The sequence below is a fragment of the Rana temporaria genome, chromosome 6, assembly GCF_905171775.1.
Source record: "Rana temporaria chromosome 6, aRanTem1.1, whole genome shotgun sequence".
In the NCBI taxonomy this organism is placed as follows: Eukaryota; Metazoa; Chordata; class Amphibia; order Anura; family Ranidae; genus Rana; species Rana temporaria.
The window spans coordinates 12,238,656-12,309,878 of record NC_053494.1 but is presented as its reverse complement, the minus strand read 5'-3'; the positions used below and the strand labels follow the sequence as shown (position 1 = coordinate 12,309,878).

General features: G+C 47.4%; 6 protein-coding genes across 6 annotated transcripts in view; all 6 read left to right on the top strand.

The window, feature by feature from the left end:
* The first annotated feature begins 2,151 nt into the window (after positions 1-2,151).
* LOC120943105 (E3 ubiquitin/ISG15 ligase TRIM25-like) lies at positions 2,152-15,664 on the top strand. The gene is made up of 2 exons (XM_040356218.1): positions 2,152-2,220; positions 13,728-15,664. Exon 2 carries the CDS (start codon positions 13,729-13,731, stop codon positions 15,301-15,303), a length of 1,575 nt encoding a protein of 524 aa, XP_040212152.1. The 5' UTR covers positions 2,152-2,220; position 13,728; the 3' UTR covers positions 15,304-15,664.
* An 8,548-nt stretch (positions 15,665-24,212) lies between these two features.
* Positions 24,213-26,112, top strand: LOC120943104 (E3 ubiquitin/ISG15 ligase TRIM25-like). The gene has a single exon (XM_040356217.1). The coding sequence runs from the start codon at positions 24,252-24,254 to the stop codon at positions 25,848-25,850; it is 1,599 nt and encodes a 532-aa protein (XP_040212151.1). The 5' UTR covers positions 24,213-24,251; the 3' UTR covers positions 25,851-26,112.
* Positions 26,113-28,393: 2,281 nt separating this feature from the next.
* Positions 28,394-36,590, top strand: LOC120943101 (E3 ubiquitin/ISG15 ligase TRIM25-like). The gene is made up of 2 exons (XM_040356215.1): positions 28,394-28,427; positions 34,888-36,590. The coding sequence occupies exon 2, from the start codon at positions 34,889-34,891 to the stop codon at positions 36,434-36,436; it is 1,548 nt and encodes a 515-aa protein (XP_040212149.1). The 5' UTR covers positions 28,394-28,427; position 34,888; the 3' UTR covers positions 36,437-36,590.
* A 5,147-nt stretch (positions 36,591-41,737) lies between these two features.
* Positions 41,738-50,598, top strand: LOC120943102 (E3 ubiquitin-protein ligase TRIM21-like). Its single transcript, XM_040356216.1, has 2 exons — positions 41,738-41,787; positions 48,907-50,598. Exon 2 carries the CDS (start codon positions 48,908-48,910, stop codon positions 50,435-50,437), a length of 1,530 nt encoding a protein of 509 aa, XP_040212150.1. The 5' UTR covers positions 41,738-41,787; position 48,907; the 3' UTR covers positions 50,438-50,598.
* Positions 50,599-59,340: 8,742 nt separating this feature from the next.
* LOC120944346 (E3 ubiquitin-protein ligase TRIM39-like) lies at positions 59,341-60,951 on the top strand. Its single transcript, XM_040358398.1, has one exon. It carries the CDS (start codon positions 59,341-59,343, stop codon positions 60,949-60,951), a length of 1,611 nt encoding a protein of 536 aa, XP_040214332.1.
* A 3,195-nt stretch (positions 60,952-64,146) lies between these two features.
* Positions 64,147-71,223, top strand: part of LOC120944345 (E3 ubiquitin/ISG15 ligase TRIM25-like) — a 17,581-nt gene continuing 10,504 nt past the window's right edge. Inside the window, exons 1-2 of the mRNA XM_040358397.1 lie at positions 64,147-65,546; positions 65,634-65,749. Of these exons, the coding sequence (XP_040214331.1) occupies positions 64,182-65,546; positions 65,634-65,749 (1,481 nt within the window). The 5' untranslated portion in view covers positions 64,147-64,181. The remainder of the gene's footprint in view (positions 65,547-65,633; positions 65,750-71,223) is intronic.

Sequence of the window (71,223 nt, the reverse complement as noted above, 5' to 3'; positions counted from 1 at the left end):
ACGTCTTTGGGGGCGACTTGCATTGACTTCAATACAAAGGTAATTTTGCAAGTCACATCTGAAGTCGTCTTGAGATCGCCTTGCCGAGTCGCCCCCCAAAGTCGTGCCGCCCCTGTGTGAACCGGCTCTAAGGCATAGGATGCCTTAAGGTGAAAAAACACAAAGGTTTACAACCCCTTTAAAGGCAGACATACATTTTACAGAGATGAAACTGTTGCAAGTAGATCAAGTACAAGTGTCCATCAAGATAATAGTCTACTTGTGGGCATTAACATATGGACAACAAGTGAACACGTGGTTGAATAACGGTATAGAGGTAGAGGGATGTATACACCAAGGGGTTATAGGTTGATAAACTGTATATTTACATTGTATCCACAAAAGGAGAGATGAGAGTATGTAGAGGTAGGATGCCGTGGTACCTAAGGACCGCATCCGGCCCAATCAGGATTCGGGGGGAACCAAACTCAGAATTGTCCCACATATGCCAAATCTTGTTGCACCTGGCCACAGCATCCTCCACCAGGGCCAGATGGGGACTTAATTGTTCTGACTGGACATCATATAACATCCTTCAGAACAGGCCGCTCGTGTGGGGACCTTGATGTAAGTTCAAGTTCTCTGGAGACCCTGATGTAACAGGGGGCTCTCTGGGGACCTTGATGTAACAGGGGGCTCTCTGGGGACCCTGATGTAAGGGGGGCCCTCTGGGGACCCTGATGTAAGAGAGGGCTCTCTGTGGACACTAATGTATGGGGGGCTCTCTGGGGACCCTGATGCATGGGGGCTCTCTGGGGAAACCTGATATATTGGGGGGCTCTCTAGGGACCCTGATGTATGGGGGGCTCTCTGGGGACCCTGATGTAAGGTTGGGACTCTCTGGGGACCCTGATGTAAGGGAGGGTCTCTGGGGACCCTGATGTAAGGGGGGCTCTCTGGGGACCCTGATGTAAGTTTTTTTCTTTTCTGGGGACCGTGATGTAAGGGGGGGCTCTCTGGGGACCCTGATGTAAGGGGGGACTCTCTGGGGACCCTGATGTCAGGAGGGGCTCTCTGGGGACCCTGATGTAAGGGTGTTTTTCTGGGGACCCTGGTGTAATGAGGGGTTATCTGGGGACCCTGATGTAAGAAGGGGCTCTCTGGGGACCCTGATGTAAAGAGGGGCTCTCTGGGGACCCTGGTGTAATGAGGGGTTATCTGGGGACCCTGATGTAAGAAGGGGCTCTCCGTGGACCCTGATGTAAGTAGAGGGCTCTTTGGGGACGCTGATGTAAATGGGGGCTCTCTGGGGACCGTGATATAAGGAAGGGGCTCTCTGGGGAACCTGATGTAATGATGGGGCTCTCTGGGGACCCTGATGTAAGGGGGGCTCTCCGGGGACCCTGATATAATGAGGGTCTCTCTGGGGACCCTGATGTAAGGGGGGCTCTCCGGGGACCCTTATGTAAGGGGGGCTCTCCGGGGACCCTGATGTAAGGGGGGCTCTCCGGGGACCCTGATGTAAGGGGGGCTCTCTGGGGACCCTGATGTAAGAGGAGGTTTTCTGGGGATCCTGATGTAAGGGGAGGCTCTCTAGGGACCCTGATGTAAGGGGAGGCTCTCTAGGGACCCTGATATAAAGAGGGTCTCTCTGGGGACTCTGATGTAAGGGGAGGCTCTCCGGGGACTCTGATGTAAGGGGAGGCTCTCCGGGGACTCTGATGTAAGGGGAGGCTCTCCGGGGACTCTGATGTAAGGGGGATCTGTAATTAATTTTTTTCATATACACACACGTATATTGTATACATGTGTATGCCCGCCCAAGCGTATGACTTTCTTTACTTGCAACACTGCTATGGGCTTCAGCCCAAGATCTTTTGTAGACCTAGCAATGCCCCTGGTAGGGGCCCTTCATGATTTCTTGCACCGGGGCCCTTAAGATTCTAGTTACGCCTCTGGTTGGGATAAATACCATTCTATCTAGTTTGTGTCCAGAACACACAGAGAACGGATCTCCTCCATTATTTGGTCTTGTAGCAGAGGGTCTGGCAGGGATCCTGGAAAAGTCCAGTTCTGGATTTGCACATCTCCTGCCTTCTTTCTTCCACCTTTCCAGATCTCTGATCCTTATTCCACTCCAGGTTTTCCTCCTCTACCTTTTTAGCCAATTTAGACTCACCTGCACCCAGTCAGAGCTCTGCATCCTGGGGAGCAGACAGGTCTGGTGTGTTGGAGAGAAAGGTTGGTGAATAGTGCAATCTGTGTATGTGGAGGGTGACAGAGAGTCGGCTGGAGAAACCTGATAGGATATGCTGATGTGTAGTCAGAGCTGAGACATGGACAGGTCTTCTTTATTTTCCTCTGAAGCCCCCATACAGCGCCTGTAAATGGCACAAATAAAGAGCCCAGTGTTAGCCAAGACATTACTGGGCTGGTATCTGTGAGAACAGGCTGATCACCCCAGGAAATAATGAGGCTCTTTTACACTGGTAGCCGGGGAGGGTGTTGGTAAGACAAGGTGGCTGAGCCGTGGTTTTACTGCCCACCCACCTTAATCCTAAAATTGCAGCCTGATAGGGCTGTACAAATGGCACTGCAGCAGCAATTGTAGCTTGGGCTGCAGGTTTTTACAGGTGGCACAGCCTGTCAAACTTGCCCATTGAGATCATTGCCTTTGTGGCACAGTCCTGCAATGTAAAAGTGCATCAGTAGCAACTCCTGAATGATTGCAGCAACTGCTATACCGCCCATTAAAAAGAGAACCATCACAGATCACTTTTCAGAGCACAGTAAGCACCAGTGGTGGCTGGAGCTCAAAATTTTGGGGGGGAGGGGGGGCGCGCGCAAACAAACTGAAAAAAATAATCGAAGCCTCACTGTGCCCATCAAACGCAACCATTGTCAATCAAATGCAGCCACTGTGCCCATCAAAAGTTGCCACTTTGACCCCCCCCCCCCGCCCGCTTGCCGTCTGCCCGGCACTTCCCCTGTCTCGGTGGGCCAGCGGGTGACGACGGTGAGCTGTGTCCTCCATGCGTCTCCTCCCTTCCTCCTCCTGATAGGTGTCCAAACGCAGTGCCCATTGTTTCAGGTGACGGGTAACACACCCACGCTTCCTGATGGGCGGAGAGGCGGTTCAGTGTTAGAAAAGTGAATATTTATTCGCTTTTCTAACACACCTGGGTGGACTCCGAGTGCAATGCTTTGCGCTCCGAGTTCACCTTTTTTTGGAGCCTTTTGGAAAAAATATTCAAGAATGCATCCTCGCCGCTGGAATTCCGGCGTCCAAAAAGGGGACGGACTCCGGAATAGAGGGTGGCGGCGGCGGACATGGATAAATTCATGCAATGCATATAAGGGGGTGGCTGGAGAGAGAGTGCGGCGCCCATGCGCTTCTTTATGGATGGACCGCCACTGGTAAGCACACAGTTTAGATTTCTTATCGCAGCTACTAAAAAATTTATGGTACAATATTTTTCCTACAAGTAATTCAAAAACTCGGCATGAGACAAAGATAACTTACTTTTTTTTTTTTTTTTTTTTTTTTTTTTTTTTCGTAAATCTTTTTTTTTTTTGGTCTTGTGTTTTATTTGGAGTTCTACTTTAGAAGCTTCCGTATCGGAGAATTTGTAAAAAAAATCACTTGCTTTGTGTTCTTTCTGTAGGGAACCATTTTAGCCTCTACTCTCTTCGTGATGTAGCGCTACCCCCTTAAGGGCCACTGGATTTTTGGGTCTCCCTTACATGCACAGCCAAGTGACAGGAATTTTCCGGCATTCACTCGGTAGTCATAAAACCAGTCCGGGGTGCTTTATTTTGTTTTTGGTTTATTAGAGGATAAACTTGTATGCAGGCCCGTCGGAACCCGACAGGCAAACCAAGCAATTGCCTGGGGCCCCAGCAGGGAGGGCCCTTGGCGCACCGCTGCTTCCTGCTGCAGTCCGGTCGGCCGTGTACCATAACTGCGCAGTACAGGAGAATCAGGTTCCCGGCCGGACTGACAGGAAGTGCGGCAAGGGCCCTCACTGCTGGGGCCCCTGGATAGAGGTAAGCCGACAAAAACAACCCCCCCCCCCCCTTCTCAACTAGAAAAGTGATTTTTTTTTTTTGCTTGGGGCCCTCTAATATCTTCAAACGGCCCTGCTTGTATGGGATGTCCATAACTGTCGTTTGAATGCAACTTGAGGACTTCTGCTACCAAAAATCACACAGCTGTTCTCCCGTAGGAAAGAGGGATCAGCTCAACTGGTAAAGGAAAAGTTCCAAACCTTGGAGGCAGGTGCTTTCCTTATTGTGGAAAAATGCCAAGGCACCTGGCTTCTCCTTAGAATCCCCAAGCCAGAGGTGTAGGGTAGCTGTGCTGGCTACAAAGCGGAGTTCCACCTGTTAATTTAAAATTCAGCACCTACAAAAAGCTGCTGACTTTTAATAAACAGACACTTGCTTGCCCCACGGTCCAGCGATGCGGCCGCCCGGAATCTCGCTCCTCTCCCCCCTCCTCTCGTCGGCGCCATCATAGTAACTGTGGGCACCTGGCCATGACAGCTTGCGGTTTCATGGCTGAGCGTACGCAAGTCACGCTGCCCTCTTCTATTGGACAGCCAAACTTCTGGGACCTGTGTTGTGTCCCAGAAGATCGCTAGCCTAGGGTGAGAGGAGAAGTCTCCTAGACGGCCAAAAAAAGAGGAAGGAGGAAGTGGGACAGGAAGTCCCACTAAAAATAAGGTAAACACTTCCCCCCCAAAAAAAAATAAAAAATTGCATGCCAAATATGGCATGTCAGAGGTCGAGGAGTGCTTAACCACTTCAGCCCCAGACCATTTTGCTGGTCAATAACCGGGCCACTTTTTGCGATTCGGCACTGCGTCGCTTTAACTGACAATTGTGCGACGTGGCTCCCAAACAAAATTGACATGCTTTTTTTTCCCCCACAAATAGAGCTTTCTTTTGGTGGTATTTGATCACCTCTGCGGTTTTTATTTTTTGCGCTATAAACAAAAATAGAGCAACAATTTTGAAAAAAAAAAATTTTTTTACTTTTTGCTATAATATCCCCCAAAAATATATATAAAAAAACGATTTTTCTCAAGTCGTCTTCCAGGACGGCACCTTGAGAGTAGACTGGCTCCACCTGACAGGAAACACAATCAGAAAGAGGTTTAAAAGCCCCGCCCCTCCCCGTGCAACTCAGTTATTGATTGTGTTTCCCACCAGCGAAACAGTTTGTTATTTTTTGTCAGACCTAAGGCCTGGGGCTGGTGGTCCCCCTCCGGGTACTGAGCAGTGGGTCCTGGGAGGCCGTCCCTGCCTCAGCTAAAGGTGTAATGCCTGTCCCGGGGGGTTTCCCCGTGTGATAGGGGGGGGGGAGGAAGATTGCAAATACCCCCCTTCTTTCCTTTCTGTAGGAATCCCTGGGATAGTGGCTATTCCAGTACTCCTATGTGGCCATGTTCCCTCTCCTCCAGGACCCCTTACCTGCTGGGCGGGTGTGAGGGCTTCCTCAGCGTGGCTCCGGTGTACTGTCCTCCCGGGGACATTTTCGAATGGAGCCAGCAGTCGACGCCGCGTCACAGGCGGCGCGCGGTGATGACGAAGCTTCCGGTCTTCACCAAAATGGCGGCCGCCAGCGGCGTCGGCTCCTCGCTGTTCTCACTGCAGCAAGGAGGAGAGTGGCGCCTGCACGACTTCGCTATGGAGCGCGAGGATCGTTCGCTAGCAGCCGCTGCCGAGGACACCACCAAGGGTGAGTCTGCCTCAGAATGTCAGGGGGGCATATTGGACTGGGTCCTCTCCCTCCCCCCCCCCCCTACTCTCACACTTGATGTATGGACTGTGATATGTTTTTCTCTCCCCACAGGGGAGGAGGTTTCTGCCCAGGGGGAAGCTGCTAATCTCTCCCTAAAACACACTTCCAAAACCAAGAGGTGTGGTAACTGTAGCATTAAGCTGGCTGCAGATTACTCCAAACTTCTTTGTGCCAAATGCATACAAAAGCATGAAAGAATTCCTAAATGTCCAATCCCAAATGCTCTCCACATTAAAGGGATTTAAGGACACCTTAAAAAATAGGGATCCTGAGCCCATAGCAGCCGGCCCCTCTTTTCAAGAGAGCTCATCAAACCCAGTGCCACGAGTTTCCAGGGCTAGGGAGTCTCTCCTATCTGACACCGAAGATTCAGAGGCTCCAGAGGATGGGGTAATTGATAGCCATTCTGAGGATGAGGATGCCAGATCAGGCAAATATATTTTTTCTGCAGATGACATGGGGGGTCTGCTGTCTGCTGTCTATGCCTCTGAGGGGATCCAGCAGCCAGCAGAGCTGGTGTCACCTCAGGACAGAATGTACCAGGGTCTAGCTAAACCCCAGCCAAAGGTTATCCCAGTCCATCAGTCACTTAAAGATATAGTTCTGAGGGAATGGGCTGAGCCTGAAAAGACTAAGGTACAAGACCTGGAAGAGGCGCTGTCCCTTTAAGGAGGAGTTAGAAAATACTTTGTTTAAAACTCCTAAACTAGATGCATCTCTAGCCCAACTCTCCAGGCAGTCTGACCTCTCGTTTGAGGATGCAGGGAACTTAAAGGATTCCTTAGACAGGCGGGCAGACACCTCCCTTCGCAGGGCCTGGGAGGCTAATGCGGCCGCCCTTGGACCCGCCTTGGCCTCTTCCTGCATCGCTAGGAATGCAGATACCTGGTTAACCAGACTTCTGGAGCATGTACCTCAGACCTCCAAGTTTAAAGAAATTAGAGATTCTCTTACAGCGCATCGATTGAAACAGTCCGATCCTCTGCTAAGACGGGTGCTCTCGTCAACGCCGCCCGAAGGGCGGTTTGGCTCAAGACGTGGGAAGGTGATCTTGCCTCCAAGACCCGTCTATGTGCCCTGCCCTTTGAAGGTACGCTTCTCTTTGGGACAGGACTTGATCAAGCTCTAACTAGGGCCTCAGAAAAGGGGAAACGGTTCCCCCCAAAACCTAGACCTAACAGGAGAAGATTTTTTCGAGGCCCCCAGAATAAAAACCGACCTTCTGACCGAAGATCGGCCTTTAATAAACGTTGGATCGCGGGAAAGGATAAGCCAAAAGGGGGTATCCTTTTCCCCGATCCCAAACCCGCAGGTAAGGACTCCAAGTGACTTAAGAGTCGGGGGAAGACTCTCCCAATTTTTTCCAGCCTGGGAGAGTATAACACGGAGTCCTCACACTTTGCAAATAGTGAGGGAGGGTTACAGATTGGAATTCCGCCAACTTCCCCCCCCCCCAATATTTCTCCTCACTCATCTACCCCAAGATCTCCTCAAGGCAGCTGCCCTTCTGGGAAATGTGACAGATCTAGCTCAGCAGGGAGTCATAATCCCAGTTCCGCCAGGACAACAGGGTCAGGGGGTGTACTCACATATTTTCATGGTGCCCAAACCTTCGGGGAAATTCCGATTGATCATAAATTTAAAACCTTTAAATACCTTTCTCCTCTACAAGAAGTTCCGCATGGAAAACATTTACAGTCTCAAGGGACTGTTGTTAGAAGGAGTCTTTATGGTAACCATAGACTTGAGGGACGCCTACCTCCATGTCCCAATCTTCAGGGACCATCAAAGGTTCCTCCGATTTGACATTGCCTCCCCTCAGGGGATTCAGCACTGGCAGTTCACCGCACTCCCCTTTGGTCTGGCCTCCAGCCCAAGGGTTTTCACGAAGGTCCTGGCAGAGGTGGTCGCCTTTCTACATCTGAAAGGGATCTCCCTTGTCCCCTACCTGGACAACCTACTGCTTTTCAACCCCAGCCGAGAGCTTCTTCTCTCGAATCTGGCCACCGTCCTGACTACTCTGGAATCTTTGGGATGGATTGTAAACGGAGAAAAATCTTCTCTCCTCCCAGAACAGAGAAAAATGTATCTGGGGTTCCTGATAGATTCCGTAGAGAAAAAGCTGGTCCTTCCAGAGGACAAGATCCGGAGACTCGGGTCAGTGGTCAGGTCCGTCATGGGTTCAATAGAAATTTCCCTCAGGCAGATCATGAGGTTACTGGGACTGATGACCTCATGCATCCCAGCGGTCCCATGGGCCCAGCTTCATTACAGAACCCTGCAGGCCTTCCTGCTCTCCTCCTGGGACGGGAAGGACTCATCCCTAGACTCCAGGGTCAGCATCCCGGAGTCTGTAAAATGCACACTGGGGTGGTGGCTCATTCCTCAGAATTTGGAGGAAGGCCTCCCATGGAACCAGACAAATCCTCTCAGGATAACCACGGATGCCAGCTCCTGGGGGTGGGGAGCCCACATGTCGGGTCTCCAGGCCCAGGGGCCCTGGGATCGACAACAAAGCAGGTCCTCTTCCAACTTCCGCTAATTATTAGCGGTCGGGAAGGCCTTGGAGGCATTCGAGGAGAGAGTCATGAACCAAGAAATACAGATTCTCTCCGACAACGCAACCACGGTGGCGTTCATAAATCACCAGGGAGGCACCAGGTCCCGTTCTCTCCTAAGGCTGTCCTTAGAAATTCTAGGTTGGGCAGAACAGAGAGTCCTCTCCCTTTCAGCAATTCACATCAGGGGAGTCTTAAACCTAGAAGCGGACTTTCTAAGCCGCCAACCCATCCTCCAGGGGGAGTGGGAATTAAATCGAGAAGTCTTCGACTGGGTTCGACATCGTTTCGGCAACCCAGAAATAGACCTCTTCGCGAACAGGAAGAACAGGAAGGTAGAAAGATTCTTCTCCCTCTCCCGGGATCAGGGATCGGAGGGTGTGGACGCGTTGGCCCAGGCCTGGACATTTCATCTGGCCTATGCCTTCCCTCCCCTGAGTCTGATCCCAAGGGTCCTACAGAAACTGAGTCGCTCACGAGGGAAGCTGATCCTGATCGCTCCCCAGTGGCCCAAAAGAGCTTGGTTCCCAATGTTAGAACGTTGGTCAGTTCTTCCCCCCCTTCCTCTTCCGGTCCGAGTGGACCTTCTGCGGCAGTGACCGATCTTTCACCCAGAGCCCGACTTTTTCAGTCTGACGGCCTGGTACTTGAGAGGTGGAACCTGCAGCGGAGAGGATGTTCGGAGAAGGTAATAAATACCCTTTTGGCTAGTCATAAGGAGGTCACTAGAAAGATCTATGCTAAGACCTGGGGGGTGTTTTCACGCTGGTGTGCAGCCAGGCAAGCCCCACTACCTGAAATATCTGTCATCCTGGAATTTCTCCAGGAAGGAGTTGATCTAAGACTAGCCACAAGAACCTTAAGAGTACAAGTAGCCGCCTTGTCCTACTTTTTAGACAAGAGGCTGGCCCTGGATCCGCTGATCAAGAGGTTCCTGTCGGCTAGGGATAGGTTATCCCCTATTCAGATCTCCAGGGTTCCCCCCTGGGACCTCACCTTGGTACTAGACCATTTATCCAAACCTCCGTTTGAACCGATAGACAGCATTCCGGTTAGGCTGTTGACATTTAAATTCTCCTTTCTTCTGGCTATTACTACGGCCAAAAGAATAGGAGACATGCAGGCGCTCTCAATCAAAGAGCCTTATTTTTGTCTTTTTGAAGACAGGGTAGTCCTAAGTCAGGATCCCCTGTACCTACCTAAGGTGGTAACGAAATTTCATAGGTCACAAGAAATTATTCTTCCTTCATTTTGCGCAAATCCACAGAACGAAAGGGAAAAGACCTTCCACTGTTTGGATGTAAGACGCTGTTTGTTAAGTTATTTGGAAAGGGTGAGCGAGTTCAGACACTCATCTCACTTGCTAATTAATTTTTCAGGACAGAAAAAGGGTTGCCAAGCATCTAGAGCCTCTATATCTAGGTGGATAAGACAGGCAATTTCATTAGCATACATTAAGGCTGGCAAAACAGTACCTAAAGTCAAGGCACATTCCACGAGATCTATAGCAACCTCCTGGGCAGAGAGAGCAGGAGTTTCAGTGGAACAAATCTGTAGATCAGCAACGTGGTCAAGCCAGAACACCTTTCTCAAACACTACCGTGTGGAACTTCTGTCACCCCAAGACTTGACGTTTGGCAGAAGAATCCTGCAGGCAGTTGTCCCGCCCTAAAGTAGGCCTGAGGGTTACTTGCTTATCTCTCAAGGTGCCGTCCTGGAAGACGACTTGAGAAAATACCAGTTACACTTACGGTAGCTGTTTTTCTGTAAGTCTTACAGGACGGCAGGCCTATTTCCCACCCTGAGGAATTTATATGGTTTGTATTTTTATATACTGGTTCCCGTGCTCTAATGGTGGTTACTTTATCACTAACTGAGTTGCACGGGGAGGGGCGGGGCTTTTAAACCTCTTTCTGATTGTGTTTCCTGTCAGGTGGAGCCAGTCTACTCTCAAGGTGCCGTCCTGTAAGACTTACAGAAAAACAGCTACCGTAAGTGTAACTGGTATTTTTCACTCCGTTTAGGCCGATACGTATTCTTCTGCATATTTTTCGTAAAAAAAAAAAAAAATCGCAATAAGCGTCTATTGATTTGGTTTGCGCAAAAGTTATAGCGTCTACAAAATAGGGGATAGTTTTATGGCATTTTTATTATTTTTTTCTAGTAATGCCGGCGATCTGCGATTTTTATCGGTACTGCGACCTTATGGCGGACACTTCGGACACTTTTGACACATTTTTGGGACCATTGGCATTTTTATAGTGATCAGTGCTATAAAAATGCATTGATTACTGTAAAAATGGCACTGGCAGGGAAGGGGTTAACACTAGGGGGCGGGGAAGGGGTTAATTATGTTCCCTAGGTGTGTTCTAACTGAAGGGGGGTGGGACTGACTAGGGGAAATGACAGATCGCTGTTCATACATTGTATGAACGTGTGATTAGTCATTTCTCCCCCTGAAAGGACTGGGAGCTGTGTGTTTACACACACAGCTCCCGGTTCTCGCTCTGTAACGAGTGATCGGGCACGCACGCGGCACCAGGGGCTGAAATGCAAAATCGCGTAATATTACGTGATTTTGCGCAGCCGAGCCGACCTGCCGCCGTAAAACTGCGGCAGCTGGTCGGCAAGCGGTTAAAGCAGAAGTTTCACTTTTGGGTGGAAGTCCGTTTTTAGTGGCTCTAAGCTGTCCCTCTGTGGAAAGCTAGCTGGGTACTGCACCTGGCTGCTTCTCCTCTATAGGCTTTGGGGTGTAGTGGTTGAAGCTACTCACTCAGTTCCTTTTATAGAACCCTGTAGCTCAGTGGTTCTCAACCTCGGTCCTCAAGTACCCTCAACAGGCCATGTTTTGGGAATTTCTCTTAGATAAAATAGCTGTCCAAAATGCAAAGCCATTGACTGATTTAAAGCGGGGGTTCTCCCTAAAAAAATTTTTTTTTTTTTTCTAGCATGTCATTCAGCATAGTAGCGTGAGCTACAGTATGCCTTATAATTTTTTTTTTTTTGCGCCGTACTCACTGTTTAATCGCGTAGTAAAGTTTCAGGGGAATGGGCGTTCCTATGCAGAGGGCTCGTGATTGACGGCCGGCTATGTCGCGTCACGCTTCACGGAAATAGCCGAAATAGGTGTTTGCTCTTCACGGTGCCTGCGCAGTCAGCTCCGATGTCTGTGCGCAGGCGCCGTGAAGAGCCGAGACCTACTCCGGCTATTTTCGTAAAGCGTGACGCGCCATAGCCGGCCGTCAATCACGAGCCCTCTGCATAGGAACGCCCATTACCCGCTGGGAGTCTGAAACTTTACTACGCGAGTGAGTACGGCGCCAAAAAAAAATATAAAGGCATACTGTAGCTCGCGCTACTATGCTGAATGACATGCTAGAAAGTTGTTTTTTAGGGTGAAACACCGCTTTAAAGCACCTGTGCAAAAAAAAACCTGAATACATGGCCTGTTGGGGGTACTTGATGACCAAGGTTGAGAACCGCTGCTGTAGCTCATGTGCTGAATGTGAAGTTGAATAACAAAGTATCGAACCAGGTAGGACTTCAGCAATGCAGGTTTATTAACAGCTGGGAACATACAGGTTTATGTTCAAAGTATTACAAGATACAGGTCTAATTTATACAGTTTCTTACAATGCAAGCCTATTAGATATTGGTATTCTTATCCTCTAACTCACCTTGAACCAGAATGGGTCTTTTCTGCCAATTCTTGGGAACCCGTCACCTGTTGGGGACCAGTTGGTCAACCGGCCTCCGTTAACAGATAGGAGGACTTTGGAATAGGGAATCCCATGTCTTCTGAGATTCCTTCGTACGGTAACGGTCATCGGTGGTCTGGTCCCCTCACAAGGGTTTTGGGTTCCAGCTTGACCAAGTTTGTGCGGGAAATTCACATGAGGCAACACTCTAGAACAGGTTAAGAAGTTTTCTCTATTTGACTCGTACAAGGAGACATGACCTCTATGACCCGTGCAATAGGGCAGCATACATAGAGTTCAGACTTTTGAGCTCCTATCTGACTTGTCTAACAATTGTAAAACTTGCATTTATATACCTTTTTTACAAGCCTTATCTTAGCCATCTCTCCTAGATATGATTGGTTGCTAAGATCTACGTCAATGTAACACCTGTCCTACAACCAGACAAACGTAATCATTCCCAGAATTCCTATATGTTCATTAAAGTGATTTATAACTGGTTTTGTCCAATTAAAAACACCTGTGTAGAGACAGTTTGGCACCCAGCCATGTTAGATCAAACCCTCCTTGTCCTGATAAGACTCTGCCAACTCAAGGATAACAGATTTACGAGTTTGGGAGAATGAACTTGCAATGACCCCCACCTTATTTGTTATGTTCTAACATTTTTAATGAGGGCACAAGCAGACCTTTGTTTGACCCTGTCAAACTTAAAGGGGTGTTCCAGCCTTTTTTTAAGTTTATTAAAAGTCAGCAGCTACAAAAAGTGTAGCTGCTGGCTTTTAATAAACAGACACTTACCTGCTCCACGGCTCCAACTCCGCTCCTCGCCCCCCCCTCGCCGGCCGGTCTTCATTCCTAGTGTGGGTACCCGGCATTGACAGCTTTCGGCTTCACGGCCGAGCACCCACTGCGCATGCGCGAGCGGCGCCGTCCGATTGGACAGGCGCTCGCCTACAGGGAGGGGCTGCAATAAGGCGATTAAGCTAATCGCCTTTACAGCCCCTCGGCGGAAGAAGGAAGTGGGACAGGAAGTCCCCTTCTCCTTTACTATTGAATAATAATATTGATAATTATATTAATAATATTGATAATTATATTATCAGTAAAACATATGCAAATTAATATGAATAATATTCAACATATGTATTGGTTAATATGAGAATCTACAACAAATGCTGAACAGAGCTCCTGCAGGAAAGGTCCTTATGGCTCCCAGGGTGGCTCAGCTAAGCCTAGCTGAGACTGGAGGGGTGTGAATATTCCTCTGCTGCGCTCCCACTCCTCTCTTCTGCTCAGGGACGGAGCCCCACCAGCATAGTGGTCCCCTCCAGGTGACAGGACACTGGACGCCCCCACTTGGCCAGGCTTCAGGATACTTATGGGCCATTTCTCCACCTTCTGGGCCACACTCACCGAAGAATTGGAGGAGACTCATTGAGTCTCAAAGATTCAGCCCTCATCTCTACCTTTCCACCCTCTAAGTTCTAGAACGCTCTGGTAGTTCTAGAAGTCAGGGAAAGATGACCGGGACTCAGCCCGTGGAGCTCTGCCAAACTAACTCTAAACAAATTAACTCCAGATCCTCTGGCTACAACAGGATCTCAACTAAATGTATTTACTGTACACAGGGTGTGCTACAATGAAAACGTTTTAAATTTTTGTTTTTCTTATTTTTTTTCTCAGAATGGCGTTTGCTGCGCTAGGAGACGAGCTGAGCTGCTCCATCTGCCTGAATATTTATACGGAGCCGGTGTCACTGAGATGTGGACACCACTTCTGCCGGGATTGTATTGTGACTGCTCTGGATACACAGGAGGGGTCCGGAGTTTATTCCTGTCCGGAGTGCAGAGAGAAGTTTCTAGAGCGTCCTCCTCTGGAGAAGAACAGAAAGTTGTGTAACATTGTGGAGAACTTCAGATCTACACAACTAAAGGAGGAGAAAATTGAGATCCTCTGTACATATTGTGTGGATTCTCCAATGGCCGCCGTCAAGACTTGTCTGCAGTGTGAGACTTCTATGTGTGATAAACACCTGACAGCCCACAACAAGACGGTGGACCATGTGTTGATAGAACCCACCTCGTCCTTCAGTAATAAAAAATGCTCCATCCACAAGAAGCTTCTGGAGTATTACTGCTCCGAGGACGCCGTCTGTCTTTGTACGTCCTGCTGTCTGGTGGGGAAACATAAAGGACATGAAGTGGAACTTCTAGAAGAGGCTTTGAAGAAAAAGAAAGAGACACTAAGAAATGTTCTAGAAAAGATGACTATGAACAGAGAGACAACTGAGAAGAAAATTCTAAATCTACTGGAACGCAAGAGAAAAGCACAAGAAAAAGCAGATGATGAGAAGAAGAGAGTGGCTGTCCTGTTTGAGGAAATCGGGAGACAACTGGAGGTCCAGGAACAGAGAGTCCAGAGTGAGATCTCCAGACAGGTAGAGGAGGTCTCATTGTCACTCGATGACCTCATCAAACAGTCGGAGATGCAGAAGGATGAGCTGTCCAGGAAGATTGGTCAAATCGAGAAATTGTGTAACATGACCGACCCAATATCTGTCCTACAAGATCACGAGTCGGGCACAGGTGACCAGAATTTAAAGGCATCTTCTGTTTGTGATTTGGATGATTTTATGATCTCTCTTGTGTTGCACAGATCTATAACTGACCTTGTCACTAATATGCAATTACAAACCAACTTCAATATACAGGATAAAATCAAACTGCTACTGGATGAAAACACAGCCCATACATTTGTGGTTGTAGACAATGACCTGAGAATGGCATCTGACACTGGAACACAACAGGTTAGACTACCGTTCCCACAGAGATTTACATTGTACAATCAGGTGATGAGTGTGGAGAGTTTTTCCCATGGGAGACATTACTGGGAAGTAGAGGTTGGCGATTGTGGTGATTGGGATGTGGCTGTTTGCTATCCCAGTATAGAGAGGATTAAAAATGAGTCTGGTATTGGGTATAATCGCAAGTCCTGGAGTTTCTGTACAACTAAAAGTAGTAAATATTCATGTGTACATGCCGCCTTGATACAGATGTTATACCCGGAGTCTCCTGTGAAAAGATTGGGAATATATTTGGATTATGAAGGTGGCCGTCTGTCTTTCTACCAGTTGAGTGACCCCATCAGACACCTCCACACCTTCACCACCACCTTCACCGAACCCCTCCATGCTGCTTTCTGTTTGGATAGAGGGGCCTGGGTAAAGCTGGTATCTCCAGTGTTTTCTATAAAACCATAATTTACAACATATTATTTCTTCTTTCTACAATATTGTCATCAATAAAATTAATATAAATATATCTTGAAAAATAGGGGAAACTAAAGGGAGCACTAAGCTAAGAACATAAACCATGATTGCCCAAAGGAGATCCTAACATTTAGAACGATACGTGTTCAAATCTCCTTCTACTATCTCTTATATCTCCGAGCTTTCTGAGATCATAAAGAGGGACACCTTTTTTAGGTCAAAGTATGTAGGAAAGGGACAGACCTCTTTTGCCTTGTCCCTTTTTAGAAAAGCCATGAAAAATAAATACAGTGGAACCTCGGGTTGCGAGTAACGCAGTTAACAAGCGTTTCGCAATACGAGCACTGTAATTTAAAAACTACTAACTCGGTTTGCGAGTGTTGCTCGTTTTCCGAGACACGATTCAGGCCAAAGCAAGTGTGCAGTACCGCGTTTTGCCTGAGGTGCGGATGAAAACGGGACATACATGGGTCCCTATGTGATTACGGGTGTCAGCGGATGACCATCCGCTGACCCCCGTAATTTTTCCACCTCCGCAAAGATCCGCAGTTTCGGACGGAAGAAAACCCTATTTTTCTTCCGTCTGCCGGATCGGATGAACACGGACATACGGTCCGTGTTCATCCGATTCCCCATAGGGGAGAGTGGAGGAAAGACAGGGCGGTCCCTGCACAGTGTGCGGGGACCGCCCTGTCAGCTGCCAGCTCAGCGGGGATTTTACGGAGGATCCCCGCTGAGCTTTAGGGCACACGGAGCGAATCACTACTGATCCGCCCCGTGTAAAAGGGCCCTAAGACATGGAAATACTCAGTTTCCAAGGTTTGCCAAGGTCAGCTGTCCTTGGGCCTTTCCGGTCATTTCCGAGGCTCTCCGGCTCCCCCCACCTCTGGCCACATGCGATATTGCATGCCATGGAAGTCAATGCGGAACAAATTATTTTCGTTTCCATTGAATTCAATGGGTAAACTCGCTTTGATATGCAAGTACTTTGGATTACGAGCATTCTCCTGGAACGGGTTATGCTCGTAATCCGAGGTTCCACTGTATGTAAAAAATGATTAGCTATAGGTACTGATGCTTTTTTTTGGTTTGCTGATTTTTTTTTTTTTTTTTTTTTTATGTTGAAATTCCAAATAAGAAAAGGCATAATTTAGATAAAATGTTCCGTGCAGTATAACACTTTTTGTAGTTAAATATTACATTTATATAGAGGTCTAGCTATTGGATAGAAAAGAGGGACAGATGACTTGTAAAGGACAGACCGGTTTGGTGCTGAAAGACGGGCAGTGCCTCCAAATCGGGCACAGTTGGGATCTAGATCTTCCATGTCCTTACTATGTGATCACCCAACATCTCACTACTCTGTGTATGTTCTCACCGATATATCAGAACTTACAATGGGATCTAAATGTTGGTGAACTATGTTATACACCAAATACTTGTACTATTAATGTAAATTGGCTGTATACTTTTTTTTTTTTTTTTTTTGTCATGTGATATCTAAAATAAAATAATGCAAATTGAAAATCTGCTGTCTGTTTGAATAAACAAGTTAAAGCTTCCGTGTGATCGAATGCTAAAGGGGTTGTAAAGGTTTTTTTTTTTTTTTTTGGAGGAACAGGAAGTGGAAAATTCAGACAAAGGAAATAAAACATTTAGAAGGAAAATCGAAGGGAAATGCACTAGCTTAAAGGAACCTCCCCCCCTTTTTTTTTATGTAATCTTTATTTTAAAGATATTTGCAGACAACAAACAGAATAACATGAGACAGGACAAAAACAAAAAATGTAAGGCCACAATGCATGGGAAATCTATCGCCAGGTTCACACAATCAGTAAAGTAGGAAAGGTCTAGGAATATCGCGGGGTGCATACAATTCGGAGGGCATATCTGGGGGAATAATTATCAACATATAACAACCATGATATAATATCACACATCTATGGATCACCCCCTACCAGGGGGGTTTAGTTGCCCAGTAAGCAAGTGGTTAATATGTCAAAAATGATTGCTTAAAGTGGAAGTCCATGCAAAATCTAAAATCTTTGCATCTATAGACATCAGGCATCTAACACTAACCTCTCTAACCCTGTAAATAAATGATAAGTATACGTACCTTTTTGGAAGCCGACCTGACCTGCTCCAACCCGATCTCCATCGCCGCCCCCCCCCCCCCCCCCTCTGTGCTGTAAAGGCAGTACTGTATTCCATTCATTTACATAATTAAAGAGGAATCTACAAGTGGTGATATTTCTTCAGTTTAAGTATTTATCAGTTCACCTTTGCTCTTCAGTCCTTTTGTCTTTTACCTGGATTACAAAATTACAAATAACACTGCAGTATAATTAACAGGCTAGCTGAAGATATCCGGAATTGAAAGAACATTCATCCTCCTCCTCTTTATTATGCTTTACTGCTCTGCATTTAATGTTAATCATTGAATTACAACCTAGGGGGAGCCATTTTCTGGGACATCATCTAATTTCACACTGTGTTTACTGTATGTATATGCTGTGCACTGTTTGTTGGTCTGTGTGCTGAGGCCTCAGAGGAACGGTATCCAATACAGTGGAACCTCGGTTTAAGAGTAACTTGGTTTGAGAGCGTTTTGATTTGCAAGCAATTTTTATTTATTTTTTATTCTGACTCGGTTTGCGAGTGTTGACTCGCAAGATGAGCAGAAGCTAAATGGGCCTGCAGTACCTCATTTGGCCTGAGGTATGGGGACGCTGGAGCCGAGCAGAGCCGAACAAAGGCCTGCAGACCCTCTTTTGGCCTGAGGTAGGGGGCGCAAGAGACGTGCAGAGCCGAACATTGGCCTGTAGACCCTCTTTTGGCCTGAGGTAGGGGGCGCAAGAGACGTGCAGAGCCGAACATTGGCCTGTAGACCCTCTTTTGGCCTGAGGTAGGGGGCGCAAGAGACGTGCAGAGCCGAACATTGGCCTGCAGAACCTCTTTTGTAGAGAGGGACGGGACGCAGGAGCCGAGCAGAGCCGAACATTGGCCTGCAGTACCTCATTTGGACTGATGTACGGGGGCGCAGGAACCTGAGCCGAAGTGTCCTTGGGCCTTTTCGGCTGTTCCAAGGCTCTCTGGCGCCCCCCACCTCTGGCCGCATTCGGTATTGCATCCCATTTAAGTCAATGCGGAACAAATTATTTTCGTTTCCATTGACTTTAATGGGAAAACTCGCTTTGATATGCAAGTACTTTGGATTACGAGCATTCTCCTGGAACGGATTATGCTCGTAATCCGAGGTTCAACTGTACATGTGTTAAAGATGTTGGATATTTGTCTCTCTGTGTAACTGTTCACAACTTTTTCAGGTCATAAAGGTACACACCCTTGTATATCAGTGTCAAGTGATATTTTCTGTCAAACATAAGTTGTGTTCATTCATATATTTTCTTGTGTTCATTCTTTATCTCAGTTAACATTTTTAAGTGGTTCAATAATACACATTTCTCATTACTTATGCAACATTTCAGAATGGAACCCAAGGTGTCAGAGGTAAGAGAGGATTTGCAGAGTCGGGGTGGTCAGTGGGGTATAGAGTCTATCAGCAGCCCCCATGGGGGTACAGCTACAAGTATAATATATTACATTTATATGGAAATCTATATATCAGATAGAAAAATAAAAAGGACAAATGACCTGGTAAGAGGGACGTTCCCTCCACATCAGGGACAGTAGGGAATCTATGTCTTCCATTACCGACATTCTTCTCACTTTCATACACACTAATACCTACAATACATTAAGGCCCAGATTCTCGTAGAATCGCGCAAAACTGTGCGGGCGTAACGTATCTCATTTACGTTACGCCACCGCAAGTTTTGCAGGCAAGTGCTTTATTCACAAAGCACTTGCGTGTAAAGTTGCAGTGGCGTAGCGTAAATCACCCGGCGCAAGCCGCCTAATTCAAATGAGCCGGGTAGGGGGCGTGTAGTATTGAAATTAAGTGCGTTCCCGCGCCGAACGTACTGCGCATGCACCGTCCATAAAATATCCCAGGGTGCATTGCTCCAAATGACGTCGCAAGGACGTCATTGGTTTTCGACGTGAATGGCGTCCAGCCCCATTCACGGACGACTTACGCAAACGACGTAACATTTTTAATTTTGACGCGGGAACGACGGCCATACTTAACATTGGCTGCGCCTCATATAGCAGGGGCAACTTTATGCCGGGCAAACCTAACGTAAACGTCGTAACTTCACTTCGTCGACCGCGCGTACGTTCGGGAATTCGCGTATCTAGCTAATTTGCATACTCGACGGGGAAAACGACTGAGGCGACACCTAGCGGACAAAAAAAAAATTGCATTTAAGATCCGACGGCGTAAGAGCCTTATGCCTGTCGGATCTAATGGATATCTATGCGTAACTGATTCTAAGAATCAGTCGCATAGATACGACGGCCCAGATTAGGACTTACGGCGGCGAACATGGCGTTGCGCCGTCGTAAGCCCTTTGAGAATCTGGGCCTAAGAGAGCTTCCATGTACTTACAACGTGATCATCCAACATCTCACTGCTCTGTGTATGTTCTCACCAATATATTAGAACTTACAATAGATAATGTTAGCAGAGGCGGCTCTTTAATTAGGCGGTCGCCTAAGGCCTCACACTCACAGGGGCCTCGCGGCTGCCTAACTTACCCAATGCATCACTCCAGTTTTGAGGGACCTTAACGCTGCTGTGCTCAGGCAGCGTTAAGAGCCCAGCATCCCTAACAACCAGTGAATATCTGTGACACCACCCCTTGTGACGTCAATGGCCCAGCAGGCCCTCAGTCAATGATGTCACAAGGGGGCGGGATCACCAGGTGACATCAAAATCTGGGTACCAAAAAAACAAATACAAGTCCAAAGGAGAAAGAAGGTTTGCTTTTCAGGGTCCTAGACTATGGAAAGCTTTACCAACCAGCATTCGGTTGGAGGAAAACCACCTGACTTTCAGAAGACAGATCAAAACTCTGCTCTTTTGATGTCATGAGACACGAACAACTAGCGCCCAGAGGCGATTCAGTTCGCATTCGCCGCGCTTTATAAGTTTTTCATTCATTCATTCACATCACCGGGTGGCCCCCGCCCCTTAGTTATTAAAGAGCAGGATCTGGGGGCAGCATTGTTAAAGGGGGCTTCCAGATTCCGTTAAGCCCCCTGCCCGCAGACCCCCAAAGCCACCGGTCAGGGTTGTGGGGAGGAGGCTCTTATCCTTGAATTATTTTTCCCATCATGGACGTGAGTGGGGTCCCATGTCAAGTTTTGCCTAAGGCCTCACAAAGCCTAGAGCCGCCTCTGAATGTTAGAGTGCCCATAAAGACATGGATGAGCGAGCTTGGGGTAGAGGAACTTGACTGGCCTGCTCAGTTTGGGGTGGAGGGTGTGGCTATACCATAGGTGTGCGCAGCCTATTGCATTAGGGTGTGCACCCCCAAAGCTCAAACACAAACTACAGATTACTCACGATGAAAGGGAAGGGGCCCGTAAGTTACTTATTTTCCGGCCCCTTCCTGCACTCATCCGCAAACATCCCTGCAGCAACAGCCAGAGGGAGAGGAGAGTAGGGAAGACGGAAGCGCTGCAAGGGGAAGGAGGGGGGGACCTAGGCAGTAGGGGGAATCTGTGCTGCACAGGGTGATAAGGGTGTGCTTGGGCACACCTGGCACACCCTGTGCGCACGCCTATGGGCTATACTGTGATTAATAGTAAGAGATAAGAAAATTCTCTTCATTCAGTTTCAACAAGTTCCGTCACCCCAAACTCGCTCATCCATGTCTTTATGGACCTGGCTTTGTGCACTGGTGTGCAGTCATGTTGGAAAAGGAAGGGGCCGTCTCCAAACGCTTCCCACAAAATTTGGAGCATGAAATCATCTAAAATGTCTTGGTATGCGGAAGTCTTAATATTTCCCTTCACTGGAACTAAGGGGCCAAGCCCAACCCCTGAAGACCAACCCCCCACACCATAATCCCCCCTCCACCAAATTGAGCCTCGCTGTGCATGCTGGGAGGGGTATTTATGGGGCAGATGCCATTGGTTCTGGGGGTCTTCTTCGTCCAGTATGGCACCCACCTTTAGGGTGACCACATCACGGCGCCCCGGCGTTATGGCCTACCTGGCCGGGGCGTGCGTGCCACGCGGTGTTACTGGTTCCGGGACCATGTCGGTCCGGAGCATTTGAGCAGCGAGGGGGACCCAGTGATCGACTGGGTTCCCACCTCCTGAGGATCCCAAGCGTTATAGCTGTACGGTGGGGAGTCCATCTAAGGAGCGCCAATGAGAGGCTGGCGGTCCAAAAGGATTTTGACAAACCACCGGGGATCAAGATTTCACTTGGTCTCTGTGCTTCTCTATGCACTGCAGGCATATCATGGTTAGTAAGAGGGGTTGACAGGCAGGGCCGTTTGAAGGAATTTGGGGGCCCCAAGCAAAATGGACATGGAGGCCCCTAAACCCCAGCCCCCCCCCCCCCCGCACGCAAAGCCTACAGGAACCACAGCATAGCGATACAGTTTACGTTCACCCAGTGCACAAAGCAAGGTCCATAAAGACATGGATGAGCGAGTTTGGGGTGGAGGAACTTGACTGGCCTGCACAGAGTCCTGACCTCAACCCGATAGAACACCTTTTTGGATGAATTAGAGTGGAAACTACGAGCCAGGCCACCGTGCTCAATCAAATGCAGCCGTGCCCCATCAAATGCAGCCACCGTGCCCCATCATATGCAGCGACTCTGTTCAACAAATGCAGCGACTGTGCCCATCAAATGCAGCGACTGTGCCCATCAAATGCAGCGACTGTGCCCATCAAATGCATTGACTGTTCCCCATCATATGCAGCGACTTTGTTCATCAAATGCAGCGACTGTGCCCATCAAATGCAGCCACTGTGCCCATCAAATGCAGCGACTGTGCCCATCAAATGCAGCGACTGTGCCCATCAAATGCAGCCACTGTGCCCCATCATATGCAGCGACTTTGTTCATCAAATGCAGCGACTGTGCCCATCAAATGCAGCCACTGTGCCCCATCATATGCAGCGACTTTGTTCATCAAATGCAGCGACTGTGCCCATCAAATGCAGCGACTGTGCCCATCAAATGCAGCCACTGTGCCCCATCATATGCAGCGACTTTGTTCATCAAATGCAGCGACTGTGCCCATCAAATGCAGCCACTGTGCCCATCATATGCAGCGACTTTGCCCATCAAATGCAGTGACTGTTCCCCCATCAAATGCAGCGACTGTTCCCCATCATATTCAGCCACTATGCCCCATCAAATGCAGCCACTGTGTCCATCATATACAACCTCTGTGCCCACATGTGCTTGGGGGGTCAGATATGTGCTGGGGGGGCTTTGTGAGAGAAAGGAACCAGTGCAAGGGGGATGGGTAGGGGGTAGACACTCTCCCCCCTCCCTCCTCCATCTACAAAGCACAATAAAATCTTTAGAGCAGGCCTGAGATCAGAACGTCCCTTCTCCCCCCTCCTCCTCCTCTTCCTCCTCGTGGGTGTGTGTTTACAGAACGGACTGAGGAGGGGAGGAGCTTTGATACACTGACGCTGCTCTCTGCTCAACGAAGCAGAGGGGGAGACTGGTCACTGACGAAAAAAGTTAAAGTAACAGATATCGCTGCGGCCGTATAGGCGGCCTGGGAGGAAATATCCGGCAGCCACACAGCCCAGTTCGCCCCTGCTTCTCTCCCCTCAGCAAACGAAAGCCCTCATCCCTGCAGCGCAATTAACAGGCTCCTGCTTGGGGGCCCCAGGCCAGCTCGGGGGCCCCCAGCAGTTGCTTGTTTTGCCTGTCTTGTTCCGACGGGCCTGTTGACAGGGAACTGTACATACATAGCTTTCTGAAAAAACATCACAGCACCTAGCCTCAGTACTCACCATCTCATAGACCGAAACATTATATGCAAAAACTGATCAGTCATTCCCTAGATGAGGCTCACTTTAGTCTTCACCAATATGCCGACGGTCCTAAATCCTAAGAATGTGAGATTCTGAGGACTGGAGTATCTTCTCACCAGGTTTTGAGAACCTCAGTTTTCCCAGGATCCTCCGGAGAGTCCCACTGATGTCACTACAGAACGTGGTACTGATTAGCGGTGTAAGGTGAACTTTTTTAAAGGAGAAGCATAGCCAACGCTATTTTGGCTTTACTCCTGTGACCCGTTTTCAGCCTACAGCCGGCTAACGTGGTGTTTGATCGATCTTTTCTTGGGTTTAGAGCCGGTGGCATAGCGTGGGTTGTCAGCGCCTGGGGCGAGGCAAGTAATTTGCGCCCCCCCTGACCAGGGCCGGACTTGGGCCCCGCCCAATAGGGGGCCCCTGGATGGCAACCCCCTTTAAAAAAAGGGCCCATAGGTTTATTTTTTATTTTTATTAAAGGGCCCAGAGGTCCCCAGGGCCCCGGATGGCAACCTCCCTTTTTTTATGTATTTTTTATAAATGTTTATTTTTCTTTTCTTTTTTATTAAAGGGCCCAGAGGTTTATTTTTTCTTTTTATTAAAGGGTCCAGAGGTCCCCAGGGCCCCGGACGGCTACCTCCCTTTTTTTAATATATTTTTCCTTATTTCTTCTTTCTTTTGTAAAGGCCCCCCCCCCCCCCCGCTTCTCAATTTCAGGTGACAGGGGGCCCATGCCTTAAGCTGTGTAAGGGGCCCCAATAGGCTTTTCAATAAAAAAAAAAAGTTTTAATACTACATAGTCTTGGCAAATGTAAAGGAGAGTGTACAGTGAAACCTAAAACCTTAAAAATCTTTGCATCAACTTTTTTTTTTGTGGCTGTGAACATTATCCAAGTGCTTACCAACAAGTAAAAGGACTTGGTTGCAGGCTCGGCACAAAAGGGTTAAAAACCCGGCAGCAGCAACAGGAAATCAGATCCCCGCCCACTTCCTGAATCCAGCATGTTTCCTATTCTCCCATGCTTTCCCGCACAATGGCATCTGCTGAGCTGCACGAGGATCTGAGCTGCTCCATCTGCCTGAACCTTTATACGGATCCGGTGACACTGAGATGTGGACACAACTTCTGCCAGCTGTGCATCGAAAGAGTTCTGGAAGTTCAGAAGGATTTAGACAGCTACTCGTGTCCTGAATGCAGAGCAGAGTATGCAGAACGCCCCCTGCTGGAGAAGAACAGGAAGCTGTGTGATATAGCAAAACATTTCCTTGGTACTCAGACACACCCGAAGGGGTCTGGGGTCGCCTGTACTTACTGTGTGCACGCTCCCATCCTAGCCGTCAAGACGTGTCTTCAATGCGAGACTTCCCTGTGTGGCGTCCACCTGACTATCCACAACAGCGCCGTGGATCACGTTCTGATCGAGCCCATCGATTCCCTGGTCAGCAGGAAATGTCAGACCCACAACAAGCTCCTGGAATACCACTGCTGCAAAGATGATTGCTGTATTTGTGTGTCCTGCTTTGCTGTAGGATCCCACAGAACGCACGACGTGGAGACCCTGAATGAGGCCGTGACGAAGAAGAAAGGTAGAGTCAAAGTGGTCCTGAATAAGTTAACTTCCCAGGTGGAAGGCATTGAGAAACAAGTCCAGAATCTACTGGACCTCCAGACCGTTGAACACAAAAAATCCTCCGATGTTAAAAAGGGAGTCACATCCCTTTTCGAAGATGCCAGGAAACAGCTGGAGGAAAAGGAAGCCTGGATCCTGGGCGTTATCTTTAAACAGGAAGACAAAATTGATTCTAAAATCTCACATCTTATCCAAAAGCTGGAGACGCAAAAGCAATCAATGTTTGAGAAGATGCGTCAGCTTGAGGAGCTTTGCAAGACGACGGACCCATTGCTCATCCTGCAAGACAAGGAAGCGGATGGCAAAGGTTTGGTTGGCCTTGCGGACCTCAGTATTGGAGAAAAGACGATTAAAGAAGAGGTCAGCTCAGAAATGAGATTCGATGAAGGTTTGATTACGTCAAGCTTGCATGTGGCCCTGTCTGATTTAATGTGCAAAATGAAGAAAGCATCGTATATAACTAAGTCGGCGGATCTAATGCTGGATTCTGACACGGCATGCAACAATGTCCTTGTCTCAGGAGATCAAAAGGTTGCTTCCTGGGTAAGTGGGGCGCTAAAACGACCGGTCAGTTCAAAGCGTTTCACAGCTTACTGCCAGTTGTTTGCCAAGAATTCTTTTCTTAAAGGAAAGCATTACTGGGAAGTGGACACCAGTGAATCAGCCTTCTGGATGGTGGGCTTGGCATATGCCTCCTTACCACGTGAGGGCCCAAGGTCGAAGATTGGAGACAATAAATATTCCTGGTGCATGAACAGGGCAGAGATGGGCTATCTTGTGATTCACGACTCGCTTGTGACCAATCTTCCTCTCAAATCTCCCGTTCTAAGATTAGGAATATACCTGGATTATGAAGCTGGTTTTCTGTCTTTCTACCAGCTGTGTGACTCGGCCAAACTCCTGTTCACCTTCCATGCCACCTTCACCGAACCTCTACACCCTGCTTTTGTGGTATGGAACGATGGCTGGATCAAGGTTAAAAACTAGAATAATCATCATCGTTGCCAACTGACTAGACTAATTTTCAGGAACACTTTTTCTAAGCTGTTTTTAAAGTTTTTAAAGTGATTCTATCATGGTAGAAATTGGTGTTTTTGGCCTTCTTCTAAAAATGCGAATTGGCTGGTTGTGTATGACGTCAAGTGGTGTACATACTTTCTTTCATCCTTCATGATATTGTACAGTATATTGCTTCTCCAATCTTTGTCACAATATTCAGATATATAAAAAATGTATTTTTGTCCTGTTAGTATCTTTTTTGTATTGTTATTATTGATACTGACCAATAAAAATGTTGCAAACAAAAATAAAAAATATCGCCCTGAATATATTTATAAACTAAAATGAATCCTAGCATTTTCACAAGGAGGGTAAGGTTGAGATGCCCCATTCTTTATTGGTCAATTACTATAAGGGACTTCAACTTTTTCTAGAGCACAGTGCAAAGAATGTACATAGGAACGTGTCTTATTTTGATGCCCCGAAAAAACAGCCCTACACGGTCTGATGCAGCCTTTCTCAATCAGGATTCCACGCAACTCTGGGGTTTCTCCAGAGGCTAAAAGGCAAAGTAGGAAGGAATGGTGACCACAGTCCAAGCTTCAGAGAAAAATTATCTTCATTCGATAAATTACAAACAGGACATCAAGAAATCATGATACATGAGGACAGCAGCATAGTTGACGCGTTTCACAAAGAAACTCGCTTAATCATGACCTATTCCAGAGGTTGCCAGGGGTTCCTTGAGGTAAGAGCAGTGACAGATTGATCTTCTGCCTTTATTGACCGACAATTTAAGGGGTCACTCCTGCCCCGACCACCAGTGTAAGGGTCAGTGTTGCCAACCTACCAGATTGAAATTTACTGGCACGACACCCGAAATTTAATGGCTTGGCCACGTTTTTATTGGCATTTCACAAAAGTTACTAAATTACATTTTTAGGTGCAAATTTCAGTATTTAGGCTACAAACAAGTACGCTAGGCAAATAGCAATGTGATTTAAGGTAGATATTAAGGTAAAAAAAAACATATTTTTGTTATTATTGATATAATAAGGGCAAATTATTTAGTCACATCACCCCCTGCCTCCATCCCCCTCTGCCACCAACACCCCCTGCCTTCACCCCCCTCTGCAGTGCCACAATCTCCCCCTGCCTCCAATCTCCCTCTGCCTCCAATATCCCTCTGCCTTCAATCTCCCCCTGCCTCCAATCTCCCCCAGGCCCCCTGCCTCCAATCACCCCCTGCCTCCATCCCCCTCTGCGGTGCCACCAACAATCCCTGTCTCCATCCCCCAACCTCTGCGGTGCTACCATCCCCCTCTGCAATGCCACCAACACCCCCTGCCTCCAATCACCCCATGCCACTAACACCCCCTGCCTCCAATCTTCCCCTGCCTCCAATCTTCCCCTGCCTCCATCTCCCTCTGCGGTGCCACCGCAGCCACCATCAACCCCTGCCTCCAATCTCCATGTGCAGTTTCAAGCCGAAACGATCTCGGCTATTTTTACTGGCACATTCCCACAACCACAGACATTTACGAACGGGGGGAAAAAAGTGCCTGTTTTTACGAACTATCCGTAAAAATACGGACGATTGGCAACACTGGTAAGGGTGATTCATTGACCAACAATTTAAGGAGTCACTTCCACAATGACCAATAATGTAAGGGTTCACCCCTACACTGACCAACGATGTCACTACAATTTTGACCATCTGTGTTTTTTTAACCACTATTATTATTATTAATATTATTATTATTAATATTATTATGCACTTAATTTCACAATTATTAAAGTGGAGTTCCACCCATAAATATAACATTACATCAGTAGTTTTAAAAAAATGTCATTAGTCCTTTACGAAAAATTTTTTTTTTTTTAGATGCCTTCAAAGTGTTGTTGCTAGGCAGAATAGTTAATCTTCCCACTTCCTGCACCTAGGTGCTTAATGCTTCCTAACCTACACCGCACAGACTTCCACCCGCTAGAAGGCAGGGATGTACCTGTACGCCCATCTGCCTGTACGTGCCATTCTGTGGACGTACATATACATGCGGTGGTCGGGAAGTGGCTAAAATATAAAAAGTGCATTTTATATACATCTATATGGATCAGACCAAAATGAGGGACAAATGAGGAGGAAAGAGGGACATTGCTCCAAATCAGGGACAGTTTGGAGATATGTATCTGTTGTTGTTCCCTGCCACAATGCACATTTAAAATCCTTATATTAGTCTTTATTAGAATTTTCTATAGTTTATTGTTTATTATTTTATTTATCTTATATAAGCTTTATTGGATGGAACGATTTGTTAGTATGAATGGGGATGTCAGATTTTTCTTTGTTGTCTGATGAAGAGATGAAATCACTGACCAAAAATAACCTGCTGATCATTGGTCTGTATAGGTATCCTGCACTTCCAATGTTGAACACTAGATGTCGCTGTTGTATAGGGAACGTTTGTTCTGTGGAACATTTTGTTCCAGCCATATGTTCTCCGGATCATTGATCAGGTTGCGCACACAGTGTGTGTTTCGATGTAAGTTGTTCCCCGGTGATAGGTCAGTGTGAGGCGGATGGAGCTCATTGTATCCAGGGACAGAGTCACCTCACCACACCCCTCTGATATCACTGAGCACAGGAGGGAACACAGGGGATACAGAAGGGCCACGGGATGAACACAGGGGCCGCAAGGGAGATACAGAGGGACCACAAGGGGCCACAGGAGGAACACAAGGGGCCACAAGAGGAATACATGGAGCCACAAGAGGGATACAGAGGGAACGCAGGGGCCACAGGAGGGATACAGAGGGAACACATGGGGCCACAGGAGGGATACATATGGAATACATGGGGCCACAAGAGGGATACAGAGGGAACACATGGGGCCACAAGAGGGATACAGAGGAAACACAAGGGGCCACAAGAGGGATACAGAGGGAACACATGGGGCCACAAGAGGGATACATATGGAATACATGGGGCCACAAGAGGGATACAGAGGGAACACATGGGGCCACAAGAGGGATACAGAGGAAACACAAGGGGCCACAAGAGGGATACAGAGGGAACACATGGGGCCACAAGAGGGATACAGAGGGAACGCAGGGGCCACAGGAGGGATACAGAGGGAATGCCGGGGCCACAGGAGGGATACAGAGGGAATGCCGGGGCCACAGGAGGGATACAGAGGGAACACATGGGGCCACAAGAGGGATACAGAGGGAACACATGGGGCCACAAGAGGGATACAGAGGGAACGCAGGGGCCACAGGAGGGATACAGAGGAAATGCCGGGGCCACAGGAGGGATACAGAGGGAACACATGGGGCCACAAGAGGGATACAGAGGGAATGCCGGGGCCACAGGAGGGATACAGAGGGAATGCCGGGGCCACAGGAGGGATACAGAGGGAACACATGGGGCCACAAGAGGGATACAGAGGGAACACATGGGGCCACAAGAGGGATACAGAGGGAACGCAGGGGCCACAGGAGGGATACAGAGGAAATGCCGGGGCCATAAGAGGGATACAGAGGGAACACATGGGGCCACAAGAGGGATACAGAGGGAATGCCGGGGCCACAGGAGGGATACAGAGGGAATGCCGGGGCCACAGGAGGGATACAGAGGGAACACATGGGGCCACAAGAGGGATACAGAGGGAACACATGGGGCCACAAGAGGGATACAGAGGGAACGCAGGGGCCACAAGAGGAATACAGAGGGAACACATGGGGCCACAAGAGGGATACAGAGGGAACACATAGGGCCACAAGAGGGATACAGAGGGAACGCAGGGGCCACAAGAGGGATACAGAGGGAACGCAGGGGCCACATGAGGGATACAGAGGGAACACAGGAGTCACAAGCAGCACCCTGAGAGGAACACAAGGTCAACAAAAGGGCACCTAAAATAGACACAGGGGCAACAAGGGGGGCCCTAAGAGGTGACAGGAGGCAATACTAGGAGCTACAAAGGGGACCCATAGAGGGACACAGGGGACTTAAGAGGGGCTATGGACTAGGGGCCACAAGAAGGTTCTCTATGAACGACACAGGGCCACAAGAAGGGTCCTAGTAGAGACACAGGCCACGAGACGAGCCACAAAAGAAACACTAAAACTGAAACGGGCTGCAGGAGGGACCCTAAGAGGGACACGGGCTGCAAGAGGGGCATTAAGAGAGACCCAAGGGCCACAGGAGGGTCCATAAGAGGGATGCGGGGGCAACAAGAGAGACCCTAAAAGGAACACATAGTTCACAAGAGAGGCCCTAAGAGGCAGACAGGGGCTACAAGATGGGTCCTAAGAGAGACTCAGGGGCCACACGAGGGGCCTCAAGAGAATCTCAAGAAAGCACTTGGGGAACACAAGAGTAGCCCCCAAGGAGGGACACAGTAACCGGATCCACAAACGGGCCACGAGATGGGCTCTGAGAGGGACACAGGGACCACAAAAAGGGCCCTAAGAGGGGCTACAAAAGGGGCCTTAGAAAGCACGAGGGGTCCTAAGAAGGACAAGGGGCTGTAGTAGAAACCACAAGAGGGACACAGGGGCCACAAGAGGAGCCCAGGGATGCAAAATGTTTACAATTCATGCAGAGTGACTGTCATTGTTTACATTGAAGGTCTGGGAAATATTCGCAATTTTCTATAAAAGGAAGGGGGGGGGGGGACTTCTAGGGGACAGGTACTCTTTGCTAATATTCTCTCTCCCCCCCCCCCCCCCTGTCTTCCTCTCTCCTCCTCCTCCCTATTTTATAACAGATATTTTAGGATGATCTTGGAGTCTGAACCCGATATCTGTAGATTTCTCTACAAGGACGATGAATGGGAAGATATCTGCCCAAACCAGTGCTGGGACTGGCTACAATCCGTACCGAGTCTGAGTATAGACCCGTCCGGTCACGTCACCAGACAGAGGCCTTTATCAACAAGCCCCAGCAATGCACTGTGGGGGGTGTGGTTGGGGGCGTGTCCAAACCTTTAGGATGTCGGTGACTTGTCCTCAATGTTCCCCTAACGGGAAAGTTCCTTCACTGACTGCGCAGGCACAAACTTCCTGACGGAAATCTCCGAACCTCGGCCGGCATCCAGGCTCATTCTTTAACATCCCCGTGGATTGGAGGATGTTAAAAAAAGAGCCAGGAGGCCGAGCGAGCGCAGCGAGGACGTGTGGCCGACTGGCCACTTACCTCGAAGTCCACGTCGCCCTGGATGCCGGCCGCGGTTCGGGGATTTCCGTCAGCAAGTTTGCACCTGCGCAGTGCTTGAAGGAACTTTCCCGATATCTGGAACCATCTCAGCGCATCAGCTTGCGCATGCGCTGGAACTTCCACGATAGCTGGAACCATCTCAGCAAATGCGCTGGAACTTCCACGATAGCTGGAACCATCTCAGCACATCAGCTTGCGCATGCGCTGGAACTTCCACGATAGCTGGAACCAGCTTGGCAGATCACCGGCATTTGCACGCCGTGTCTGGGGGTTCTGTGGCAGCTTTTTGAGAAGCCACTTGTATCATCCGGCTCCTGCTTTTACCTGTATTTTGCCATTCAAGTCAACTAAAAGATACGAAACGCCCTCATCTTCCCCAGAAGAACGGTCAGATTTACATCTCATGTCTGTGGTAGGCAGCCAGAGAAGGGGAAACATATATGCCAAACCACAGACCGGCATGAAGCACAGAATGTGACCATCACATTGTCATCCTCCCCTGGGCAGAGATGTTCCAGTTTGCAGGACAATAGTCTAAGAACCAGCAGAGGGAAAGTGACTATCGCTGGTCCAGGTTAACAGAGCAGTTGACCTATCGCGCTGCGCCGTGCTTACTCACTGGTCTCCGCTGTCTCCCAGAACACTACGGAGGGGGGGGGGGGATCTGACGTTCTGCCCGCAGACTGTGTGGCCGGAAGTGGGTGCAAATACCTGTCTTACACAGGTATCTGCACCCACCTCCCCCCTGAAAGGTGCCAAATGTGACACCGGAGGGGGGGAGGGTTCCGATGAGCGGAAGTTCCACTTAAGGGTGGAGCTCCGCTTTGCGGACCAGAAGGATTTACCCACATAATGACCAGGCCATATTTTGCGATACGGCACTGCGTCGCTTTAAATTACAAAATTGACGAACGACTTACGCAAACGACGTAAAACACTACGCTGTTCGTACGTTTCCGACGTCCATACCTAACATGACTTACCCCTGCTTTATGAGGGGTAACTTTACGCTGGTCCGACGCCTTACGTAAACAACGTATCTTGATACGCCGGGCGCACGTACGTTCGTGAATCGGCGTATCTAGCTCATTTGCATATTTGACGCGGAAATCAACGGAAGCGCCACCTAGCGGCCAGCGGAAATATGCACCCCAAGATACGACAGCGTAGGAGACTTACGCCGCTCGTATCTTGCCCAAATCTATGCGTAACTGATTTTATGAATCAGGCGCATAGATACGACGGTCACTTGCAGAGTAAGTCCAATCTGATGAGGAAGAGTCACTGGCCCTCTGAGGCTGGGTTCACACTACTACACTACTTTCATCCTACTTTGCTCTGCTACATTGGTCCTACATTTATCCTACATTGGTCCTACATCCATCCTACTTTCATGAACAGGATACTACTTTGGTCCGACTTCAATGATATTCAAAGGGTTGAAGTAGGATCAATGTAGGACCAAAAGTAGTACAGGGAGCATTTTCAAAGTCGGACCGACTTGTGTAGTACCAGTTAAAATGGCTCTCATAGGGAAACATTGATTTTCACACGTCATGCTACATGAGGCTCCCAATGTAGGACCGTTTGTTGGACAAGTGTGAACCCAGCCTTAAAGGGGAGTTCCAGGCATTTTTAATGTTTATTAAAAGTCAGCAGCTACAAAAAGTGTAGCTGTTGGCTTTTAATAAACATGCTCTCACCTGCTCCACGTTCCAGCGACGCGCCGGCCGGAGCCCCGCTCCTCTCCGGCCGGCATCCTCATTGTTACTGTGTGGCCGTTCCTTCAGAGCACATTCACCGATTACGTTTTTGGCGACGTATACAGTAAATGTCTCCTAAACGGTGCAAGTTTAGGAGATCTTAACAGTACCTATAGATGAGCCTTATTATAGGCTTACCTAATAGTACATACAATAAAAGGAAGTTTACTTCCTTTTTACATTTTTATTTGTTAAATACCAAATATGATACAGATCTTATACATATTTCTCTTAAGAGGTCTGATGTGTCTTATTAGCCTTCTGGAACATGTAATGTCAGCATGTTTTGGTGTCTAACTTATTGTTATTTTCGAATATATTATGAAGGTAACTTCAGTACAGCAAGAATTATAGAGAATGTATGAAACTATACTCTGTGCAGTTCAACTGTCGGTTCCTATACCAAAGATAACCCAACAAAACAGGTGTGTTGCTTAGCAGGGATGAGCTCAGGTATGTTCAGACACGAGTCCAAACTCACCTGAGCTTTGCCGCCAAAAAGCTGTTACTGTCTACAGCCAAAAGTGGGCAGTGAGGACCTTCTCAACTTTATGCCGCGTACACACGACCATTTTTAATGGTCTAGAAAAAACAAAGTTTTTTTCAACCTGATTATTGTTAAGCCGGCCTTACATACACACGATCGTGCAACACGTACGACGGCACTATAAAGGGGAAGTTCCGTTCGGATGGCGCCACCCTTGGGGCTGCTTTTGCTGATTTCCTGTTAGTAAAAGTTTGGTGAGAGACGATTCGCGCTTTTCAGTCTTCGTGCTTTTCAGTCTGTTACAGCGTGACGAATGTGCTACCTCCATTACGAACGCTAGTTTTACAAGAATGAGCGCTCCCATCTCATAACTTGCTTCTGAGCATGCTTGTTTTTTTTTCACGTCGTTAGAGCCCACACACGACCATTTTTTACGACGTTAAAAACGACGTGAAAATTGAGGGCATGTTCTAAATTTTTCATGCCCATTTTTTACGTCGTTAAAAATGCTCTGGAGCCTTCACACGATCGTTTTTAATGACATAAATTTTTTTTTAAATTTTTTACATCCCGAAAAACGGTCGTGTGTACGCGGCATTACAGTCACACACATAGGCCGCGTACACACGATCGGTCAAAACAGATGAAAACGGACTGAAGAACCGGTTCATCGGTTAACCGATGAAGCTGACTGATGGTCTGATGTGCCTACACACATCAGTTAAAAAACTGATCGTGTCAGAACGCGGTGACGTAAAACACACGACGTGCTGAAAAAAACGAAGTTCAATGCTTCCAAGCATGCGTCGACTTGATTCTGAGCCTTTTGACCGATGCCTTTGCATACTAACAATCGGTTTTGACCCATCGGTCAGGCGTCCATCGGTCAAATTTTAAAGCAAGTTCTATTTTTTTGACCGAAGGATAACTGACCGATGGGGCCCACACACGATCGGTTTGGACCGATGAAACGGACCTTCAGTCCATTTTCATCGGTTTTGACTGATCGTGTGTACGCGGCCATACAGGTATCTTATATATGTTCAATGGCGGATAGTACCCTGCCCATCTATGATTGGCTGTCTGCAGTGACCGCTCAGACAGGTTCGGACTTGTGTCTGAACACACCTCAGCTCATCCCTATTGCGTAGTTGCATGCCAGACAATTTACAACAGGGTCGTTTAGGACAGGGCCTCAGTATGAGTCTTTTGCAGACTCTGGACTAAGTATGTTTTATGAAGTCTCAGCTTTCTATTCCTGTTGATCTGTGTTTGGTGTAAATGTCTCTCTACCACAGACTTGAGATTTTATTTTTATCTGACCTTTTTTTTTTACAATTCACCAATTTTATGGGAAAATAGGTATTGCACAGTACTCTGCACTTCTCTCCCATCATTCCTCATTATCATCACACTTATTGAATTTGTTTTGAGTAGATAGCTTTGCATTTATTCTCTCCTCTACTGGACATAGTTTATAACTTTTCATTTTAAGACTCTTCTTCGTATACAAACTGATTTTCGGTTTCTTTGTTTTTTTTTTGCTGTTCTCAGGATGGCGTCTGCTGCACTTGGAGATGAGCTGAGCTGCTCCATCTGCCTGAACCCTCATATGGAACTGGCGACACTGAGATGTGGGCACAGGTTCTGCTGGGACTGTTTTGCGACTGCTCTGGATACACAGAAGGGATCTGGAGTTTTCCCCTGTCCGGGGTGCAGAGAGGAGTATGTGGAGTGTCCTGTGCCTGAGAAGAAGGTTAAGCTGAGTAACACTGTGGAAGACTCCCGATCTATGGAACAGGAGAACAGTGAGGTCTTCTGTACATATTGTGTGCATTTTAGGGTGGCAGCTATCAAGACTTGTCTACAGTGTGAGATTTCTATGTGTGAGAAACACCTGGCAGCCCACAACAAGACGGTGGAGCATGTGTTGATGGAACCGACTTCATCCTTCAGTAGTAAAAAATGCTCCATCCACAAGAAGCTTCTGGAGTATTACTGCTCCGAGGACGCCATCTGTCTATGTGTGTCCTGCTGTCTGGTGGGGAAACATAAAGGACATGAAGTAGATCTTTTAGAAGAGGCTTCTGAGAAGAAGAAGGAGAGACTGAGAAAAGTTTGTGTAAAAGTGGCTACAATGAGAGGAGCAATTGAAGAAAAAGTACAAAGTCTACAGGACCACAAGAGAAAAGCACAGGAAACATCCGACAATAAGAAGAAGAGAGTCACTGTCCTGTTTGAGGATATCAGGAGACAGCTAGAGGTCCAGGAACAGAGAGCCCTGAATGAGATCTCCAGACAGGAAGAGAAGGTCTCGTTGGCGATCTCTGAGCTGATCCAGCAACTGGAGACCCAGAAAGACACCCTATCCAGGAAGATCCGTCACATTGAGGAGATGTGTAACATAACCGACCCCATAACTGTCCTACAAGAACCAGGAATAGAACACCAAGATATGGAGGAACCTAAGATCTGTGAGCTGGATGATTTCCTGATCTCACTTACATTGCACAGATCCCTAACTGATCTAATCACCCACATAAAATCCAAAAATGAATTTCATGTGGCAAATGTGTTACTGGATGAAAAAACTGCACACGAATCATTGGTTTTATCCGCTGACCTGAAAATGGCATCAGTATCTGATCCAGAAGAGGATCCACCAGATCCAGAAGAGGATACATTAGATCTAGAAGAGAGATTTTACGAATATTGCCAGGTTTTGAGCATTGAGAGTTTTTCCAGTGGTAGACATTACTGGGAGGTAGAGATCGGTGACAATGACGTTTGGGATATTGGCGTTTGCTATCCCACCATAGATAGAGGACCTGATGGTGATATTGGAAGAAATAACAAGTCGTGGTGTATAGACCTGTCTGACAATGAACTTGCAGCTGTGCACAACTCTGACTTTGAGTCTTTGAACCATGAGTCTCCGTTGCAGAAAGTAGGAGTGTATTTGGATTATGAAGCCGGCCATCTGTCCTTCTACCAGCTGAGTGACCCCATCAGACACCTCCACACCTTCACCACCACCTTCACCGAACCCCTCCATGCTGCTTTCCATCTAGATGGAAATGGCTGGGTGAAGCTCTTAAGTTAATGTAATCATACCAAAGAACTAAAATATTGGATTTGGTTATAAAGAGATTCCGATGGACATTAGTTTGTCACATGGTTTTCTTCTTGCACAGGTTTATGTGTATATCAGATGTTTTCTTTAAGGGTTCAATAAAGTTATAGGAATCTCAGCATTATACAGGACTGTCATTGAATTTCTCCATGTGCACCTCCCAACTCCCTAAAATGGTAAATAGGGACATGTTTTATTGTGGTTAAACTGGGGGAGTTTGTTACTTTAAACATTAAAACTAATGCCTGGTACACACGATCCGATTATCAGACGAATGATCGTCCATTTTTTTTTTTTTGCATGTTAATCTCACATCGAATCTGATGAGTTTACCAAAGTCACGAAAATTCTCGTGGGACAGAATAATAATTCGGGATTGATGTCATGTGTTGTAATGCATTTGTATTGCATTTTCAAACGACAGCTGTACTGATTAAACGAACATCGTACGATCTGGCATTCTACGGAAAAAAAATCCGTGCACGTCCGATAGAATAATATCGGATGAACTGTCCCAATCAGCTCTTGACAGCTCTGTACTAACGATCCGATTATCGTACGATATGCAATGTCTATAACAAACAAGACAAAAGAGCTGCATGTTCTAAAGCAAATACCGTATTTGTCGGCGGACAGGGCGGTCCCCGCACACTGTGCAGAGACCGCCCTGTCTCTCCTCCGCTCTCCCCTATGGGGAATCGGATGAATACGGACCGCGTGTCCGTATTCATCCGATCCGTTCCGCCGGACGGAAGAAAAATAGGGTTTTCTTCCGTCCGCAAAAGCGGATCTTTGCGGACGCAGATGGTTGCGGACGTTAGCGGATGCATCATCCGCTAACGTCTGCAATCCCATAGGGAACCATTACAAGTCCGTAAACGGACTTGTAATAAATGGACCGTACGTCTGAAAGGGGCCTAACAAGTCACATGACACCGGGGAGGGAAAATAGCTAATTGGGCCCAATTTGGACATTTTCATTTAGGGGTGTACTCACTTTTGTTGCCAGCGGTTTAGACATTAATGGCTGTGTGTTGAGTTATTTTGAGGGGACAGCAAATGTACACTGTGATACAAGCTGCACACTCACTACACAACATTGTAGCAAAGTGTCATTTCTTCACTGTTGTCACATGAAAAGATAGAATAAAATGTGTGGGATGCCAGAGAAAGCTGGAAATCAATGTAGTAGATTCAGCTACTACAGCAATGGCTGCGATCTTCCTGATCCCAGGCCAAGCGACTGCCCTGCTAGTTACTGAATACGTGAGGTTGACTGCTCAGCACTGGCGCCATTCACTTTGCGTTTTCTCAATGAATGTAAAGCAATCTCCAACTGGACAAGGTGGGGATTGTGACATCACCTTCCCACCTCATCCAGTCAGTGGATAATTTGCATCCGCTCAGAAAATGCATAGTGTTCCCTTAAGGGCACCCCGGAAGGAGCCCAGCTAATTAATTTTCCTTCCTCCTAAGCTCATCACACACATCCCAATCCGACATACAGTCCCCTTTAGAACCACTAACAAGAGCCAACCTGGCCAATTACAAATTGAGTGAATAGTTTAAAGTGGAACTAAAATTCTGCAGTCACAAACTGTGAGCAGGTGGGCTCTTTGTTGCAAAAGAAACATTCACTACATCACTCGGCTTATATCACCGGCATGGTCCCTGTGTGCCAGGATGACAGACTCCTGATCATACGCAGGAGTAATGTCACCCCACGCCGGCCAATGAAAACCGTTGAAGACCAAAACGCTGAAGGTGAGGAAAAGGACTGTGGAAGGAAAGGTAAGTTTAGCTCCACCGATATACAGACTTGGTGCAGCTTCCTAGTTCTGGGAGGGTGTCCCTGGACGTCTTGCTATGTGTGTGCCTCCAACACGTCCCCACGGGTGTGCATCGGGAGCGCTCTGTGACTGCTGTGTGCCTTGGACACTTATCTGCACTGAAGGAGGGTCTGTACCGAAGGGGGTTCTGCACTGAAGGGTGGTCTGTACTATAAGGATTTCTGCACCAAAGGGGGGGGGGTCTGCACTGAAAGGGGTGGTTTGCACTGAAGGGGGTGGTCTGCAATGAAGGGGGTGGTTGCACTGAAGGGGGTCTGTACTGAAGCAGGGTCTGTACTGAAGGGGGTGGTCTAAACTAAATTGGGGTCTGCACTGAAGTGGGTGGTCTTCACTGAAGGGGGATCTGCACTGAAGGCGGGTCTGTACTAAGGGGGGTCTGCACTGAAGGGGTGGTCTGTACTCAAGGGGGTCTGCACTGAAGAGGGGTCTGTACTGAAGGGGTTGGCCTGCACTGAAGGCGGGTCTGTACTGGAGGGGGTCTGTACTGAAGGGGGTGGTCTAAACTGAATTGGGGTCTGCACTGAAGTGGGTGGTCTTCACTGAAGGGGGATCTGCACTGAAGGCGGGTCTGTACTAAGGGGGGTCTGTACTGAAGGGGGGTCTGCACTGAAGGGGTGGTCTGTACTCAAGGGGGTCTGCACTGAAGAGGGGTCTGTACTGAAGGGGTTGGCCTGCACTGAAGGCGGGTCTGTACTGGAGGGGGTCTGCACTGAAGTGGGTGGTCTGTACTGAAGGGGGTGGTCTGCACTTAAGGCGGGTCTGTACTGAAGAGGTGTCTGTACCAAAGGTGGGTCTGTACTAGGGTTGCCACCTGTCCGGGATTTACCAGGACAGTTCGAATTTGGAATCATGCGTTCAGGTTTCAGACGGCCTGAAACCCGGACACATCATTCAGACTGGGCTATGGCTTACAAGCAGGATTGCTGGCTGTAGTTGTCTAAGCTGAGAGTGCCTGTTGCACTCTCTTTTACACTGCCCAAAGTGCCAGCACTAACAATCCCCCCCAAATACACACACAGACGGGACAGGAGAGAGGGCTCCATCTGCACCTCTTCCCCCAGCCCCTCTGCGTCTGCCCACAGTTTGGTGTGGAGGATCTCGTGTCCTACACAGAGCCCTGACTTCAACCCTACTGACTACCCTCCATAAAGACATGGTTTGATGAGTTTGGTGTGGAGGAACTCGAGTGTCCAGCACAGAGCCCTGACTTCAACCCTACTGACCACCCTCCATAAAGACATGGTTTGATGAGTTTGGTGTGGAGGAACTTGTGTCCTACACAGAGCCCTGATTTTAACCCTACTGACCACAATCCATAAAGACATGGTTTGATGAGTTCGGTGTGGAGGAACTTGTGTCCTACACAGAGCCCTGATTTCAACCCTACTGACCACCCTCCATAAAGACATGGTTTGATGAGTTTGGTGTGGAGGAACTCAAGTGTTCTGCACAGAGTCCTGATTTCAACCCTACAAACCCCCCTCCATAAAGACATGGTTTGATGAGTTTGATGTAGAGGAACTTGAGTGTCCTGCACAGAGCCCTGACCTCAACCCTACTGAACACTTTTGGGATTTATTGGAAGACCATTTGCTAGCCAAGTCTACTTGTCCAAAATCTCCATCTGACTTCATAAATGATCTGACTGTATAAATGGGCACAATTTTCCACAGACACACTACCAAAATGTTGTGGAATGCTTTCCTAGAAGCATGGAAGCTGTTATAGCTGGTGGTGAGTTTTAGAGCCTAATATGGAGTGCAATTCCATATTAATGACCATGGTTTTGGAATGAGATGTCCAAAAATCTCCTATAAATGTGATTGATGGTCTTTCTTGTGGAAAAAAAATGTATGTAAATGATGGTCAGGTGCCCATAAACCTTTGGCCATTTAGTATCTTGCTAACAACAATCTACTACATAGAAAATCGAAAGCCTAACACCATAAAAATAGTAATAGGCTGGCGGGTTTAGGAGCTGGGAGAGGACACATGGACTGTTAACAGCTTCTGCAGGTAGGAGTCCTGAGCAGGGGAAGCAGAAATTGATGTTACTGTGGAAAGGAGGGGACAGGCTGCAGGGGCACTGTAATGTAATGGGGGGCTGTGATGTCAAGGGGGCACTGTAATATAAAGGGGCACTGTTACAGTATCCCTTTACATCTGAGCCCCCTTTATGTTACAGTACCCCCTTTACAGTGCAGTCCCCTTTACATCCCGGTGCCCAGGGCTGGACTGGGACAAAAATTTGGCCCTGGACTTCATCCAGACTGGCCCACTTTGACAGGTGGCGGCCGGACAACTCCCACACCCCCCCCTCCCCGGCCACCCAAGCCCACTCTTCCCCTTCACTAGCCACTAGCCGTTCTACTTTATTAGAGTAGAGCGGCTGGTACTGGTACTCTTATAGGCAGTACCAGTGGGGAAGCTAGACAGTATTTCACCCGGGGAAAATAATCAGTTGGGACAAGATTAGGCAGAAGTGAGAAACTCTCAGGCCATGGCTGTTGAGTCAGCTGTCTGTCCCCTCCCCCATGCTCCTCTGTCTTGCCCCCTGCTCCTCTGGTCCTCCCCCTGCTTCTCTGTCCCCCCTAGGTGAGCGCTGCGGGGAGGGAGAGGAGGTGACCTCTGCAGGAAGGGAGAGACAGAGGAGCGGAGGGGGCGGCGGTCTGATGTCACTGAAGCTGGCCCACTGAGCCGGAAACTCCCTGTAGTCCCAATGACCAGTCCATCACTACCGGTGCCCCCTTTACATTACAGTGCCCCTTTTACAGTGCAGTCCCCTTTATATCACAGTGGCCCCTTTTCATTACAGCGCCCCCTTTACAGAGCAGTTCCCATTACAAATAATGTAAAGTGGACTGCACTGTAATGTAAAGGGGGAACTGTGATGTAAAGGGGGACTGTGGACACTGATATAAATGGGGGACTGTGCTGTAAAGGGGCATTGTGGTATGAAGGGGGCTGAGGACAGACTTCATGAATATCCCATCCCCAGACTCGTCCACCACCCTCCACTGGCCCGTCATCCACAACCCCCCTAGGTCCCTAGGAAAATTGGCTGCCGTGAAACGGGTCCCTGGAGCCAAAAAGGTTGGGGACCGCTGGTGTATAGGATGGTGTAAATGGTTAAGTAAAATTTGGAGTATTTGTTATAGTAGTTTTATAGTAGTAGTTTTTATAAACTAGGATTATACCTAGCATTTTCAAAAGCAAGATATCAATGAGATGCTGTTGTCTTTTGCTGTCTGAAGAATTGATGAAGAGATGAAATCACTGACCAAAAATAACCTGCTGATCTTTGGTCCTGCAGTTCCCCTGTTGAACACTAGATGTCGCTGTGTACACTGTGATGTATAGGGAACGTTTGTTCGGTGGAATGTTTTGTTCTAGTTTTGTGTTCCCCGGATCATTGATCAGGTTGCGCACACAGTGTGTGTGTGATCGATGTGAGTTGTTCCCCGGTGATAGGTCAGTGTGAGGCGGACGGGGCTCATTGTATCCAGGGACAGAGTCACCTCACCACACCCCTCTGATATCACTGAGCACAGGAGGGAACGAGGGGCCCCAGGACCCCATTCACACCTAGTGTAGCGCAGGTTTTTGTTTACCTTTTTTAAAATAGTTTTTCATGCATTTTCACTAAACACGCATAGAGCATTCCTTTCACTTGAATGGCCCGACAAACACGCCAAGGAAGCTCCTGCACCTTTGTGGGCGCAGAGCTTCGCACTTTGGTCGAGCGTTTTGCCACACGCAAAAAAATGCCGTCTCTGCTGGCCGCGTTTGGGGTGCCGTTGTACTAGGGATTAAGGATGAGCTCCGGCGTGTTCGCATAGAACACGTGCAGAGCCCGCCAGGAAGTCGGCACCCGCGCTGCGCTAATCACAGCCAGGCAGACATTTCCCGATCCCTGCAGCCGAGCATCGGACAATGTCTCCCTGGCTGTGATTAGCGCAGCGCGTAGGGTTGCCAACTCATCCCTTTAAAACAGAACACATTAATTACACAGGTTCTGTGGCTGATTAAGGAGGTAATTAAACTCACTTGGTGCCTTTTTTGCATTAAATTACCCTTAGAACCTGTGTAATTAATATGTGTTCTGTTTTAAAGGGATGAGTTGGCAACCCTAGCAGCGCGGGTGCCGACTTCCTGGCGGGCTCTGCATGTGTTCTATGCGAACACGCCGGAGCTCATCCTTACTAGGGATCGACCGATATTGACTTTTTTTTGAAGCATCTCAAACTTACCGATATTGCTTCAAGGGGTTGTACCAGGGGGATATGCAGGGCGGCAGGCATCGCCCCCCCCCCCCCCGGTACCGTTCTTTAGAGCGGACGGACGGCTTTCTTGTGATAACAACTGATGCAGCTCAGCGATCGCTCGGCTGTTATTACAAGCAGCAGGAGGGGAGGGGACGTGCTCCCCCTCCCTCCTGCTGCCTTCCGCTGGTCAGCCCGGGTCTCCCGTCCCACCACTGGCTGGCCGGAGAACCCAAGAAAAGCCGGAATCGGCTTCGATGGGGTGTCGGATCTAGTAACCTGGAAGTGACATCACTTCCCGGATTACTGGCATTCTAAAGGCGCCAGTTTTAACCACTTCAGCTCATAGGCTTCATAGGATGCATTAAGGTGAAACAAACTAGGCTTTACAACCCCTTTAAGGTGCCCATCTAATAGGTTTTAAACTATCGATGCTCCCTGATGATACCACTGCTTGTGGTTGGGAGTTCCACAATCTTACTGCTCTGACAGTAAAGGACCCTTTACTGTCAGAGGCACAGTTAAAAGTGGAGTTCCACCCCTTTAAACATCAGCAGCTACAAAAGGTGTAGCTGCTGACTTTTAATAAACAGACACTCACCTGTCCCACGGTCCAGCGATGCGGCTCGCTTCTCACCCCCACCTGTCTGCGGTGCCGGCAAGTGTTGTCGCCCAGCTGTGGCTTCACAGCTGGGCGCACACTGCGCATGCGTGAGCCACGCGTTATGAATGACCGGGCAATTGTCTGGGACTGGTGACTTGTCAGGGAGGGAGAGAGGTTAACTTCTACTCTGCGCCATGGCGCCTGGAGAGGACGTGGAAGCTGGGTACCTCTCAAAACTAGGTATCTGCCCCCCCCCCTCAAAAAAAAATTATATGCCAAATGTGGCATGTCAGGGGGTCACAAGTACTTGAAGCGGAAGTTCCACTTTTGGGTGGAACTCCGCTTTAAGGTTAAACTGCTTCTCTTCCAATTTCACTGAATAGCCACGTGTCTTTTTAAACTCCCTCCTACTGAAAAAAAAAGTTTCCCTATGCTAGGGTCACCAGTAAGATATGTGTATATCGCTATCATATCCCCTCTCGAGCATCTCTTTTTCAGAGAGAATAAGTTTAAAGCGGAGGTCCACCCAAATTTTTTTTTTTAAAAGCAATCGCTCGTCTCTCGGCTGCCCCCGGCCGCCATCCTCTGGGAGGGAATTGGGAAGTGAAGCGTTGCAGCTTCGCTGCCCGGTTCCCTACTGCGCAATACACGAGTCGCGTGGCGCGCCCTCACTGGTCCCCGCTGTCTCCTGGGACCAGTGTGTTTCCCAGAAGGCAGCGGGGGGGGGGGACGGGAAGTGGAGGGACTCCCGTGGGAGTCATTCCCGGAAGTGGGTGCAAATACCTGTATTAGACAGGTATCTGCACGACCCTCCACCCTGAAAGGTGCCAAATGTGACCCCGGAGGGGTGGAGGGTTCCGAAAAGCGGAGGTTCACTTTTTGTGTGGACCTCCGCTTTAATACTTATAGTGTTTCCTCATAACTGAGATCCTTCAGTCCCTTTATCGCCTTTGTTGCCCTTCTCTGTACTTTCTCCAGTTCCAGCACATCCTTCTGGAGGACTGGTGCCCAGAACTGGACGGCATATCCAGGATGTGGCAGGATTATAGTTTTATCTCCGGGGTAAATCCCCCTTTTAATGCATGCCAATATTATTTTGGCTTTGCTTGCAGCGGCTTGACATTGCATGCCATTGCTGAGCCTATCATCTACCAGGACCCCCAGGTCCTTTTCCACCCTAGAGGTTCTCTCCGTAGTGAGTAACTTGCATTAGTATTTTTAGCACCCAAACGCATGACATTACTTTACATTTTTAAAGGCTTGTGTTTTTTCACCTTAATGCATCCTAAGGTGAAAAAACACCTTGCAGTGTCCGTCCCCCCAGCCCCCCATTTTACTTACCTGAGCCCCAAATTTCCGTGGGCATGATCCTATGTCACTCTCTCCACGGCTTCTCGGCTCTTCATTGGATAGATTGATAGCAGCGCAGCCATTGGCTCCCACTGATGTCAATCAAATCCAATGACGCGGGGGGCGGGGCCGAGTGTATGACACAGGAGCGTGCCCGCAAGGTAACCCCCCTCGGGAGAGAGCTTCCCAGAGGGGATTATCTAATGCGGGGAGGAGCTGCCGTGAAGAGGAGGATCAGGGCCACTCTGTGCAAAACGAACTGCACAGTGGAGGTAAGTATGACATGTTTGTTATTTAAAAAAAAAAAAAAATACATGAACCTTTACAATCACTTTAAACCTCATTTGCCATGTAGTTGCCCACCCCGCTATTTTATGTAGGTCTTCTAGTAAGGTTTACACATGTTGTTGTGAAGTTATTTCGCTACTTACAGTACAGACCAAAAGTTTGGACACACCTTCTCATTCAAAGAGTTTTCTTTATTTTCATGACTATGAAAATTGTAGATTCACACTGAAGGCATCAAAACTATGAAGTAACACATGTGGAATTATACATAACAAAAAAGTGTGAAACAACTGAAAATATATTGCATATTCTAGGTTTCTAGTGAAACTACAAAGTTCTGCTCAGAGTTCCTGTCACTTGCAGAGTAAGGCCCCTTGCACACTGGGGCGTTTTTCATGCGGTACAGCGCTAAAAATAGCGCTGCTATACCGCATGAAAAATCATGCCCTGCAGTGTTCAATGTGAAAGCCCGAAGGCTTTCACATTGAAACGGTGCGCTAGCAGGAGCGCACCAAAAGTCCTGCTAGCCGCATCTTTACCGCGGTATAGGAGCGGTGTGTTCACCGCTCCTATACCGCGCCTTCCCATTGAAATCAATGGGAAAGCGCGGTAATACCGCGGTATTAACCCTTTTTCGGCCGCTAGCAGAGGTTAAAACCTCACCGCTAGCGCCCGAATATCGCGGTAAATACGACGGTATAGCCGCGCTACAAATAGCGCGGCTATACCGTCACCGTGGCTCCACGCTGCAATGTGATAGCAGCCTAAGTCCAATCTGATGAGGAAGAGTCTCTGGGCCTCTCAGTATCCTCAGCCGTTCCAATGATAAAAATGAAAGCTGCAGCTGGCAGTTGTAGATGCTTTTTGTTATACAGTGCCTTGAAAAAGTATTCGTACCCCTTGAAATTTTCCACATTTTGTCATGTTACAACCAAAAACGTAAATGGATTTTATTAAGATTTTATGTGATAGACCAACACAAAGTGCCACATAGGTTGAAGGAAAATTATAAATGTTTTTCATTTTTTTTTACAAATAAATATGTGAAAAGTGTGTGTGTGTGTGGGGGGGGGGGGGGGGGGGGCATTTGTATTCAGCCCCCTTTACTCTGGTACTCCTAACTAAAATCTAGTGGAACCAATTGCCTTCAGAAGTAACCTACTTAGTAAATAGAGTCCACCTGTGTGTAATTTAATCTCAGTATAAATACAGCTGTTCTGTGAATTCCTCAGAGGTTTGTAAGAGAACCTTAGTGAACAAAAAGCATCATGAAGACCAAGGAACACACCAAACAGGTCAGGGATAATGCTGTGGAGAAGTTTAAGCCCTGGTTCACACTGGGCTGCGGGAGTGAAGCCGTGCGAGTTCAGCTGAACTCGCACGATTTCACTCCCGCTGGCAGTCCCGATTTCAGCCGCGATTTAAGAGACATCTGTGCAGGTTTCTGCACAGATGTCTATGTAAATCGCGGCCCGAAATCGCAAAAAGTAGTACAGGAACTACTTTTTGAAATCGGTGCAGCGCCGCAAATGCGGCGTCGCTCCGATTAAGACAGTGTCATTGCCGACAATTGCCGGCAAATGCCGCCGATTTGAGATGCGATTTCACATGTGAAATCGCATCTCAAATCGAAGGAAATCGTACCCAGTGTGAACCTGGGCTAAAGAAGGGTTAGGTTATAAAAAAAATTCCCAAGCTTTGAACATTTCACGGAGCTTCTGTTCAATCCATCATCCGAAAATGGAAAGAGTATGGCACAACTGCAAACCTACCAAGACATGGCCGTCCACCTAAACTGACCGGGCCGGGCAAGGAGAGCATTCATCAGAGAAGCAGTCAAGAGGCCCATGGTTACTCTGGAGGAGCTGCAGAGATCCACAGCTCAGGGGGGAGAATCTGTCCACAGGACAACTATTAGTCATGAAAATCTGCCCTTTATGAAGAGTGGCAAGAAGAAAGACATTGGTGAAAGAAAGACATAAGAAGTCCTGTTTTGCTTGCGAGAAGCCATGTGGGGGAGGGGACACAGCAAACATGTGGAAGAAGGTGCTCTGGTCAGATGAGACCAAAATTTACCTTTTTTTCCTAAAAGCAAAACGCTACGTGTGGTGGAAAACTAACACTGCAAATCACCCTGAACACACCATCCCCACATGGTGGTGGCAGCCTCATGTTGTGGGGATGCCTTTTTTCAGCAGGGACAGGGAAGCTGCTCAGAGTTGAGGGATGGAGCAAAATACAGGACAATCTTGGAAGAAAACCTGTTGGTCTGCAAGAGACTTGAGACTGGGGGGGGGGGGGGGGGGCGGAGGTTCACCTTCCAGCAGGACAATGACCCTAAACATACAGCCAGAGCTACAATGGAATGGTTTAGATCAAAGCATATTCATGTGTTAGAATGGCCCAGTCACAGTCCAGACCTAAATCACATTGAGAATCTGTAGCAAGGTTGAAAATTGCTGATCACAGACGCTCTCCATCCAATCTGACAGAGCTTGAGATATTTTGCAAAGAAGAATGGGCAGAAATGTCCCTCTCTAGATGTGCAAAGCTGGTAGAGACACCCCCAAAAAGACTTGCAGCTGTAATCGCATCGAAAGTTGGTTCTACAAAGTATTGATTCCGGGTTTTCGGGTTGTAAAAAATGATCGTGTGTGGGCTAAAACGACGTGAAAAATCCGCGCATGCTCAGAAGCAAGTTATGAGACGGGAGCGCTCTTTCTGGTAAAACTACCGTTCATAATGGAGTAAGCACATTCATGACGCTGTAACAGACAGAAAAGCGCGAATCGTCTTTTACTAATATATATATATACTCGCCAGCACACCAGGAATCATAACGTCCAAAGATTTAATGCATATCTATTATGTCAAAAAGAGCAACGTTTCGAGGCCACGCAGGACCTCTTCGTCTTTTACTAACACGCAATCAGCTAAAGCAGCCCAAAGGCGAATAGAACTTCCCCTTTATAGTGCCGTCGCACGTGTTGTACGTCACCGCGCTTTGCTAGAGCATTTTTTTAAAACGATGGTGTGTGGGCAACGTCGTTTTAATGATGAAGTTGGAAAAACGTTGTTTTTTTTACATGCCGAAAAACGACGTTTTTTTTATGACGAAAAACGATCGTGTGTACGCGGCATAACAGTTATTTTCATATATATTTGTGTAACCAGGGTAACTTCAGTACAGCAAGAATTACAGGCAGTCTGCGGGTTACAAAAAATATACATTTTGTAGGTTTATTTCTTAAGTTGAATTTGTATGTAAGTTTGAACAGGTACATTTTTTGGATAGTATAGCCCAAATTTAAACCAGCAGCTCCTTCGGGGGTAGTGCTACACGTGTGAAAATGTGACATGAGGATAAAAATGACAGTAGTGATGAGTAAGTGTATGTTATGGGATAGGACCGTGATGGAGAAAAAAAAATGTTTTTAACTCGAGGACTGCCTGTATAGAAACTGTATAAACCTTTGTGTATTTCATCTGTAGGTTCATATACTAAAGATAACCTAACATCACAGATGTGTATTGCTTGGCAGGGATGAGCTCAGGTATGTTCAGACACGAGTCCAAACCCACCAGAGCTTTGCCACCAAAAAGCTGTCAATGTGGACTGCCAATAATAAGTGGTGAGGGCATTCCCAGCCTCGCAGTTGCACATATACATTTCTCATATATTTCAATAGCAAGTAATACCCTGACCACTTCTGTTTGGCTGTCTGCAGTCAGTGTCCGCTTCTTGGCAGCATGTCTTGGGGTTTCGGGGTGAGTAAACCCTGAATCAAAGTAGGTAGCTTTGCATTTCTTTTTTCCTCTACAGCAGTGGTCATCAACCCTGCCCTACAGGGCCCACTAACAGGCCAGGTTTGCAAGATAACTGAAATACATCACAGGTGATATCATTTGCTGCTCAGTGATTGCAGTATTCTAGACTGCATCTCCCCATGGTAATACATAAAACCTGGCCTGTTAGTGGGCCCTGCAGGGCAGGGTTGATGACCACTGCTCTACAGGACATAGTTTGCAACCTTTCATTTTAAGACTTCTCTTCTTATACAAACATTGTTCCTTTGTTGTTCTCAGGATGGCGTCTGCTGCACACGGAGAAGAGCTGAGCTGCTCCATCTGCCTGGACCTTTCTATGGAACTGGCAACACTGAGATGTGGGCACAGGTTCTGCCGGGATTGTATGGTGACTGCTCTGGATACACAGGAGGGATCTGGAGTTTTTCCTTGTTTGAGGTGCAGAGAGGAGGATGTAGAGTGTCCTGTGCCTGTGAAGAAGATTAAGCTGAGTAACACCGTGGAAGACTCCCGATCTATGGAACAGGAGAACAGTGAGGTCTTCTGTACATATTGTGTGCATTTTAGGGTGGCAGCTATCAAGACTTGTCTGCAATGTGAGACTTCTATGTGTGAGAAACACCTGGCAGCCCACAACATGACAGTGGACCATGGGTTGACGGAACCAACTTCATCCTTCAGAAGAAAAAAATGCTCCATCCACAAGAAGCTTCTGGAGTATTACTGCTCCAAGGATGCCGTCTGTCTATGTGTGTCCTGCTGTCTGGTGGGAAAACATAAAGAACATGAAGTGGAACTTATAGAAGAGGCTTCTGAGAAGAAGAAGGAGAATCTGAGAAAAGTTTGTGAATATGTGACTAAAGAACGTGGAGAAATTGAAGAACAAATCCAGAATCTACTGGACAACAAGAGAAAAGCACAGGAGAAATCAGAGGATGAGAAGAAGAGAGTCGCTGCTCTGTTTGAGGATATCAGGAGACAGCTGGAGGTCCAGGAACAGAGAGTCCTGAGTGAGATCTCCAGACAGGTAGAGAAGGTCTCGTTGGCGGTCTCTGAGCTGATTCATCAACTGGAGACCCAGAAAGACACTCTATCCAGGAAGATCTGTCACATTGAGGAGATGTGTAACATAACCGACCCCATAACTTTCCTACAAGAACCAGAAATGAAAGACCAAGATATGGAGGAACCTGAGATCTGTGAGCTGGATGATTTCCTGATCTCGCTTCCATTGCTCAGATCCCTAACTGATCTAATCGCCGACATAAAATCCAAAAATAATGTCCATGTGAAAAATTTGTTACTGGATGAAAAAACTGCACACAAGAAATTGGCCTTATCCGCTGACCTGAAAATGGCAACTGTGTCCAACATAAATCAGAATAAACCATATTTATTGGAGAGATTTTACGAATATTGTCAGGTGATGAGCATTGAGAGTTTTTCCAGTGGGAGACATTACTGGGAGGTAGAGATCGGTGACAATGAAGTTTGGGATATTGGCGTTTGCTATCCCACCATAGATAGAGGACTTGATGGTGATTTTGGATTAAGTGACAAGTCGTGGTGTCTAGGCGTGTCTGACGGTGAACTTTTTGCTCGGCACGACTGTGAATGCGAGTTCTTCGTTTACCTGGAGTCTCCGGTGCAGAAAGTAGGAGTATGTTTGGATTATGAAGGCGGCCGTCTGTCCTTCTACCAGCTGAGTGATCCCATCAGACACCTCCACACCTTCACCACCACCTTCACCGAACCCCTCCATGCTGCTTTCTTTTTAGGTGATAGTGGCTGGATGAAGCTCTTAATGTAAGCATTATTTAAAAAATATTGGATTTGGTTCTTAAGAGATTCTGATGGACATTATAGTTTGCCACTTGGTTTTCTTCTTGCACTGGTTTATATGTACATCAGATTTTTCCTGTTTTCGGGGACTAAATAAAGCTGTACGAATTTCAGCATTATACAGGATTATCAATGTGTTTTATATGTTTTTGAATTGTTCCATATTATGGGTCTCTCAACTCTCGGGTGGTAATTGGGGACAATAACCTTCTCATCTGTTGCAATAAAACAGCCAGTTGAGGGAGCTGTTGCTCTGAATAGATGTTTTCTAAAGCTCTTGTTTTCAGAGTCATGCGCGCACCACAATCAGAATGGCTCTGTGCCTTGTGGGCACAGGGAGGTGTATCTTGCTGTTTTTGAGGTGCTTAACCACTTCAGCCCCGGAAGAATTGGCTGCTCAATGACCGGGCCATGTTTTGCGATTCGACAATGCGTCGCTTTAACTGACAATTGCGCGGTCGTGCTACTTACCCAAAGAAAATTTACGTTTTTTTTCTTCCCACAAATAGAGCTTTCTTTAGGTGGTATTTGATCACCTCTGCGGTTTTTATTTTTCACGCTATAAACAAAAAAAAACGACGATTTGGAAAAAAAAAACAATATTTGGTACTTTTTGCTATAATAAATATCCCCAATAATTTTTTTGAAAGCGTTTTTTTCCCCCCCTCAGTTTAGGCTCATACGTATTCTTCTACATATTTTTGATAATAAAAATCGCAAAAAGCGTATACTGATTGGTTTGTGCAAAAGTTATAGCGTCTACAAAATAGGGGATAGTTTTATAGCATTTTTATTATTATTTTTACTAGTAATGGTGGCGCCGGCTTAAAGCGACCGATGTACAGCTGCGACGGTTCACGCAGGGGAGCCAACCTGCCGCAATATAACTGCGGGGGCTGGTCCGGAATCGGTTACGGAGACCCTGTCAGCAGCCTAAACATTACAGGAGTAGCGCCCCCCCTGGGTCTACTGGGAGCAAGGAGGTACCTCCAGAGATAGGGGGAAAGCTTCCATTCGTCCCAGCGCTGAGCTCTATAATGGGAAGTTAGAACAGAATTTGGGCGCCAGTCACTTTATATATTTGCAATGCTTTAATAAGGAACTTACAATAAGTAAGTAGTAGGAGAGAGGGTTAGGGGAGGTTTCAGATATCATTTGCAGACTCCTTGAATCCAAGGGTAAAATCAGCTTTCTTATTTAGTAGATCTTGACTCCTGGATAGGCCACTCACACAGACTTAGCGGCCGGTAGAATTTCTGGATAAGCCTCTCTCACAGACTTAGCAGCCTTGAGCTAATTACCATGGTTTAGATTGTAGACTAGGATTCATCTTCATAGTGTCAGAACCTTTAAGCCATCCAGCAACACTGTAAAGCCCCATACACACTATCAGTTTTCCTGCAGGTTTTCTCTTCGGGTTTACCAAAACCATGTAGTGCAAGGGCCTGCCTGATCGCATACAAATTGAAACTCTTGAGGTTTGACCTCATATTAGATGGTTTTGGTAAACCTGAAGAGAAAACCTGCAGGAAAACTGATAGTGTGTATGGGGCTTAAGAGTAGTTTAGATATAGGTGCGTCCTCCAAATGAGTCACCAGGCCCTCCTGAGAGACCAGCCTTCATCCTGGCTCTCTCCAGCAAGGGTCCTCCCCTGGATCTCCTCAGCTTGGCTCTGCTTCTTCCACACAGGCAAGACAGCCTAGGGACCACCACAGGATTAGTAGGCCCTAGACAGGCTTTTGGGCCTACTTGCAGCAACACATAAATGCAGCTCGCTGTCATGTCCGTCCTCCTAGAAAGATTGCCTCATAGGAACAATCACAGCTTCCGGGATCCTCCATCTGAAGTGATGCAAAATTAAACCAAGACCAATAAGAGCATCGCTGTGTGATTTCCCCTATCGGAAGAGTCGTAGCAAATTTTAATGGCCCAAGTCTCTCATAAAGAGAAAAGGAACTGTGTAGTGTAGTCGACTTTTAAACACCTTTAGGGCTCATTTACACTTCCGTCAAAATGTGGCATTGGACACACTTTTTGAAAGCACCCTGAATGGCAAAGCACCTCTCGCTAAATAAAATGGTTACCTTACTGTTCGCACGTTGTGTTTGCTTTGCTCCTCTTTGTTTAAAAAATTATACCCCATGTTGCTTTTTTGGTGCTGCAAAATGTCTCCAAAGCCTCCATAGAGGTCTATGATAAAGTTCGCTTACAGCACCTGAAGCTTTTGAGGGGCCTTTATACAGAGTTATCTTCACTTTGGAGGTATTGCAGGTATGAGATATCCCAGGGTGCATTGGGAAACCAACAATCGAACCAAAATAACATCAGTCACTTCTTGTTTATGCGTGTAGCGTTACCCCCGGAGGAGCCGCTGATTTGTTGTTGGAATCGGCATATTAAGTTACCCTAATGTGGCATATGGGTGCAGTTGGAGAACAAAGCAGTGAGCGAAGGTCCAGACAGTGAATAAAGGTTTTTCCAATGCTTTATTTCCAGGCCAAACACGGCCAACATCAACTTCAAATAGGAAGAAAAGGTTGATGAGGAGAAAGGGAGAACTCTGCGATATCAGACCTGGATATGAACCGAGCAGTCCTGCTCTTAGTAGTATCAGATTATCATTCGTCGCCACTCTAGCCAGAGTGGGTAAAGCGCCCCCTGGACAGACCCCTATCACAAGCCTGGCAGCCGAGGTGTTACTTAGGATTGCTGGGAGGAACAGATCTCTCTCACAGACCCGGCTCTAGGGCCTAATACTTTAAGTGAGCTAAACGGATGAATGGAGCGAATCCTCCCAGTAGATTTTAGCATAGGTCACCAGATGACAGCAAAGCGTACCTGTCAGCATTCCGGTCACCAGATCCCCGATTGGTTCGTTCAAGCCCTGTTGGACAACCTGCCTCCGGGTTCCCCTCAAGCCGACCCCCCAATCGAACGGCACCCAGCCTGGGATCCTCTCAATAGAACCGGGGACCCAGTAAGTCACTGGAGTCCCCTTTTACCTCCGGATGAGGTTCTGTGTAGCCTGCAATTGTGGCCAGGTGGGCTTCGCCGGCGGGGTCCATGGATGCGCGCACCCTGAAGGTGGATGCCGCACCTGGAACCGGGACCCCGCAAAAATTTTTGAGCACATGACACCTGTCACAGATATACTCTCCCCCAGCATGCCCCGCGAGGGAAAAACTCCTCTAATTGGCTGCTGGGGAAAACGTACTCTGCCAGAACCCCTCTGGTGCCAACTGCTGGTCAGGGATGGTACCGCATCCCTGGAGCACAGACTGACCCAGTGGACATTTCTGAAATAACAGAAGTCCCAATTTAGCAAATTGTGAATAGGAGCAAAATAACTCTCCCATTCCCCACTAACTTTAGCGTAGTGCCCATATTCTGGAAGTGTCTGGGGCAGACATCACATCTGGCATGCAACAAGGTAACGCTATAGCAGAAGTTGAGCGGGGACTGGAGAGAGAGGACTGAGCGGCAGAGGATCAGCAGAGTTGGGGGGGCCAGAGCAGGAAAAACTAACAGATGTCACATTTAGCATGCAACGTGGGAGTAATATAGTGGGAGGTGAGTGGGGACTGAAAAGAGACAATCAGCAAACTAGTGCATCAGCAGAGCTGGGGGGTACTACTGAGCAGGGGATCTGCCGAACGAGGGTACTAATAAGTTGTGGATCTGCAAGGGTTTTGCACAGAGTGGCCCCTATCCTCCTTTTCTGGGGTGTCCCGGTGGCGCTCCTGGCTCCTCCTCTTCATTGAATGCCCCCACGGAAAGATGCTTTCCATGGGGGAACCTGGGTGGGCGCGCTCCCGTGTCCTGCTGCTGCATCCATTGACATAGATAGCAGGACTCGGCCCCAGCTCCGGCTCCTGTGTCACTGGATTTGATTGACAGCAATGGGAGCTAATAATTCCCGCTGCTATCAAACTATCCAAAGAGGACCTGAGACAGTGGCTGGAGCTGCTGTGCTTCGTACTTGTCACTGGAACGTTAGGATTCAGGTAAGAAAAAGGGGGGACGTGGGGTCTGGGGGAGCTGCAGCACAGAAGATTTTTCACCTTAATGCATAGAATGCATTAGAATGAAACTAGCGTGACCTACAGTATGTCTTTATTTTATTTTTTTGCGCCCTACTCAGTTTAATCCCTTAGTTAAGTTTCAGAATGGGCGTTCCTATGCAGAGGGAACATGATTGACGGCCGGCTATGACGCATCATGCTTCCCGAAAATAGCCGGAGTAGGACTCGGCTCTTCACGGCGCTAAACAGCGCCTGTGCACAGACTAGGAGCTGACTGCGCAGGCGCTGTGAAGAGCCAAGTCCTATTTCGGCTATTTTCGGGAAGCGTATAGGAACTGCATAGGAACGCCTACTCAAAACGCAAAAAATAAAATAAAGGCATACTGTAGCTCACGCTAGTATGCTGGATGGCATGGTAGAATTTTTTTTTTTTATTAGGGTGAACCCCCGCTTTAAGAGATTCATGTGCACAGAGACTGACCTACCAAATATAACAAAAATTGGGATCACTGGTTGCAAACCATAGACACCTGTTCTTAACCTGAAGATCTAGACCCATATACAGTATAGTGACCTGTACAGTTGAACGGAAATGTTCATGCTACATACCCCTACTAGGATGCGCAGAGAACCTTTCGCTTATTACTTAAGGATATATCTAGAGGGTCACAGGAGCCACAAGAAGGACACAGGAGGGGCACAAGGACACAAGAGCCATAAGGACACACAGGCCACAAAAGGGACACAGGGGCCACAAGAAGGACACAGGAGGGACACATGGGCCACAAAAAGGACACAGGAGGAACACAGGAGAGACATGGGGGCCACAGAAGGGACACAGGTGCCACAAGGGCACAGGAGGGCCACAAGAATGACACCGGAGGGCCACAAGAAGGACACAGGAGGGACATGGGGGTCACATGAAGGACACAGGAGGGACATGGGGGTCACAGACATGAAGGACACAGGAGGGACACGGGGGTCACAGACATGAAGGACACAGGAGGGACACGGGGGTCACAATAAGGACACAGGAGGAACTAGGGTGACCACATTTCCAAACTACCTTTCAGGGACACCTCACCTTCCCAAAAATCAGCTTGTGCTGTAACGAATCACAGCACAGTGATTGGACACAAGAGGCGGGATTTATGATTTCTCCAATCACAAGCAGGGGCCGGGATTGTGCTCCTCCAGGCATTCCTGGCCAGGACAAGTACTGTCAGTGAGTAAAGCAGTGATGCGGCGGACATTTTTGGGGGCATCAGATTGGCCCGGGGGGTGGCTGTGTCAGTTTCATTCCGGGACACTGTATTGTCCTGGAATGAAGGTGCCCGGGACAGGCCTGCAAAATGCGGGACTGTCCCGGGCAATCCGGGACATGTGGTCACCCTAGGAGGGACACAGGGACCACAAGAAGGATGCAGGAGGGACACAGGGACCACAAGAAGGACACAGGGACCACAAGAAGTACACAGGAGGGACACAGGGACCACAAGAAGGACACGGGGGTCACAAGAAGGAAACAGGAGGGACACGGGGGTCACATGAAGGACACAGGAGGGACATGGGGGTCACATGAAGGACACAGGAGGGACATGGGGGTCACAAGAAGGACACAGGAGGGACACGGGGGTCACAAGAAGGAAACAGGAGGGACACGGGGGTCACATGAAGGACACAGGAGGGACATGGGGGTCACATGAAGGACACAGGAGGGACATGGGGGTCACATGAAGGACACAGGAGGGACACGGGGGTCACAAGAAGGACACAGGAGGGACACAGGGGTCACAAGAATGACACAGGAGGGACACAGGGACCACAGGAGGGACACAGGGACCATAAGAAGTACACAGGGACCACAAGGAGGACACAGGAGGGACACAGGGACCACAAGGAGGACACGGGACCACAAGAAGGACACAGGAGGGACACGGGGGTCACAATAAGGACACAGGAGGGACACAGGGACCACAAAAAGGACTTGTAGTGCTGACAGCCTTTGGCCCAATTGTACAGGTCTTTCTTTGTTGTTGTTATTATTTTACACTTTTCTTTGTATTCTAAATGTCACCAGGGGGTTGTTGTTGTTGTTTTTGTCAATTTCAGTTTTATGTAACCATATATAGGCGATAATAATAATTATAATATTTATAATATTTTATAAATAATAATAATTATTAATATTATTTCTATCATTTTATATTATTATTAGGTTTATTTCTAGGTTATTATTTATAAAAGGTGTATTGAATTGTATTGTAACTGTACTGTCTGCCCTCATGTTGTAAAGTGCTGTGCAAACTGTCGGCGCCATATAAATCCTGTATAATAATAATAATAATAATAATATGTATTTGGTTTATTTTTAGACTATTGTTTATATAAACTACATTAGGCTTTATCAGTTTATTTTATCATTCGTGTTTCTAGATTAATGTTTATAAAATCTTATATAAACTTTATTTGGTTTAATTACTTTATTTTATGATTTATAGGTAATTGTGTCCAACCATAATACACAAGATTTGTAGTTTAAAAATATATATATATATTCAATAATAACTTTTTTTTTTATATACTTTATTATTTATAAAATATTATATAAACTTTATTAGGTGCAATGATGTGTTAGTATGGAGACCCCCCAGGGACCTGGAATGGGGATGTCAGATTTTTCTTTGTTGTCTGATGAAGAGATGAAATCACTGACCAAAAATAACCTGCTGATCATTGGTCCTGCACTTCCAATGTTGAACATTAGATGTCGCTGTGTACACTGTGTTGTATAGGGAACGTTTGTTCGGTGGAACGTTTTGTTCTAGTTTTGTGTTCCCCGGATTATTGATCAGGTTGCGCACACAGTGTGTGTTTCGATGTGAGTTCCCCGGTGATAGGTCAGTGTGAGGCGGATGGAGCTCATTGTATCCAGGGACAGAGTCACCTCACCACACCCCTCTGATATCACTGAGTACAGGAGGGAACCACAAAAAAAAGGGACACCGTGTCTGCAAGTGTCCCTTTTAGGGTCCTTTTTTGCGTACTTTTTATTTTTATTACATTTTTACTTGACACGCATTGGGCAGCCCATTAACTTAACGCAGAAAAAAAAACCCGCAAAAAAAGCTCCTGCACTGTTGTTGGGCGTAGAACTTTGCCCTTTTTTTTTTTTATTTGGCGCGTTTGTTGCACGCAAAAAACACGCATCGGCTGGCCGTGTTCGAAGGTTCCCTCAAAGTAAAAATGGCACATTTCCAAATGCGTTTTTTTGCGCATTCCCTGAACACGATGCGCATTTTCTGTACATGTTCCTGGAACACGCGGACGTGATTACAGTTTAACCACTTCAGCCCCGGAAGGTCTTCCACACCGGCCATTTTTTTTTTTGGCGATACGGCACTTGCGTTGCTTTAACTGACAGCGCGGTCGTGCGACCGTGTGCCCAAATAAAGTTGACGTCATTTTTTTCCCACAAATAGAGCTTTATCTTGGTGGTATTTGATCACCTCTGCGATTTTTATTTTTGTGCTATAAACAAAAATAGAGCGACAATTTAAAAAAAAAAAAATTTTTTTTACTTTCTGCTATAAATCATATCCAATAAAAAACATTTAAAAAAAATCTCATAAATTTTTAGGCCAATATGTATCCTGCTATGTGTTATTGTTAACCCACTTAAGACCCGGACCTTTAGGCAGCTAAAGGACCCGGCCAGTTTTCGTGATTCGGCACTGCGTCGCTTTAGCTGACAATTGCGCGGTTGTGTGACGTGGCTCCCAAACAAAATTGGCGTCCTTTTTTCCCCACAAATAGAGATTTCTTTTGGTGGTATTTGATCGCCTCTGCGGTTTTTATTTTTTGCGCTATAAACAAAAATAGAGCGACAATTTTGAAAAAAATGCAATGTTTTTTACTTTTTTCTCTAATAAATACCCCCCAAAAATATATAAAAAAAATTTTCCTCAGTTTAGGCCGATACGTATTCTTCTACCTATTTTTGGTAGAAAAAAAAATTGCAACAAGCGTTTATCGATTGGTTTGCGCAAAATGTATAGCGTTTACAAAATAGGGGATAGTTTTATTGCATTTTTATTAATTATTATTTTTTTTTTACTACTAATGGCAGCGATCAGTGATTTTTTTCGTGACTGCGACATTATGGCGGACACTTCGGACAATTTTGACACATTTTTGGGACCATTGTCATTTTTCACAGCACAAAAATGCATTTAAAATGCATTGTTTATTGTGAAAATGACAGTTGCAGTTTGAGAGTTAACCACAGGGGGCGCTGTAGGATTTAGTGTTCACTTAGTGTGTGTTTACAACTGTAGGGGGGTGTGGCTGTAGGAATGACGTCATCGATCGAGTCTCCCTATAAAAGGGATCACTCGATCGATGCAGCGCCATAGTGAAGCACGGGGAAGCCGTGTTTACATACGGCTCTCCCCGTTTTTCAGCTCCGGGGAGCGATCGCGACGGAGCGGCTAGAAACAAATAGCCGCGCCGTCGTCCCGGATCGCTCCCCGAGGGAACCCGACCGCCGCATGTAGCGGGGGGGGGGGGGGGGGGGATCCCGATCGGACCCCCGACCCACGTCTAGGCAGGCACATACAGGTACGTTGATGTGCCTGTCCGTGCCATTCTGACGACGTATATCTACATGCGGCGGTCGGGAAAGGGTTAAGTGGGGTAGCCCTAAATCAAAGTAGGTAAGTTTTGCATTTATACTTTCCTCTACAGAACATATTATGTTTATGCTTATTTATAACCTTTTATTTTAAGCCTCCTCTTCCTATACAAACTGATTTTCAGTTTCAATGTTTCTTCAATGTTGTTTGCAGGATGGCGTCTGCTGCACACGGAGAAGAGCTGAGCTGCTCCACCTGCCCGGACCTTTCTATGAAACTGGCGACACTGAGATGTGGGCACAGGTTCTGCCGGGACTGTCTTGTGACTGCTCTGGATACACAGGAGGGGTCCGGAGTTTATCCCTGTCCGGGGTGCAGAGAGGAGTATGTGGAGTGTCCTGTGCCTGTGAAGAAGATTAAGCTGAGTAACACTGTGGAAGACTCCCGATCTATGGAACAGGAGAACAGTGAGGTCTTCTGTACATATTGTGTGCATTTTAGGGTGGCAGCTATCAAGACTTGTCTGCATTGTGAGACTTCTATGTGTGATAAACACCTGACAGCCCACAACAAGGCAGTGGACCATGTGTTGGTAGAACCCACCTCATCCTTCAGAAGAAAAAAATGCTCCATCCACGAGAAGCTTCTGGAGTATTACTGCCCCGAGGACGCCATCTGTCTATGTGTGTCCTGCTGTCTGGTGGGAAAACATAAAGGTCATGAAGTAGAACTTATAAAAGAGGCTTTGGAGAAGAAGAAGGAGAGACTGAGAAATATTTGTGAAAAAGTGACTGCAGTGAGAGGAGCGATTGAAGGACAAATCCAGAATCTACAGGACCACAAGGGGAAAGCACAGGAGAAAGCCAACAATGAGAAGAAGAGAGTCACTGTCCTGTACGAGGATATCAGGAGACAGCTGGAGGTCCAGGAACAGAGAGTCCTGAGTGAGATCTCCAGACAGGAAGAAAAGGTCTCATTGGCGGTCTCTGAACTGATCCAGCAACTGGAGACCCAGAAAGACACTCTATCCAGGAAGATCCGTCACATTGAGGAGATGTGTAACATAACCGACCCCATAACTGTCCTACAAGAACCAGGAATAGTAGACCAAGCTATGGAGGAACCTAAGATCTGTGACCTGGATGATTTCCTGATCTCACTTACATTGCACAGATCCCTAACTGATCTAATCACCAACATAAAAGCCAAAAATGAATTTCATGTGGCAAATGTGTTACTGGATGAAAAAACTGCACACGAATCATTGGTTTTATCCGCTGACCTGAAAATGGCATCAGTATCTGATCCAGAAGAGGATCCACCAGATCCAGAAGAGGATACACCAGATCCAGAAGAGGATACACCATATTTAGAAGAGGATACACCATATTTAGAAGAGGATACACCAGATCCAGAAGAGAGATTTTACGAATATTGGCAGGTGATGAGCATTGAGAGTTTTTCCAGTGGGAGACATTATTGGGAGGTAGAGATCGGTGGGAATGAAGTTTGGGATATTGGCGTTTGCTATCCCACCATAGATAGAGGACCTGATGGTGATTTTAGAAAAAATAACAAGTCGTGGTGTATAGCTCTGTCTGATGATGAACTTGCAGCTGTGCACAACTCTGACTTTGAGTCTTTGAACCATGAGTCTCCGTTGCAGAAAGTAGGAGTGTATTTGGACTATGAAGGTGGCCGTCTGTCCTTCTACCAGTTGAGTGATCCCATCAGACACCTCCACACCTTCACCACCACCTTCACCGAACCCCTCCATGCTGCTTTCTATCTAGATGAAAATGGCTGGGTGAAGCTCTTAAGTTAATGTAAGCATACCAAAGAATTAAAATATTGGATTTGTTTTCTTCTTGCACAGGTTTATGTGTATATCAGATGTTTTCTTTAAGGGTTCAATAAAGTTATAGGAATCTCAGCATTATACAGGACTGTCATTGAATTTCACCATGTGCACCTCCCAACTCTCTAAGATGGTAAATAGGGACATGGTTTATTGTGGTTAAACTGGGGGAGTTTGTTACTCTGAGCGGATATTTTTAAACATTAAAACTAATGCCTGGTACACACGATCCGATTATCGGACAAATGATCATTCGTTTTTTTGTTTTTTTGCATGCTAATCTCACATCAAATCTGATGAGTTTACCAAAGTCATGAAAATTCTCGTACGACAGAATAAAAATTCGGGAGTGATGTTATGTGTTGTTATGCATTTGTATTGCATTTTCAAACGACAGCTGTACTGATTAAATGAACATCGTACGATCTGGCATCGTCCGGAAAAACAATTCTGTGCACGTCCAATAGAATCATTTTGGGTGAACTGTCCCGATCGGTTCTTGACAGCTCTGTACTAACGAGCCGATTATCGTACGATCGATTAGAATGCAGCATTTTTCATGCGATTTTTGGATCGTGTGTGTACGGGCCATAAGGATTATTTGAAAGATATAAAGGATGTTTTAAATTGTTTACAGCAGTTAACAATAAATATGATTATGTGTGAGTGAATTAACCCAACACCTGCACAAATGTGCTACTACTAAAATATGCAATGTCTAAAACAAACAAGACAAAAGAGCTGCATGTTCTAAAGCAAATAGCTATAACATGAAAAAACTATAAAATGTAATAATTAACCACTACAGCCACGGGAAGATTTGGCTGTTCAAGGACGAAAAAGTGGCAACCCTAGTCTGTACTGAAGGGTAGTCTGCACTAAAGGAGGGAAGTCTGTGCTGAGGGAGGGGGTGTCTATACTGAGGTAGGGGGGTCTGTACTGAGGGAGGGGGTGTCTATACTGAGGTAGGGGGGTCTGTACTGAGGGAGGGGGTGTCTATACTGAGGTAGGGGGGTCTTTACTGAGGGAGGGGGTGTCTATACTGAGGTAGGGGGGTCTGTACTGAGGGAGGGGTGTCTGTACTTAGTAGACATGTGCATTAATTTTTCGTCAAAATGTTGGGGATTTTCGCATTCATTTTTAACAATCTAAAACTAACACGCAGAATCCGAAAGATCCGACATACAAAATGCTTCATTTTCGTTTCTTTGCGACAACAGTTCTCTATAGATAGAAGATTCGACATGACGGTGACAATAGCGATCTGTGTCTATCGAACCTGCGGTCGAATGTGTCTAACCTAACTCTATTAGTCCAAGATTATTCGACATAGAGAGAAAAGATTCGACATTATAGAGACATGAAGATGCGATAAAGCAGCTAAAAACATACGATCGCCGCAAGCGGACATTTATGGTCAAATGCTCCACCCATAGGCTATACAAGAATGTTGGTTGACTAGTAATAATAATTTATAAATATAATTATTACTAGTGTCATACAACATTAGAATTCTACTATAGCTTGTGGGCGGAGCATTCGACCGTAAATGTACGATTGCGGCGTCGTACAGTTTAGCTGCTTCGTCGAATCTTCTGGGAACATTCGACAGAAACCATAAGCCTTTCATTGAAAGATTCAACCTTAATTAATACGAATTTTCAGTGAATGGATTTTTTAACGAAACAAAATAGATAAAAACTAATTTCGGGAGTGACTAAATAAATACATTTTTCAGACGAAAACGATATTCCCGAAAACAAAATATTTTAGTGTGCACAACTAGTACTTAGTGGAGAGGGGGGTCTGTACTTAGGAAGGGGGTCTGTACTTAGGAAGGGGGTCTGTACTTAGTGGAGGGGGGGGTCTGTACTAAGGGAGGGGGTCTGTACTTAGTGGAGGGGGGGGGTCTGTACTTAGGAAGGGGGTCTGTACTTAGTGGAGGGGGGGGGTCTGTACTAAGGGAGGGGGTCTGTACTTAGTGGAGGGGGGGTCTGTACTAAGGAAGGGGGTCTGTACTTAGTGGAGGGGGGTCTGTACTAAGGGAGGGGGTCTGTACTTAGTGGAGGGGGGGTCTGTACTTGGTGGAGGGAGGTCTGTAATTGGTGGAGGGGGGGTCTGTACTGAGGGGGGACTATAGCTGGTGGAGGGAGGGTGACGCCATGTTTTTTCGCACCGGGTGACACCAACCCTAGTAACACCACTGGTGGAAATGTTTGTATTGAAGTGGTTACAATGGGCCGGATTCAGATAGGAGATACGACGGCGTATCTCTGAGTGCCGGCCGTCGTATCTATGCGCCTGATTCAGAGAATCAGTTACGCATAGATATCCCTAAGATCCGACTGGTGTAAGTGTCTTACACCGTCGTATCTTAGGCTGCATAATCACGCTGGCCGCTAGGTGGCGCTTCCGTATAGTTACGTGAGGAATATGCTAAATAGGTATTTACGCCGATTCAGAAACGTACGTCCCGCCGGCGCATTTTTTTACGTCGTTTGCGTTAGGCTTTTTCCGGCGTATAGTTACCCCTGCTATATGAGGCGTAGCTAATGTTAAGTATAGACGTCGTTCCCGAGCCGAGTTTTGAAAATTTTACGTCGTTTGCGTGAGTCGTTCGCGAATAGGGCTTTGCGTAAGTTACGTTCACGTCGATAACAATGAGGCTTTGCGGCGTAATTTCGAGCATGCGCACTGGGACTTTTTCACGAACGGCGCATGCGCCGTTCAGAAAAAACGTCAAATACGCGGGGTCAAGGGAAATTTTAATAAAACACGCCCCCAACATCCCCATTTGAATTAGGCGGGCTTACGCCGCCACACATACGTTACGCCGCCGTAACTAAGGGCGCAAGTTCTTTCTGCATACGGAACTTGCGTCCAAAGTTACGGCGGCGTAACGTATCGGAGATACGTTACGCCCGCAGAAAGATGCGCTCATCTTTCTGAATCCGGGCCACTGATTTTAATATTACATTTCTGAAAAAAATCTAAAGGAGATTTTAAAGTCACACTTAAAACGTTAAAATTCTTTCGACTTTTTTTTTTCTGTGCTTGTGAACGTTATCAGGATGCTTGCTAACATGTAAAAAGACTTGGTTGCAGGCTCAGTTTCTTGGCTATAAAAGGGTTAAAAACCAGACAACAGGAACAGATCCCCGCCCACTTCCTGCATCCGGCAAGTTTTGTTTTCTCCCATGCTTTCCCGCACAATGCTTTCCCGCACAATGGCATCTACAGAGCTGAGAGACGAGCTGAGCTGCTCCATCTGCCTGAACCTTTATACGGATCCGGTGACACTGAGATGTGGACACAACTTCTGCCGGGATTGTATTGAAAAAGTTCTGGATTTTCAGAAGGATTCAGACAGCTACTCGTGTCCAGAATGCAGAGCAGAGTATGCAGAACGCCCCCTGCTGGAGAAGAACAGGAAGTTGTGTAATATTGCAAAACATTTCCTTGTTACTCAGACACACCTGGAGGGGTCTGGGGTCGCCTGTACTTACTGTGTGCACCCTCCCATCCTAGCCGTCAAGACGTGTCTTCAGTGCGAGACTTCCCTGTGTGACATTCACCTGACTATCCACAACAGCGCCGTGGATCACCTTCTGATCGATCCCATCGATTCCCTGGTCAGCAGGAAATGTCAGACCCACAACAAGCTCCTGGAATACCACTGCTGTGACGACGCTTCCTGCATTTGTGTGTCCTGCTTTGCTGTAGGATCCCACAGAACGCACAAGGTGGAGACCCTGGATGAGGCCGTGACAAGGAAGAAGGGGAGGCTCAGAGGGATCCTGGATAAATTTACTTCCCAGGTGGGAGTTATGGAGAAACAAGCCCAGAATCTACTGGATCTCCAGCTCGCCGAGCACAAAAAAGCCTCCGATGCTAAAACGAGGGTCACATTACTGTTTGAAGATGCCAGGGAAGAGCTGGAGGAAAAGGAAGCCTGGATCCTGGACGTTATCTCTAAAGAAGAACACAAAATCGATTCTAAAATCTCACATCTTATCCAAAAGCTGGAGACGCAAAAAGAGTCGATTTTTGAGAAGATGCGTCACCTTGAGGAGCTGTGCAAGATGGCGGACCCATTGCTGATCCTGCAAGACAAGGAAGCGGATGGCAAAGGTTTGGTTGGACTTGGGGACCTCAGTATTGCAGAGAAGACGGTTGATGAAGAGAACAGATCAGAAATGAGATTGGATGAAGGTTTGATCAGGTCAAGCTTGCACGTGGCCCTTTCTGATTTAGCATCCAAAGCGAAGAAAGCATCTTATATAACCGAGCCCGTGGATTTATTGCTGGATTCTGACACAGCTTGTGACAACGTCCTTGTCTCAGGTGATCAAAAAGTAGCTTCCTGGGTCAGTGGTATGCTGAATCGATCAGACAGTTCAAAGCGATTCACAACTTTCTGTCAGTTGTGCACCAAGAATTCTTTTTTTAAAGGAAAGCACTACTGGGAAGTGAATCAGCCTTCTGGATGGTGGGCTTGGCATATGCCTCCATACCACGTGAGGGCCCAAAGTCAAAGATTGGAGACAATAAACATTCCTGGTGCTTGAAGAGGGCTGAGAAGGGCTATTTTGTGATTCACGACTCGCTTGTGACCAATCTTTTGCTTGAATCCCCCATTCTAAGATTAGGAATATACCTGGATTATGAAGCTGGTTTTCTGTCCTTCTACCAGCTGTGTGACTCGGCCAAACTCCTGTACACCTTCCATGCCACCTTCACCCAACCTCTACACCCTGCTTTTGTGGTATGGAAGGGTGGCTGGATCAGGATATAAAGCTAGAACAATCATCATCGCTGCCAACCTACTAGACTAATTTTCCGGAACACTTTGTTGCTAAATTGATGTTTTTTAAGTGATTCTATTGTGATAGAAGTACAGGGATATGCTAAAGTACCGTATTTGCCGGCGTATAAGGCGACCCCCTAATTTTCCAGCTAAAATTTTAGTTTTGGGATATACTCGCCATATAAGGCGACCCCCTTCCTACTAGTCTGACAGGAACAACCGCTGACAGAAACAGGCTTTTTTCAGCTTTTCTCAAATCTCACTGTGCCATTACATTACATGCCTCACTGTGCCCTTACACATGCCTCACTGTGCCCTTACACATGCCTCACTGTGCCATTACACGTGCCTCACTGTGCCATTACACGTGCCCCAATGTGCCATTACACGTGCCCCAATGTGCCATTACACGTGCCCCAATGTGCCATTACACATGCCTCACTGTGCCATTACACATGCCCCACTGTGCCATTACACATGCCCCACTGTGCCATTACACATGCCCCACTGTGCCATTACACATACCCCACTGTGCCATTACACAACATACCCCACTGTGCCATTACACATGCCCCACTGTGTCATTACACGTGCCCCACTGTGCCATTACACGTGCCCCAATGTGCCATTACACATGCCCCACTGTGCCATTACACATGCCCCACTGTGTCATTACACGTGCCCCACTGTGCCATTACACATGCCCCACTGTGTCATTACACATGCCCCACAGTGCCATTACACGTGCCCCAATGTGCCATTACACGTGCCTCACTGTGCCATTACACGTGCCATTACATGTGCCCCAATGTGCCATTACACATGCCCCAATGTGGCATTACACATGCCTCACTGTGCCATTACACATGCCCCACTGTGCCATTACACATGCCCCACTGTGTCATTGCCGACCTCACTGTCACAATCTCCCTACTTTCTCCTGTTTGTATCGTTTGTCAGGCTGCAGGCGTCCATTATTCAAAAGCCGCGCCTCCTCCTCCATGCTGTTCAGTGATAGGCGGAACACTAATTTTCCCAGCAGAGCCTCTGTTCAGTGTTCCGCCTATCACGGATGTCCTCTCGTCCGAGACTGAGGATGAGAAGGCATCCATGATAGGCGGAAAGCTGAAACAGAGGCTCTGCTGGGAAAATGAGTGTTCCGCCTATCACGGCATGGAGGAGCGCGACTTTTGAATAATGGATGCCCACAGCCTGAACACTTAGGTACCCGGTGTATAAGTAAGACGACCCCCGAGTTTTAAGGCATTTTTTTACATGCCAAAAGTCGTCTTATACGCCGGAAAATACGGTACGCATTCTGCTAAAAATGCAAATTGCCTGGTTGTGTATGACTGCTAGTGTATGTAAACCGGAATATATTACCACTTACCAAACTTTAGATGTGATGGCTGCATTCATTTTCTAGCTCTTGAAAATAAACGATGACTACCTAAAATTAAAGGGATTGTAAAGGTTCTTTTTTTTTTTTAAATAACAAACATGACATACTTACCTCCACTGTGTAGCTCGTTTTGCACAGAGTGGCCCCGATCCTCGTCTTCTGGGGTCCCTCGGCGGCTGTCTCGTCTCCTCCCCGCAAGAGCTAATCCCCGTTCTGGAAAGTGCTCTCCCAAGGGGGTTAGCTTGCGGGTGCGCTCCCGGGTGATACAGTGGCAGCGCCGCTGCGTCATTGATTAGATTGACAGCAGCGGGAGCCAATGTCTGCGCTGCTATCAATCTCCAATGAAGAGCCGAGAAGAAAGCGCGTTCATGACGCAGGAATTTCCAGGGCTCGGGTAAGTAAACCGGGGGGCTGGGGGGCTTGTAAGCATTGGCTGTTTTTTCACCTTAATGCATAGGATTCATTAAGGTGAAAAAACGCAAAGCTTTACAACCCCTTTAACTTTTCTGTTTTTGGTGAGTTGTGGTAGGTGCACTACGTTATGGTGTAAATTTTTCACTCGTTGTCTTCGCATTCTGTGTATATGCTGTCAGGTCATGCTCTCCGAGTGGTGTAAAACCGTAAGTGACGGTTCCACGATAAGCCCCGCCTACCGTCCTCCGGACCCGCCAATCAGGTGCAACAGGGTGGAATGGAATAATGAATGAATGGTTGTAGAGTGGGACTGGGAGTGTTCAGGACGCATGGCCTGCACCCCGTTTACACTCTAAACACCGTCCAATTAACTGCAATCACCTGATTTTTCAGCAGTCACGCTTCTAGGGGACAGCTCAGTGTCCGGTGACCAGACGCTCTTAAAACGGAGGTCCACACAAAAATGGAACATCCGCTTTTCGGAACCCCCCCCCCCCCTCTCCGGTGTCACATTTGGCACCTTTCACGGGGTAGGGGGGTGCAGATACCTGTATAATACAGGTATTTGCACCCACTTCCGGGCATAGACCCCCACAGGAGTTGCGCCACTTCCCGCCCCCCCCCCCCCCGCTGTCATCTGGGAGACACACAGGTCCCAGAAGACAGCAGGGGCCATTCGGATTGCGCAACCGCGACTCGTGCATGCGCAGTAGGGAACCAGGAAGTGAAGCCGCTAGGCTTCATTTCCTGATTCCCTTACCGAAGATGGCGGCGGCAGCATCCAAGGACCGAGCAACGGGTCGGCTTCTGGTGCCGGCATCGCGGGCGCCCTGGACAGGTAAGTGTCCATATTTTAAAAGTCAGCAGCTGCAGTATTTGTAGCTGCTGACTTTAAAAAAAAAAAAAATTTTGACGGACCTCCGCTTTACATGAGCACTTTTTTTTTTCCAGGTCCAGCTTTTGGGGGGGGCGCCTATGTGTCAATGCACACTGGGTATTAACCAGAGCTTGTCTGTGTGCTGGTACACGTGCACCAGACAGGGCCACCATCAGGAATTTTGGGACCCCTTACACAGCTTCAGGCATGGGCCCCCTGCCAAGTTGAGAAGCGGGGAGTGCTACCGCGAATTTAGAAGTGGGGGGTGCGGCAAATTGAGAAGTGGGGGGGGTGCTGCCGTGAATTGAGAAGCGGGGGGTGCCAATTGAGTAGGCCTTTGGGGACCTCCGAGCCCCTTACAATAAAAAAAAAAGGAGGGGTTGCCATCCGGGCCCCTTAAAAAAAAGGGGGGGGGGTTTGCCATCCGGGCTACTTACCAAAAAAAAATTAGCGCAGCGCGGGTGCCGACTTCCTGGCGGGCTCTGCACGTGTTCTATGCGAACACGCCGGAGCTCATCCTTATTCAGGAGGTAGATGATTGACGTCTGGTGAAACAGTTCCCATGTCGCACAAGGCGCGTCACCAGATTTCCGTAAATAGCTGAGCTGCGAGTCGGCGCTATACGGCGCCTGCGCAGTCAGCTCTACGCGGCGGGCGCAGGCGCCGTATAGCGCCGACTCGCAGCTCGGCTATTTACGGAAATCTGGTGGCGCGCCTTGTGCGACATGGGAACTGTTTCACCAGACGTCAATCATCTACCTCCTGAATAAGGATGAGCTCCAGTGTATTCACATAGTACACGTGCAGAGCCCGCCAGGAAGTCGGCACCCGCGCTGCGCTAATCACAGCCGGGCAGACATTTCCCGATGCTCGGCTGCAGAGATCGGGAAATGTCTGCCTGGCTGTGATTAGCGCAGCGCGGTTGCCGACTTCCTGGCGGGCTCTGCATGTGTTCTATGCGAACACGCCGGAGCTCATCCTTACTCCTGAATAGGAACGCCCAGTACCGCGGGAATCAGAACCCGGAAGCCGGGGATAAAATCACAATATAACGGTATGTACGGGGGAAAAAACAAAAAAGACCTACATACTGTACATGTCGTTAGTATGCTGGATGTAATGTTAGAATTATTTTTTTAGGGTGAACCCCCGCTTTAAGCTAGTGCATTGTTGGTTTACTAACCTTTTCCTTCAATTTCGCTTCTAAATGATTTTTTTTCTTTGTCTGAATTTCTCACTTCCTGTTCTCCTCAGTAAGCTGTTCTAAATGACTTTCCACCACTCAGATGATGGGGGCAAGCTTACTGAGGAGAAACAGGAAGTGAGAAATTCAAACAAAGAAAAAAAAAACATTTATAAGGGAAATGGAAGGAAAAGGTAAGTGAACCAACAATGCCTGAGCTTAAAGGAACCGATTTAGAAAATAAAAGACGAACCTTTACAACCCCTTTAACCTAACAGCATATACAATGGTAATATTAACCACTTGCCGACCTCCTCATGTACATATACGTCAGCAGAATGGCACGGACAGGCACATCAACGTACCTGTACGTCCTCTGCTTGACGTGGGTCGGGGGTCCGATCGGGACCCCCCCCCGGTACATGCGGCGGTCGGGTTCCCTCAGGGAGCGATCCGCCCCGCCGCGATCGCTCCCCGGAGCTGAAGAACGGGGAGAGCTGTGTGTAAACACGGCTTCCCCGTGCTTCACTGTGGTGGCTGCATCGATCGAGTGATCCCTTTTATTAGGGAGACTCGATCGATGATGTCAGTCCTACAGCCACACCCCCCTACAGTTGTAAACACACACTAGGTGAACCCTAAATCCTACAGCGCCCCCCTGTGTTTACCTCCCAAACTGCAACTGTCATTTTCACAATAAAGAATGCAATTTAATTTCTTGTGAAAAAAAAAAAGAATGCAATTTAAATGCATTTTTTGCTGTGAAAATGACAATGGTCCCAAAAATGTGTCAAAATTGTCCGAAGTGTCCGCCATAATGTCGCAGTCACGAAAAAAATCGCTGATCGCCGCCATTAGTAGTAAAAAAAATTTAAAAAATAAAAATGCAATAAAACTATCCCCTATTTTGTAAACGCTATAAATTTTGCGCAAACCAACCGATAAACGATTATTGCGTTTTTTTTTTACGAAAAATAGGTAGAAGAATACGTATCGGCCTAAACTCAGGAAAAAAATAAAATTTATATATGTTTTTGGGGGATATTTATTATAGCAAAAAGTAAAAAATATTGCATTTTTTTCAAAATCGTCGCTCTATTTTTGTTTATAGCGCAAAAACTAAAAACCGCAGAGGTGATCAAATACCACCAAAAGAAAGCTCTATTTGTGGGGAAAAAAGGACGCCAATTTTGTTTGGGAGCCACGTCGCACGACCGCGCAATTGTCTGTTAAAGCGACGCAGTCCCGAACTGTAAAAACACCTTGGGTCTTTAGGCAGCATATTGGTCCGGTCCTTAAGTGGTTAAAGGGATATGAATTCTAGACCCGTGTCACTGCAAGCACTCTGATCTCTTCCTGGAATTCCACACAACCAGCCATTGGACACAGAGAGCAGGAGTAACTTCTAATTGGTATTACATTCAATCATGTCCAGCTGTGTTGCCAGAATGTAATACCAATTAGAAGTTACTCCTGCCCACTGTGTCTAATGGCTGGTTGTGTGGAACTCCAGGGAGCGCCGTTTGGAAGAGATCAGAGTGCTTGCACGGGTCTAG

Coding starts and splice junctions, on each gene's coding strand:
- LOC120943104 (XM_040356217.1), top strand. CDS start 24,252: ATGCTTTCCCGCACAATGGCATCTGCTGAGCTGCACGAGGATCTGAGC.
- LOC120943102 (XM_040356216.1), top strand. CDS start 48,908: ATGGCGTCTGCTGCACACGGAGAAGAGCTGAGCTGCTCCATCTGCCTG.
- LOC120943101 (XM_040356215.1), top strand. CDS start 34,889: ATGGCGTCTGCTGCACTTGGAGATGAGCTGAGCTGCTCCATCTGCCTG.
- LOC120943105 (XM_040356218.1), top strand. CDS start 13,729: ATGGCGTTTGCTGCGCTAGGAGACGAGCTGAGCTGCTCCATCTGCCTG.
- LOC120944346 (XM_040358398.1), top strand. CDS start 59,341: ATGGCGTCTGCTGCACACGGAGAAGAGCTGAGCTGCTCCACCTGCCCG.